This window comes from Aegilops tauschii, chromosome 5 (genome assembly GCF_002575655.3).
Source record: "Aegilops tauschii subsp. strangulata cultivar AL8/78 chromosome 5, Aet v6.0, whole genome shotgun sequence".
NCBI lineage: Eukaryota > Viridiplantae > Streptophyta > Magnoliopsida > Poales > Poaceae > Aegilops > Aegilops tauschii.
Window position 1 is genome coordinate 30,875,007 of NC_053039.3, and position 72,089 is coordinate 30,947,095.

Consider the following 72,089-nt stretch of genomic DNA (forward strand, 5'->3'; position numbering starts at 1 on the left):
AATAACTTTGAGGTGGTTTTTTTCCCTACCATAATCTCTTCGTTTGTTCTCCGCTATTAGTGACTTTGGAGTGACTCTTTGTTGCATGTTGAGGGATAGTTGTTGGGGAACGTAGCGGAAATACAAAATTTTCTACGCATCACCAAGATCAATCTATGGAGTAATCTAGCAACGAGGGGAAGGGGAGTGCATCTACATACCCTTGTAGATCGCGAGCGGAAGTGTTCAAGAGAACGGGGTTGATGGAGTCGTACTCGTCGTGATCCAAATCACCGATGATCCTAGCGCCGAACGGACGGCACCTCCGCATTCAACACACGTACGGAGCAGCGACGTCTCCTCTTTCTTGATCCAGCAAGGGGGAGGAGAGGTTGACGGAGATCCAGCAGCACGATGGCGTGGTGGTGGAAGTAGCGGGATCCCGGCAGGGCTTCGCCAAGCGCAAGCGGGGAGGAAGAGGTGTCACGGGAGGGAGAGGGAGGCGCCAGGGCTTGGGTATTGCTGCCCTCCCTCCCCCCACTATACTCCGGTCAATAACCAACAGCGGGATCTGGATACCCATGTTGGCTCCCACATGCTCCTCGATGATCTCATCGGATGAACCACGATGTCGAGGATTCAATCAATCCCGTATACAATTCCCTTTTTGTCTATCGGTATGTTACTTGCCCGATACCTTGTTCAATCTCGTTACCGGCAAGTCTCTTTACTCGTTCCGTAACACATCATCCTGTGATCAACTCCTTGGTCACATTGTGCACATTATGATGATGTCCTACCGAGTGGGCCCAGAGATACCTCTCCGTTTACACGGAGTGACAAATCCCAGTCTCGATTCGTGCCAACCCAACAGACACTTTCGGAGGTACCTGTAGTGCACCTTTATAGTCACCCAGTTACGTTGTGACGTTTGGCACACCCAAAGCAGTCCTACGGCATCCGGGAGTTACACGATCTCATGGTCTAAGGAAAAGATACTTGACATTGGAAAAGCTCTAGCAAACGAACTACACGATCTTTTATGTTATGCTTAGGATTGGGTCTTGTCCATCACATCATTCTCCTAATGATGTGATCCCGTTATCAACGACGTCCAATGTCCATGGTCAGGAAACTATAACCATCTATTGATCAACGAGCTAGTCAACTAGAGGCTTACTAGGGACATGGTGTTGTCTATGTATCCACACATGTATCTGAGTTTCCTATCAATACAATTCTAGCATGGATAATAAACGATTATCATGAACAAGGAAATATAATAATAACCAATTTATTATTGCCTCTAGAGCATATTTCCAACAATAGTTATATGATCCAATTATGTTATTATTGTTGAGAGAACTTGCACTAGTGAAAGTATGAACCCTAGGCCTTGTTTCCTAGCATTGCAATACCGTTTGTGCTCACTTTTATCATTAGTTACCTTGCTGTTTTTATATTTTCAGATTACAAATACATTTATCTACCATCCATATTGCACTTGTATCACCATCTCTTCGCCGAACTAGTGCACCTATACAATTTACCATTGTATTGGGCGTGTTGGGGACACAAGAGACTCTTTGTTATTTGGTTGCAGGATTGCTTGAGAGAGACCATTTTCATCCTACGCCTCCCACGGATTGATAAACCTTAGGTCATCCACTTGAGGGAAATTTGCTACTGTCCTACAAACCTCTGCACTTGGAGGCCCAACAACGTCTACAAGAAGAAGGTTGCGTAGTAGACATCATACAGCGCCACGTCCCTGCAAGGAGCACGGAGACGGCGTGAGCATGATGGGATCAACCGACAAAGCCATTCCGTGGAGCTGAGGTCCGCACCTCTCATCGTAAGCGAAGGAGACCTGCGCAGATCAGCAGAAAAGAGTGAGGCGCGGGCTCGGAGGAAGCGAGATGGGGGAGAGGAGGGGTTGCGCGAGCAGTTGACGACGAGCCAGTGGTGGTACGTCGCGGATTTTGCCCCACAGTCGCGCAATGGCCAACCGAAGAGAGAGAAGGTGGGGAATGGCGAGAGGGTGGGGGCGGCAGCGGTGCGGGAGAAGGGCAGCGTGGTCGCCGGCGGGGAAGCCCGGCGCCGGTGGAGACGAGGGGCGGCGGCGGCCACGGGATCGAGGAAGAGGGCAGAGGAAGTGGGTTGGGCTTGGGGGATTTTGTTTTTGCTCCTAATCTGTCAACGTCGTGCGGGAGAGAGATGGGGACGAGGTGGGAGGGAAGCGGAGAGGAGGGGGAGAGGCCGCCGGCGGCAAGGTTTGGGAGGGAGACGAGGGGAGGGATGGGATCGGGGTGGGTGGCGGCGGCGATGTGGGAGCCGAGGGGAGCGAGATCTGGATCGAGCGAGGAGAGGGGGGCTGCTAGGGTTTGGGTTGGGTTGGTGAGACCTGAGAGATGTTGGATCCGTCGGATGTGGACGGTCCAGATCGGCTAAGGGGGGTGATCCGTGTGAAGAGCTCTGATTGGTTCAGAAAAATTATGATTTACAATAGTTTCTAAGTACTAAAACTAGGAGGGTTTTGTGAAGCAGCTATCAAAAATATTTTGCAAAATGGCACAACTAAAATTTTCTCTCAATTTACACCATATTTTATGGATGATAGCCAATTTGCATGCAAATTTTTTTATCTTTGTAGCTATTTTTAATCATTATTCGAGTGCCCAAAATGAATTCTTTTTGTGAAGGACCTACCAAATAATTGTTGTAAAATTGTACCAAATCAATTTTCTAAAATACTAGGACATATTTAAACCATAATTTACCAAATTGTTGGGTGTCAGAAGTTTTGATCCACCTCTGGTGAAAAAGACAAATTTCCGCCGATTCAACTAGAAGCGGGTCAATTTTGAACTACAGCTCCCTCATAGTTTGCTCTTTATTTTTTGAAAAAATTATTTCTAGGTACATGAGTATCTATTTAATTAGAGAAACACAAAAAGTTTTCCAAGATTCAACAACTAGCTAGGAACGGTCATGCCCGCCGTTTTGACCGCATTTTGAAACAGGCATAAAAAATTCAAAAAAATCAAAAAATTGGAAAACCTTCGCATTGTGTCATTATATGTGATCAAGTTAACAGGAAAAATAATAAACTTGTAATACGACAATTATTTTAAAAAAGTGTTCTCAGAAATGAGCTATCATGTGTGAAGATTCATGGCTTTTAACCCAAATGGTCAATCTTATGGCCACCTTCATGGCATAGTTTGTTTAAATGATCTAATATTGTGCACAAGGGTGCATATTGGAATGGCAAACAATGTTGACTAAGGAAGTTTTCTTCTTCTTTGCACGGAAATTTCATTTTCCATTTTTCGAGTGCCCAAAATGAGTTTTTTTGTGAAGGCCTACCAAATAATTGTTGCAAAATTGTACCAAATCAATTTTCTAAAATACTATGACATATTTAAACCACAATTTACCAAATTGTTGGGTGTCAGAAGTTTTGATCCACCTCTGGTGAAAAAGACAAATTTTCACCGATTCAACTAGAAGCGGGTCAAATTTGAACTGCAGCTGCCTTATAGTTTGCTAATTATTTTTTCAAAAAATTATTTCTAGGTACATGAGTATCTATTTAATTAGAGAAACACAAAAAGTTTTCCAAGATTCAACAACTAGCTAGGAACGGTCATGCCCGCCGTTTTGACCGCATTTTGAAACACGCATACAAAATTCAAAAAAATCAAAACATTGGAAAACCTTCGCATTGTGTCATTATATGTGATCAACTTACCAGGAAAAATAATAAACTTGCAATACGACAATTATTTTAAAAAAGTGTTCTCAGAAATGAGCTATCATGTGTGAAGATTCATGGCTTTCAACCCAAATGCTCAATTTTATGGCCACATTCATGGCATAGTTTGTTTAAATGATTTAATATTGTGCACAAGGGTGCATATTGGAATGGCAAACAATTTTGCCTAAGAAAGTTGTCATTTTCCTTGGACGAAAAAATCATTTTACATTTTTCGAGTGCCCAAAATGAGATTTTTTGTTGAAGAACCTACCAAATAATTGTTGCAAAATTGGACCAAATCAATTTCATAAAATAATAGGACATATTTATTGCAAAATTGACAAAATGGTTGGGTTTCAAAAGTTTTGACCGCAGGAACTGGGTCAAATTTGAACTGCAGCTGCCTCATAGGTTGCTCTTTATTTTTTCCAAAAATCATTTCTAGGTACATAAGTATTTATTTAATCATAAAACACCAAAAAAACCCAAGATTCAACCACTAGCTAGGAACCGTCATTCCCGCCGTTTTGACCGCATTTTGAAACGGGAATAAAAAATATTAGGCAATGTTTAATGCAAATTTGACCAAATTTTTGTGAAGGACCAACCACATATTGGTTGCAAAATTGGACCAAATCAATTTTCTAAAATATTAAGCAATGTTTAATGCACAATTGACCAAATTTTTGTGTGTAAAAAGTTTTGATCCACCTCTCATGAAAAAGACAAATTTCCGCCGATTCAGCTGTAAGTGGGTCAAATTTAAACTGTAGCTACCTCGTAGTTTGCTCTTTATTTTTTTCTAAAATAATTTCTAGGTACATAAGTATTTATTTAATCAGAGAAACACCAAAAGTTTTCCAAGATTCCAAAAAAATTCATATATACGTATTGATGATTATTCTTGCATACACATGAAACTTTTTTTATACATATCTAATATTATTTATGATTATCATTATTTATATGCATGAAATTTTTCAAATACACACATTCAATTTTTTTAAACACATGATTACATTTTTTGAAATACATATTAACATTAACATTTTTTTGAATTACACATTTAGTTTTCTAATTGCTAATTGATATAGCAAGATTCACAAAGGAGTTCATTATTTTCCTATTCTAATGAAAAACTTATTATTTTCCCTTTTTATTGGGGTGAATATATGTTTGTTTTAATATGGGGGCTTCCCACATTTCTTCCTGGATGGCCGAGGCCTACACGGCACACATATTTTTTTTTAAGGAGGTGGCCTCGTTCCACCGAGGCCCAAGCCCACCTTGAGCGACACCTTAAGTACCAATGCATCCACGTTCACAACCTCATGACCATTTATATTGGTCGTAATCAGGTAGAAAGAAGGTCGTTGACCACTCTTGTCTACTTTATGACCATTTGGTGTAAGGCAATTTCAGGGTTTGAGCCCTTCCAAGCGAAATGGCCGTGGATTTACGACCAATTCAACCGGGGTCACTGAGAGAAGGTCACAAGTTGACATATTTCTTGTAGTGACTGGAGCTCCGTGCAAGACACAATCGCTCCACCTCCTTCCTCCGTCTTCCAGCGCCGCTCCACAAACGATGCTCCCAAGAGAGAAACGACAACGCAGTACCGCCATCGTCCGATCTGAAAGACCCCCAAAGCAGTGCCAATCACCAGCAACCGTCAAGGACCCATATAGTGCCCACCACCACTCAATCCTCAAGGCGATGCCTTCAGGAAGGTCACGGCATCAAGGATGCCACCGCCGCCCACCGGAGTTAGGGTTTTCACCCGAGAGGCAGGGAGGGGGAAGTAGAGGAGTAGACGTAGACCGATGTCTTAAAGAAGAAAAGCGGCGCCCTTGAGCGTCATCGTCGGCTTGGCTGGCCGGGTCCGACCAAGGGGTTTCCCTCAATCTGGATCTCCTCCACCAGCTTCACCCGCGGCCAGGGTCCCGGCAACCACGCCGGAACCGCCAGGAACCCATAGGAGAGAAGCCCACTGATCAGGGCCAAAGGACAGCGGCCAGATCTGGCGCCGCTGGCCGCCAGAGCAGTCACGCCAGGCCCTGGTCCACCAAAGATTCGTCGGCCGTCCGACCAAACCATCGACACCACGACAGCCACGCCGCTCGACGTAGCACGGAGGGGCCTCGCCGGAAGGGCCGCCACCCCTGATCCAATCGCTCTCCAGCGCTAGGCGGAGCAGGAAGGGCCCCGCCGCCACAGTCCCCAGTTGCGCCACAGACTTGCCCTGTGCCAGCCTCATGCGGCGGCGAGGGAGGGAGGGAGAGGAGGTGGGTATGCCGGCGGCGGGAGGGGGGTCGCCCCCGAGTTACCCGGGACAAGTGAGGTTTTGAAACTAACCTCTATCCAGGAGTAGTCAACAATGTATTCTTTTTTTTGGAATTCAAGAGCTTTATTGATTTAAACAGCGAGATTACATTCCTTCATTACACAAGCCATAAGGAAGGATGGGATATAGTTTATCCAAATACATCTTCTCCTAGAAAAACTACATTGCCTAGCGCAAAGGTGCGCTAATTCATTTGCTTCTCTATGTGTAGAAGAAGAGAGGGCCGCGAAATAATAAGTTGATCCAATTCCATTCCTTTCTACAACTTGTTCTGCTAACTGTACCGTATCAACATGTGTGTTTGAAATTATTTTATTTTTCTTGAATCTGGACTTTAGTTCGATTAGTTCATTTTATGTCTTTCAGTAATTCCAACTTTTTTGATTATATATCATGGTAAAGGTTGTGCTCTTGTAAAAATATTATAGAGAAAATAATCATGCTAAATCACAATCGACTGAGACTTGGTTATGTCTTTCTAGTGGTTCGTGGTCGTCGTCCCCCCCCCCCCCCCCCCCCCCAACACCTACTGCGGTACCTTCTTTGGGTTGCTGGGACTCCCGATGGCTGGTCCTGCATCGTAGGCTCGACGTTGGCCATCGATCCATGAGCACATCGCCTACCACTAGAATTTTATTTTATCAAAAATGTAAGCATTCATGCTGAGTCAAACGTGGAATTTGGCTCGGTAAAGAAACAGCTCAGATCGCTATGTCAGAAACTCAAAAGAGTTAGATCAACCTCATTGAGGTCAGGACCATCGACAGAGGAAAAAGAAATTATGGGGAATATCTCTAGGCTTTTGGCTAGAGAGGAGATACAGGCTAAACAGCGATCTACTAGGATGTTGTGGCTAAAGGAGGGAGAATGGAATACGGGCTTCTTCCAAGCTAAAGCTAAAGAAAGACACCGAGCTAATAAGATCAAGCGTTTGCTAGAGCTGACGGTTCGGATGCCACGACACAACAGCAGATGGGGAAACAAGCATCGGTGCTCACATTTTCGGCAAATTATTTTCCTAGTGATAGGCAGCGTGCGCATCCATCGACAGCGAGCCAAGTTATGTATTTGAAGTTTCAGGAAATATTTTTATAACCTACCAACCCAGGTTCCATTCAACATGGGTGCTCACATTGTTATGGACCTAGAGATGCTCCATACCGATGTGCGCGCATACTTCTAGGGAATCCACCTTCCACCAGTTCCCTAATCTCCCCAATGACTGTCGGGTGAGATCCAATGCCACCAAGCATAGGTCCTACTGGACGCAGGCGCCTCACATTCGACTGAACTCAGACCTACTCAAGGTTCACGAAGGCCCCATAGGCAGTAGTTCTCCTTTTGGATCCAGGGAAAAGTATAGCGGCTGCGGGTTCAACACCAACTGAAAGCCAAAATGTATGTGACATATGAAATCATGATGATGTACTGTCTAGTTGTAAGAGCATCTCCAGCCGCGCCCCCAACAGGCCCCCCAGGCCATTTTTTGTCGCCGGCGCCGAAAATTCGGCCCAGCCGCGCCCCCAAAAGCCCAATATTCGTCGGCTCGGGCCGATTTTGGCGCCAGCGGACCCAGGCCGAAGCCGGCGCACTGGGGGGCATCGGGGAAACTGATTTTGGCACGAACGGGAATGGGCCCGCCGAGTCAACGACTCGCCGCCTCGGTTCCCGCAGGTCAGCCTTCCATTGATGCCTCACGGGTGGCGCAGTGAAGGCGCCACGACGCGCGTCCTGCCCGCTCCCGCCACGCTGCACCCGGCAGGCAGCTTCTCACCGCCCCGCTTTGGCTATAAAAGCCGACCTCCCCGCCGGTGAACGCCGCAGTCGCCACCTCTCTCGCCTCCTCTCGCCACAGAAGCCACTCTCTCCCACTCTTCCCCCGCCGACGAGCAATGGCCGAGCATTACCCAGGCGACCACGGAACTGTGAAGTGCCATGAGCCAGACAGCGAAGTGAGATACAGCCCTATATTCTGTCACAGGAAAATGTGGAGGCATAAAAGTATCTCACATGTAGCTCAACTTTCAACACCTCTCACATTCACAACATTACTTTCAAGGAGTCCTAAATTACACAAAGGAGTGCAGTTTCGCTTTCAGGGAGTCTTGACAAATTTTATTTATTTTTGGATTAGTTTGAATTGCTGACCACATATGTCACGTAGTTAAGGAAGTCTTGACTAAGAGAAACATTAATTTCCACACAAATTGAAAAAAAAAAACTAGGCAATGAACTGAAAAAAAATGATAGACTGAACAATCACTGAACTGCACTATATACATTGAATCCTATTAACTGTCACCAAGTTTTGTTTATATGGAGCCAACATGAAGGTAAAACAATTGATGACTGAACATTCACTGGACTGAATTATACACATTGAATCCTACTAACTTCCACTGAATTTTGTTTACTGGCAGCCTAAATGGAGAAACAAACTGATTGACTGAGCATAACACCCGGGGCTTTCTACATGAAAAAGCAAATGCCACTATCCCTCGTGCTGAACATAGCCAGTATATTCAATGACTGAGACCCAAAAATTCTACCTGCAAGATCTACTATCCCTCGTGCTAATGAAGAGCACGTACACTGCACAAAATTGACACTGAACTAACAAAAATGGCAGAAGAAACACCACCACTTTGGGCCCAATAAAACACATGCTGCCACAACCCTCCTGAGCTGAATCAATGAGCAATAACTCATTTTCCATCACTGACAAAAGATTTCTCATGTAAGAATCGAAACAAATCATTGATATGCTACTCTGGAGTGGGGTAGACAAATAGCAATGCTACCTTATAAAACTCCTACCTTGATATCTGAAATGAACTGGTGAAAAAGAAAATAAGATTAAACTTATTTGTGTAACCATGCAACCAGTTACTCAGTTCAAACATGCAACCATGCTTTTCTTATAACTTCTACATGGAGTTATCAGACGAAATTAATGTGAACCTGTCATAGGAAATACAGTACAAAAGATCAGTGCTACATATAATAAACATATATCCCTCAAATGTAACTGAAAAACAGCAGCAGTTTAAATTCATGCTTGCCCTAGAATATTGAAATCCTTTTCTTGGCTTCTTACTGTCTTGCATACAACAGCAAGCAATCACAGAGATCAGAGATGGCAAGTCAGTTAACTGAACGAATGAACAACACTAACAAAGGGCAAGAGTTATTAGAACACATCCATCTCATAGGAGCAGCTGCTCATCAGCTCCAAACAACAACACCGCGGGTCCAGACCAGCAGCTTGCAAATGTTCTAGTGATCATCACAAGTTCACAACTGACAAATCACCACAAAACAAGCATAGAAAAGTTCTTATTTCTCTGACTTCTCCCAGGAGTCATAAAAAGACACAACCACACACACACACACACACACACACACACACACACACACATCAGTCACAAGGCATGATAAATTTGCAGAGTCCCACACACAATACAACAAACACGTCCATGAAGCTTAAACACTTGATAAATGATAACTTGACAGCGCGATGCATCACGCGACCTCCTGAATCATCAGTCATTTGATGCCAGAATTTGTAATTGTGTTGTCGAAACCAGCCTCCTCCTACTCCTGCACACAGTCCTAAGCAATGCAATCGGCCCTCCAGCTCGCCTACATGCACCTAGGCGAGCATCTTATTGAGCCTTCTTGAAGCCGGCCTACTAATTCAACGACAGTTTCATCATTGTAAGATTGGGTGTAATCCACACAGGAGCAGGCCAGTTGGACCAAAGCTGAGGAAACACAAGGCTTTCCCAGCTATTATTATCCAAGCGAAGCACTCCTATATCGCGACGACTATCCTTATGTACAGTTATGTACTCATTATCGTCAGTGAAGTAGACACGATTTTCCTTGAGAGCAGGGCATTCTTTAGTGCTGAGACAGAGTGACTGGTTATGACCAAGAAACAGCACATGGCCGTGCAGGCAATCAATTTCCACAAGCTTCTTGGCAGCAACATCAACCTCATGTATTTTAATTCCTTTGGTGTGCAGTGTAAGTGCTGAAATATCATCAGGATTGCCACTATACACTTTCAATCTCCAAACAAGCAGCAAACCACCCCATGGAGCTTGAAGAATGTATGCTCCCTGAATCCCAAAATCGTCATCATCATCCACACCCATGATAGTGTTCATTGTAACAGCAGGCCCACTAAGATCAAAGGTGTGAATTTCTCCCATTAGAGTCACTGCATACAATAGCCCATCCTTGTAGGTGCAGTCAAAATAATCAGTGTGAGGTGGCAGCCAGGTCCACTTATCGTCCCCTACCCTTGCAAAGGATAGCTGACCAAACGGCATGTGGATGAGCACCACTACGTAGCTCCCTGTGGGTGTATCATAAAACAAAAGAGCCTTCTGGTGGAAGACTTCCCGCAGGGAAGCTGGAGCAATTATCTTTGGAGGGCAGATAACTTTCTTTGCCGTGTGCCATGAGTATTCATACTTGTGGACAGCACCTGAGTCATCACACATGGGCTTCACATGCTGCATGGTGGTCACTGAAGGGAGAGCAATCTGTTGACCAGTGATCGGATTGACGAGGTGCATTTCAGATCTCTCATCGACGGTGACCAGCAACCCGAGAGAGGACCCAATCAGAAACCTACTGTGGAGAGGCGGCTCCGGGAGAGTTAGCCTGTAAACCCTCTTCTCCACGAGGCTGTAGAGACAGGCAACATTCTCGCTGGAAGATTCAGATCAGTAGAGCAGGCACGGCGTCTGGGGTTGCTTGTGTGTGCCGAGTTTGCGCAGGGCGGTGTAGGCAGAGCGCCAAAAGGTGCAGACAGCACCAGCACGCACAAGGTCAGGGATCTCAAGAGTGGCAAAGACATGCATCAAGATGTCTTCTGGTAGTTCAGGAAGTGTGCCCACCGCAGTATCTATCAGTAGTGTCTTCTTCTTCAGTAAACTGGGTGGAGAGAGACCTAGCAGCTTAGATAAAACTGGTAGTGCCCCGAAGTTCATTACCATGGCTATACTAGGGGCAGCCGTGGGAGTACAATCTCTGTTGGAAGATGAACTGCTTCTGCTGAAATACTTGCAAAATAACAACTTGGGTAGAGCACAAAGAGGGCAGACAAGGTTGTGTTCATATTTATAGATCACCAACCGAGGTTGCCTCGCTCCTAAACCGAGTAGGTGAAGCAGATCCGAGTAGGCCAAGGAAATCACTAGATTTTGACTCCCTGAGGCTTGTGGCATCAGAACTTGGACCAAATCTGGATAAGACTCGGGCTTGTTGTTGTTGTTATATGCTAAAAGACGGATCTTTTCTGCCAGAACACCGATCCTGTTTGCTTCTCCGAGATCCCCTCCGGCTCCGAGCGCTCTGTGGGATGGGGACGGTGCGGGAGGGGGACTCATCTATACCAGGCCTGGGCCTGTTCGTGCCATCGAGCCGGGCTCGGGCATAGAAATTGAGCCCGACAGGCATGCCGGCCTGGGCTCGGGCCTGCAAAAAACGGGACCTCCTATCTGCGGCAGACTGGAGGGGCTTCGCACAGGGGTGCCTCGTTTGGGCCGGCCCACGAAGGAGCAGCTACTGACGTAAAATATACAACGCAAAAAACTGAAGGCGACTCGAGATTCGAACTCAAGGCCTCCCGATTAGTACCCGCGTGCGCTAGCCATTGCGCCAATACACGCTCCCTGACAATATTAAGCAGCAAACACTATAAGAACATAATCCACGACAGATCTAAACTTCTTTAGAACTTCGAACGCAGTTCATTCTTTTTTTTTCAGGAAAAACGCAGTTCATTCTCTTTTTTTTGCAGGAAAAACGCAGTTCGTTTTCAAAACCTGTATCTTTTTTTGAACGCGGACAATTCCAAAAATAGCGAATAATTATTTTAAAATGTTGAACATTTTTTGACCTGTGAACAATTTTTTGAAAAACAGCAAAGTTTTTTTTTAATGTTGAACAAATTTTCAAAAACAAGAACATTTCATAAAATTTTAAACGAAAAATAAAAAAAGCGAACATTTTTTGAAACTTGGAACAAAATTTGAAGAAAGCGAACATATTTTTGGATCTGTGAACAATGTTTGAGAAAAGGAACATTTTTTGTAACTCTGAACAAAATTTGGCAATGCGAACATTATTTCGAATTGTCAACATTTTTTGAAAATGCGAACAAGATTGGAAACTCGAACATTTTTTTAAACTTGGAACAAAATTTGAAGAAAGCGAACATATTTTTGGATCTGTGAACAATTTTTGAGAAAGGGAACATTTTTTGTAACTCTGAACAAAATTTGGCAATGCGAACATTATTTCGAATTGTGAACATTTTTTAAAAATGCGAACAAGATTGGAAACTCGAACATTTTTTGGATTAATTTGAAAGATTTAAAATGTGAACAAAATTTTAAAAATCTGAAAAACAAACAAAAAAATCATGAACATTTTTCGAAATTGTGAACAAAATTTTGTAAATGTGAACAATATTTGACAAAAAGGACATTTTTGAAAATTCTGAACCATATTTGAACTTTTCGAAAAGCTTACAAAGAAAAAGTAAAAAAACATTAAAAAGGAAAAACAAAGAAAACGAGAAAAAAGGAAGAAGAGAATAAGACTGAAGAAAAAACAGTAGAAGGAACAAATGGTTTTTTCGTCGCTTTTAGTTTCTTTAAGTTTAGCATAGCTATTCTTACAGATCCACGAGCCAGTCGCGGTGGCTAGCGCGGTTTGTACCGCTACAGGAGGTCGTAAGTTCGATCCCTTGCGCGATTCTTTTTTGCGGTTCATCTCGCGAGGCGAAAACCACTCAAATGGGCCGGCCCAGGGTGAGCTGCGCCCTATGCGAAGCGGCGACTACTTGCCGCAATAAGCGGCGAATAGGGAATTCCGCAAAAGACATGATTTTAGCCCTAGTCAGACTGGGCCGACCGGGCCACATCCGGCTTTTTCAGGCTTGGGCTCAACCTAGTAGGCCCGATGGTCGGGCCGGGCTGGGCTCAAGCCTGGGTTTGTAGCACCGGGCGTTTTAGGCCCGGCCCAGCCCGACATATGCCCAGGTATATCCCTCATCTAACCTATGTATGTATCTCTGTTACTTATAAAAATCGCTATTCTTTATTAGGACAGTAAAACTCTCTAGCGGATCCCGTAAACCGGGTCATTCGGCAAAATAATTGCCGGTTTACTTGACGAAGACGATTTTGCCGCCCTCCACCAAACCGAAGGCCACTTACCCCCTGCCCCCCCACTGAAGGTGTATGTGGTTTGTGTATGCTGGGCAGATTGACGATGCCGACAGAACCATCTGCGCTGGAGCCAGGTTTTCGCCCACCATCTGCTAAATCGATTTTGGAAGATTATATCCACCATCTGCCGGAGCTGCTCCATCTAAGGTACTACTCGTATGTTGTTCTGTGCTGATTTCCAATCTCCTTTGCTGTCATACGTTATCTGAAGTTGAAAACTATAGAAGAGAATACCAGTGAAATTGTAAAACAAGAAATTTTTCGTTTCAAAAATGAAGAAGAATCTTAGCCTGGAATGTCCATAAGCCTGCTCCACTCCAGAGTGCACCGTGCAATTGAGTGACACCGACGGCAACTATTAGTGGCTGGTAACTCCCAGCACAGTGTGGCCACAGAATTGCATGAACCATTGTCTCAATTTTTTTTCTTGCATGAACCAGAGACTCTCAAACATCTCTGCTACCATATGGTCTGGTACATAGCTAAATAATACCCCAGTCAACCTATAGCATACAGATTTAGCGCGTATGATGATTCTGCAGCTACCCAGCTCTTGTTCTTCGATCATGTAACACAGGGGCGGAGCCAGGATTTGGGTATAGGGGGGGCCAGGCAGATACATTTTTTTGCCGGGTGATATCTATATCTATATTTCTATACTAGTATTATAGTGTATCAGTTTTAAACTTTTGAATCACAAAACCGGGAAGCAATGTGAACCATCGATAGAAGCCATTGGAGAGTTCAATTCACTCGAATTCGCAGCTATAGTATCTGCTACAATGCAACGAAGATACTATAGTTTTCCAGAAAGATTGACAGGCTTGATGTTGGAAGAGAAGTTTTGACCCATCCTCACTGCATGGTTTCATTGTTTGCATTTACAAACTTTTGACAATGTACTAGTAGTAATAATGTGGCGCTTCCACACAAAAAACATAGTTATAATTGTATTATTTTCATTCAGACTCTACAATTTTCAATATAATTGACAACGTTTTAATCACACACAAAAAGATCAATATATTCCCTTAAAAAATATCAATGATATTAGTAATTTCGTTGGAAGAAAACTTAGTATCGCAGATCTCACAAGCAAAAGAATTAAATTAAATTGAAAGAATATTTTTGACGCATATAAGATTGAACGGATAGGGATTAATCAGAATAGTGCTAACCTTTGGGTAGTGAGCGGGAGCGCAGGAAAATCGATGGTTGTAGCCTACAAGATTCTCCCTCGCAACACCGCTGTCGCCTGATTCAATCTGAATGGAATCTGATAGAGAGAACAGAGAAGGCTGGATCCCGCCGCCGCCGTATGGGCGGAGGTAAGCGGACGCCAAGGGCATGGAACGGCGGCGACTAATTTCACACAAATCCCACGTATTACGGTAGAACACTATAGCCAATCGGCTGCTTTTTTTTTGCGTTCCAATTGAGAGCTTTTGACTTGGGCCTTTTTTCTTTTTCCAATACTCACGTTGAGAGATAGCCAGATAAGGGGGGCCGAACACATGTGTACGTGCTCTTTTTTATCGCTAATTGATACTAGCTGTTTGATGTTCGGTCGATCGTGGCTCCGCCACTGATGTAACACACAACCAGTATCCTGTTCAGTGTTCACCACCCTCATCGTCATAACTATCACTATTATCACAATTGGTGTATGCACTAGCACTGCAACCCCAGCATATGCCCATGGCAGCGGCTGCATCCCAGCTTCCACAAGGGCATCACAAGTGACGGCGCTCATGTCCTCGCCTCATGGCATGGACATGATTGCTGCCCGTGGAGGGGCGTCCACTGCAGCAACCGAACACGCCACGTCATCAAGCTTCACATTGCCAATACAAGTCCTATTCCTGTCATCTTTGGCGCGTGCAATGATGCTAATTCATTGTTTTCGGCGAGATAAGTCCATCTCTGCTTTCCTTGAAGCATCTAGAGCGCCTGGATCTTAGCATGAACTGTTTGCTAGGCCCAAATAATGATATACCTCATTTCTTGGGCTCCATGAAGAACTTGAGATATCTTAACCTCTCTGCCATGCAATTTACGGGAAGAGTTCCTTCTCAGCTTGGTAACCTGTCTAAATTGCAGCATCTTGACCTTGGCGAGGGTTATTCTTATCCCGGGATGTACTCAACGGACATCACCTATTCACCTGGTTAACAAAGCTACCATTGCTGCAGTACCTTGGTATGAATGGAATAAATCTCTCTAGGATTACTGACTGGCCTCATACATTTAACATGATTCCATCACTAATTTTTATTAACCTTGCTGAATGTTCACTTGATACCGCAAGCCAATCGCTTCCCGTCCTTAACCTCACGAAACTCAAGAAGCTTGATCTGTCCTCAAATAGTTTAGGCCACTCAATTGCATCAAGTTGGTTCTGGAGTGTAACGAGCCTCAGATACCTCAGTCTTCGTGAGAACCAGTTATTTGGAAAAATCCCTAACGCACTAGGAAACATGACGTCACTCGGTGTACTTGATTTGGCATTCAACAATCTGAATAAGACTGGAAACCTTAAAAGTCTTCTTAAAAATGTTTGCTGTTTGGAAATCCTTGACCTTTCTTTAAATTCTATACAACTGTTACAGTGATTGGCGATTTTACGGGCCGTCCATCCACTGCGATCAAACGGTGGAGAAACTAGAGTTACGAGACTCAAATTACAAATAGTGTTGGCACCATTACAAAACTAGGGCGGGGCTAGTCATTTTTTAAAAGGATAGTTCCGTCCAATTTTAGTCAAGGCCAAATCCTGTTCGCACCCTCGCTGTGTGGCCCGACACATCTGGGTCGCTCTTGATTCTAAAAAAAGAAAAATCTGGGTTGCTCCTCCACTCTTCCCGTAGAAAACTTGTTCGAGCCCTATCTGTTCGAAGCAGCAGGGTAGGATGACCCCGGCGGTGGCAGCGGCAGAGGGGGCGGCGAGGATGGCCGCTGGTGCGAGGAGGCGGAGCCAATGACCCCGGCGGTGGCGACGGCAGAGGGGGTCGGCGATGATGGCCGATGGGGCGAGGAGGCGGAGCCGATGACCCCGGCGGCGGCGGCGGAGGGGTCCCAGGGGCTGGAGGACCGACGTCTGATGCAGCCGTGGTTCCTCGCCGTCAAGAGCTAGATCGAGCGCACGGCGGTGTAGCCGTCCAGAGGAAGAGGAAGAGCACCCTACGCCGGCTTGGCCGTGGCGTCACGGAGGCGGAGAGAAAGGGCACCGGTGGCCCCGTGAAGGTCGAGGAGGTCGCCGTCTCGTCGTGCAGCGCGCGATGGTGGACCGATGGGCGTCCAAGAGGCACTTGACCTTGCCGGATCACGCTGCTGCTGGCGTAATCCAGGCCGGATCTGTGGAGAGCCCGGCGCAGCACCGTCTACAGGTCCATATCTGTTACAGTCTTGCTCTACCTTATTCTTTGTAAGTTCACGGCTTCCATTGCTCTTCAGTTCTGGTTAGTAGTTGGAAACTGTAAAAGTATCTCACGAAGCACATGAGCTTTCCACAGTGGCCATGTAACTAAATTCTGAATGTTGCTTCGTTATGCTTAATGGAGCAGGTGGGCAACTCCCTTTTGTCTAAGATTTTGCAAGTCTGTGATATCTGTATTATGTAAAACAGGTCATGACTGATTCTGCAGTTGTTGATTCGATTTTTTTTTGCTTCCAATGCTTTGTTAGATTGATAAGGCCGGAGCTTCAATGACGAATCTACTATTCAGCACACAGCCCAACTCGACAGGCACTAGCCATGTCAACAGGCACTCAGGGGCATGCTCGCCTCGGCAGTCATCAAGGTGGCAATAGAACACTTGAATTCTACTATTTCAGGCGAGATCAAGCTGCTCAGGAATATGAGGAATGATCTGGAGAACCTGAAGATGACGCTGGAGTCGGTGGACGCTGTGCTCCGCGACGCTGAGAGGGAGTCTATCAAGCATAAGTCCATCCTTCTGTGGCTGAAGCAACTTAAGGATGTCGCGAACGACATCTCTCACATGCTTGAAGATTTTGAAGATGAAACCGACCTCAACCTGGTATGCAAGATTCTGATTTGGTCACTATCAATCTTGATCTGAATGTTGTTGTTTAATAACATATGAATATTTTTAGATAATGAACTACATCTAAAACTTTTTTATGTACTGAAGTAGATCTGAACCTCACTGTTGGAGTTGATCTTTGAGTCGATGTTAAGTAAAAGCTACTTATACTTGTTGATGCCAAGACCACCTTTTCATTCCTAAATGTCCCTGTTTTCTTATGTTTCACAAATAGTAAGCTATGTCCACAAATATCATGATTTGATTGAGGGGAAAGTGAAGTAATACTAGTCTGGTATCCCAAGTGTAATATCAGTTTATTCACTGTTTTTGTCAAGCACCTGATTGAAACAAGACAGAAGGACCAAAATCATCTACACTTGCTCACTAAGTAGAAATTTGCTACTGCAACCCTTCTGGTTTAGGAAAGTGACAATTTTCAGAAATTGTTTAGACGGAGGGAAGAACATACAACATATCCCTTTATTCTGCACATTAGTGTCTGATGGAGCAGTTGTAGGACGTTGTTTTTTCTCTTTGATGTTCTTTTCCAGGTGAAATCCATGGCTGCTTCTTAAAACTTAAAATCTGTAAGCAGATGTTTCAATTGCCAAAAGATGGTTGTTGTTTTGCGACCAGACTGACCATCCAGCTTTAAATTTTAGTGTAATCTCAAGATATTGCAATTGAACTCTTCTTAAGGTAATTCTCTGTTTTATCTGAACTCACTAAGATTATTTGCTTTTTCTTTGGTCTTTTGCGCATTTAAAATGCCAGAGAAAATTTTGCCAATCTCTTTAATTTTCACACAAAGCTAAGGTGTTCCCCATTTATAATTTAGAGATAAGCATCTTGTCAAAGCTTAGGCTTACAATGGAGACACCATCAATGGCAATTCCAAAGTTCTGTGCCTGATCTATCAGTATCTTTTCTAATCTCCCACCTCACGTGCTGAAATTAAAGGGGAAAGGAGCAAACAATGAGCACCCACAAGTAATATATTGTTGGAAATATGCCCTAGAGGCAATAATAAATTGGTTATTATTATATTTCCTTGTTCATGATAATTGTTTATTATCCATGCTAGAATTGTATTGATAGGAAACTCAGATACATGTGTGGATACATAGACAACACCATGTCCCTAGTAAGCCTCTAGTTGACTAGCTCGTTGATCAATAGATGGTTACGGTTTCCTGACCATGGACATTGGATGTCGTTGATAACGGGATCACATCATTAGGAGAATGATGTGATGGACAAGACCCAATCCTAAGCCTAGCACAAGATTGTGTAGTTCGTTTGCTAAGAGCTTTTCTAATGTCAAGTATCATTTCCTTAGACCATGAGATTGTGCAACTCCCGGATACCGTAGGAATGCTTTGGGTGTACCAAACGTCACAACGTAACTGGGTGGCTATAAAGATGCACTACAGGTATCTCCGAAAGTGTCTGTTGGGTTGGCACGAATCAAGACTGGGATTTGCCACTCCGTGTAAACGGAGAGGTATCTCTGGGCCCACTCGGTAGGACATCATCATAATGTGCACAATGTGACCAAGGAGTTGATCACGGGATGATGTGTTACGGAACGAGTAAAGAGACTTGCCGGTAACGAGATTGAACAAGGTATCGGGATACCGACGATCGAATCTCGGGCAAGTACTATACCGGTAGACAAAGGGAATTGTATACGGGATTGATTGAATCCTCGACATCGTGGTTCATCCGATGAGATCATCGAGGAGCATGTGGGAGCCAACATGGGTATCCAGATCCCGCTGTTGGTTATTGACCGGAGAGTCGTCTCGGTCATGTCTGCGTGTCTCCCGAACCCGTAGGGTCTACACACTTAAGGTTCGATGACGCTAGGGTTATAGGGAAAGTATGTATGTGGTTACCGAAAGTTGTTCGGAGTCCCGGATGAGATCCCGGATGTCACGAGGAGTTCCGGAATGGTCCGGAGGTAAAGATTTATATATGGGAAGTCTTATTTTGGTCGCCGGAAAAGTTTCGCGCATTATCGGTATTGTACCGGGAGTGCCGAAAGGGGTCCAGGGGTCCACCAAGGGGGTCCACTAGCCCCGGGGGGCCACATGGGCTGTAGGGGTGTGCGCCTTGGCCTATATGGGCCAAGGGCACCAGCCCCAAGAGGCCCATGCGCCAAGAGATAAGGGAAAGGGAGAGTCCTAAAGGGGGAAGGCACCTCCGAGGTGCCTTGGGGAGGATGGACTCCTCCCTGGCCGCACCCTTCCTTGGAGGAAGGGCCAAGGCTGCGCCCTTCCCTCTCCCTTGGCCCTATATATAGTGGGGAGGGGGAGGGAGGGCAGCAATACCTAAGCCCTGGCGCCTCCCTCTCCCTCCCGTGACGCATCTCCCTCCTCCCGCAGCGCTTGGCTAAGCCCTGTTGGAATCCCGCTACTTCCACCACCACGCCGTCGTGCTGCTGGATCTCCATCAACCTCTCCTCCCCCCTTGCTGCATCAAGAAGGAGGAGACGTCGCTGCTCCATATGTGTGTTGAACGCGGAGGTGCCGTCCGTTCGGCGCTAGGATCATCGGTGATTTGGATCACGACGAGTACGACTCCATCAACCCCGTTCTCTTGAATGCTTCCGCTCGCGATCTACAAGGGTATGTAGATGCACTCCTTCCCTCTCGTTGCTAGTAAACTCCATAGATTGATCTTGGTGATGCGTAGAAAATTTTGAATTTCTGCTACGTTCCCCAACATATATTCTGCCAAATATATACAAGCATGCCTACACAATGCTAGTAATCATCATTGTGTAGAATGGCGCCATACATTGTGGAGCAAGGCCAGAACTATGTTTCTTCACCTACATTTGCACAAATGAGCAATTATTGTCTTCTTGCCTTTTTCAGTTATTTGGCAATGTTGGCTCTTGGGCTGCCCAATTGATCACTGAAGCTGGTGGCAAGGTGGTCTCCATCAGAGATGTCACAGGGGCTGTCAAGAACTCCAATGGCATTGACATAGCCAAGCTGATGAAGCACTCGGCAGAGAACCGCGGGATCAAGGGCTCCGACAAAAGGCGACGCCGTCGACCCGACCTCGCTGCTCACGGAAGTGCGACGTGCTCATCCCGGCAGCTGTGGGAGGAGTCATAAACAAGTAATCTTCTTCTTCCTCGTCCCAGCTCACTTCATCCTATCTTCTATCAGATTAATGCTCTGAAGCTCAGTTAGAGTATCCTCCTGGCTGTTATTTTTTTCTATATCTGAAAACATTTTTGTTAATAAATAGTCCTTTCGATGTTCTTCTTCTCCTAGGGACAATGTTGATGCCATCAAAGCAAAGTACATGATCGAGGCTGCTAACCACCCAACAGACCCCGAGGCCGAAGAGGCAAGAACACCAACATTTTGGCACAAAACTAAGCTGCATTTGTTGACACATTTCACACATTGACTGACAATAGAGAAGTGTACATGTTCGCGCTGCAGATTCTGGCAAAGAAGGGCGTGCTGATCCTACCGAACATCGTGGCCAACTCCGGCGGAGTGATGGTGGGCTACTTCGAGTGGGTGCAGAACATCCAGGGGTTCATGTGGGACGAGGAGAAGGTGAATCGGGAGCTCAAGACGTACATGACCCGCGCCTCAAACATAGTTCCGATTATTTAGGCAGTGTATGGCGCCGTATAAAATGGACAGTAATTATGTATAGTATATCTTCGAAAACCAGAATTGGCTCAATTTGGAAAGATGCATGCTTTATATGAATTTCTTGCCCGCTTTGCACGCGTTGCTACAAGTGCATTACCATGCCTCAGCCATAATCATCCTTGACAAATATGGCAATCACCTCTAGTATGGAACAGAAGAAGCATGCACAACCTATTTTGTCAATGAACAAGTTTAGCATATGTTTGTACATTGCTGATCTAGTTAGTAAGCAGAACTCTGTTATAGTAAAACTAGCTAGAGGATCACAACACCACACATTGTCACAGCTTCACTTTCTGGAATGGTACGGTTGATGGCACCAGCCCATCCTCAAGATGGAGGTCACGGGTTTGCAGGGGGCATACTGGAGATTTTCAGATTTAATTGTTTGAATGTATCTTTATTTTATTTCAGATTGTGTCAAGTCTTGTGTACTACTCCCTCTGATCCATCTAGTTCATAATTATAGGTCTTGTGTCTACTCCCTCGGTTCATAATTATAAGATGTTTCTAACTTATATTTGTGTCTGCTCCATCTGTTTATAAGATGTTTCTAACTTATTTGTGTCTGCTCCATCCGTTTATAAGATGTTTCGAACTTATATTTCTGTCTGCTCCATCCGTTTATAAGATGTTTCTAAATTCTATTTGTGAACAGAGGGGTACTAAATATGAGCTTCTATCTACAAACTTTTGTCCGCGATCTATTTGTGACGACTTCTCTCAAGGTAGGAGCCACTTTTGTATGTATACTTCTCTTGATTCGTTCTATGTTGTCAAGTTCTCATTCATTTGGCGATCTTCTGTAATATTTGTGTTCGTTGATCATGGCCAAGTAAATCAAATTGAATTTCCTGTTAAGGCCTGATGCTTACATCGAAACTGAACAAAATATATAGTGAAATAATCAAATGATAACAAAGCTTTGCACGATCCTCTGCACTTTTTATGCTAATCTGAATAATCTCACTTGAATCTAATAAAAATGCATCATCTTGTCTATAGCTTCTAACAGCCACTAGTAAAAACTGATAATCTTATCTACAGCAATCTGGAGCTCCTTTATCTTCTCTTGTTGTGCAACATCCTTCTTATCATGTTCTTGCGCCTTCCCTTCCATCTCTTCTAACCACCCATCCTGAAATTGCACAGTTTTTTAAATCAAAAATTGCATTGTGGTATTGATGTAAGCATATCTGTTTCCTACTGCTGCCTTGTGTATGGATCATTCTGAACATTAAAGATGATACCTGAGCTACTCAAAGCAGATGACACTGCCAGATTATTCTTTTGAACTTTTCGAGTGAGAGTCGAAAGCTGAGTATCTAGAGTTCCATTCACCGCCTCTGTAGATTAATATCTGCTCATTGTCAAATGACAGAAGAACACAAGGAACAAGATCATACATATAGAGAACCACATAATTTAGGTGGACTTATATTTAGGAACGGAGGGAGTACACGGTAACATAACGGATATTGGGGGGGTGAGAACCTTGACCTTTGCTCCAATTGTTTTGTAGTTACTTGGTTCCAAAGCCTCGCAATCAATATTTCACCAAATCATTTCCCTGAAAAGCATCCCAAACATCCTTTACAAGATTGATATATATTCTATTTTTTGCTGTAAAACCAAGGAGTAAAATAACACAAGTGCCGGACGCGGGCAGCCCCTACTCATGCGATTAGTGATTGCGGAAGTTGCGCAATCTAGCGAACGCACTGCTGGCATATCCACTAGCAATCTGAACCCTAGCTGCTAACTGAATTTTAGTTCAAGGCGCTGCAATGTGCAGTTGCTCCACGCCTCCACCGCCAGCACAAGGTGTGAGGAGGGAAGGACGGGAGGAAGAGATGAGGGCAGGGGAAGATATACCTCTGTTCGTCCATCATTACGACCAAGCGCAGCCGGGACCTCCAAGACCCTCGCGCCGGCGTCGTCCCCTCCAGAACCTCACGGCGGCGGCGGCGGGGACGTACATGGGCGAGCGGCCACTACGACCACGACCAGCCTGGGCTTCGCCTCCTGGACCTCGCGTCGGCGTCTTCGCCTCCAGGTCCTCGCGCCGGCGTCATGGCCAAGGTCCTCACTCCTGCGCTGCCGTCTCTCAGGTCCTCGCGCCGGCTCCCCCTCTCGCGAGATGGGTTAGCCAGATGCGGGGGTTTGACCAGCAGAGTACTAAAAAAACACACATGACCATAATACCCTTATTGACTAAACTCAAAAATTTTAATTAACAGGTTAAAATCAACGGTGGAGAAAAATCGGCGGGGGAGTTACATGAAATTACAATTCGTAACTCCCCAATCACCATAAAAGAGCTCTAAATTCTATCGACGGGGATATATTGTTGGAAATATGCCCTAGAGGCAATAATAAATGGTAATTATTATATTTCTTTGTTCATGATAATTGTCTATTGTTCATGCTATAATTGTGTTATCCGGAAATCGTAATACATGTGTGAATACATAGACCACAACGTGTCCCTAGTAAGCCTCTAGTTGACTAGCTCGTTGATCAACAGATAGTCATGGTTTCCTGAATATGGACATTGGATGTCATTGATAACGGGATCACATCATTAGGAGAATGATGTGATGGACAAGACCCAATCCTAAGCATAGCATAAAAGATCGTGTAGTTCGTTTGCTAGAGCTTTTCCAATGTCAAGTATCTTTTCCTTAGACCATGAGATCGTGTAACTCCCGGATGCCGTAGGAGTGCTTTGGGTGTGCCAAACGTCACAACATAACTGGGTGACTATAAAGGTGCACTACGGGTATCTCCTTAAAGTATCTGTTGGGTTGACACGGATCGAGACTGGGATTTGTCACTCCGTATGACGGAGAGGTATCTCTGGGCCCACTCGGTAATGCATCATCATAATGAGCTCAATGTGACTAAGGAGTTAGCCACGGTGTTGAGGATATAGACCTTAAGAGTCACCCGCCAGGAGGGGCCGGGTTACTCGTAGGGTCGTTGCCAGAAGCCTGGAGCCAAGTTTCAAGATGATGGGCCAGAGATGGGCTGAGACCCGGATATGGCTTAAAGCCCGTAGTTACAGTCATTGTTATAGTAGACTTGTAGTGTAAGGCAAGTATTGATTAGAGTCCGAGCCGGACGCTCTTATGAGCCGGCCGGGACTCTAAGGGCTGCTGGGCGTCAGCCTCCTTATATAAAGGGAAGACCCGGCAGCGGTTCAAGGCGAGAACAATCTCATCGAGAGCCGGGCATAGCTGTTTAGCTCCCTGGCGATCGTAACCCTAATAAATAACACCTCGAACTGGACGTAGGCTTTTACCTTCGCCGTAAGGGGCCGAACCAGTATAAACCCTCGTGTTTCTTGTCCCGCATAACCCCTTCAAGCTTCCTAGTTGCGATGGCTCCACGACTAAGTCCTAGCTCAAGGACATCTGCCGTGACAATACCACGACAGTTGGCGCCCACCGTGGGGCCAGCGCACAGTGGATTTGAGTTCTTGAAGGGCAGCTTCGAAGGGCTCAAGGGATACGCTGTAGGCCGGATGACCAAGAGTCGTCGCGGCAAGCTCTACATCGACGACGAGGACTGGGGCCCCGACGCCGGCTCAATTGAGTACGGGTACCGGGTCCCCTTTGGCGGAATCCATGTCTTCATTGGCAAGGTTGGTGAGCCGGGCCCCGAGCCGGATGTCTGCACCGATCTCATCGAAACGGCTCAGCGCGCACGACCCGCCCGGGCCCGGCCTGCCTTAAGGCGCGCTTTTGTGGGATGCATCCACGGAGGGCCCTCTGATCCATCCGGGTCTGGTGATGAGGCGGCCGCCGGCTCTGACGGCGAGTCGGCCGCTGATGAGTCAAACTCGTTGTACCAACTTCAAGATGGCAGGCTCATGAGTTTTTCCGATGGCAACAGTATTCCGGACCTTCTTGAGCCGCCAAGTCAGGTTGGAGTTTTCATGGCCGGCGCGCAACCTGTTCAGAACCCCGCTGCCGGATCAGGAAACCCGGTGCCTTCCCCGGCTCAGGTGCTGATGGATCTCACGGACAAGATGACGGCCCTGTTAACCGCCACGGTTGACCCGGCAGATCAAGCTCAGCATAATGCGGAGGTGGCACAGTTAAAATTAGATCTGATGAAAGCTAAAGAGGACCTTGCAGCGGAAGGGATCAGACTGGCGGCGGAGCGGGCGGCTCTCGATGCCCGGACTCAGCTGATTCAGGCGCAGTCCTTCCAACTCACGATGGATCAGAGCGCGGCCAATGAGATCATAAGAAGGAGGCATCAAAAGGCTCAATCTCGACTCCCGCCGGTTTACGATCCGCGCAACCTCTTCGACACACCGGGTGCAGGGTCTAGTCACCCGCCGGGGGTCGTAGCACCCGGATCTGGACCCCTTATGCAACCACGAGTGATGGGGCCTCCCCAGGGGCCCCCCGCCCCGCCTCAGTATATACCAATACCCCCGGGTCATTATAATAACCCGCTGGAGAACATGGTCGCCGCAGCGGCACGGCTGGCGGCTCTGCCCGTTGATTGCGACTCTCCAACGGCTATTGAGACCCGCCGGGTCAGAGAACTCCTCCAGACAGCGCTGGTGCAGCAAGAGGCGTACTCCTACAGCCGGGATAGAATCCATTCAACCCCTCGTCCAGGGCAGAGCCCGAGTTACAGCCGGCACATGGTCTTGGCGACCGGCTCAAGTAATGTCCGACGCCATGACCCGCCCCCTGGCCACGGCCCGGATCATGTTGGAGCCTTCTACGCAGCAGACCAAGCACGGCAAGAGGCGGAGCAGGTGCCGCAATTGACGGCTTACCAGACCCCCTGGCTTATCCGACGGCGTCCGTTGATGTGGGTATTTCTACCAGGACCGGGGGTGTCCCTTGTTTGGTGCCGGCCATCCGTAATGAACGGCTACCTAAGGACTTCAAGGGCCCTAGGAAGGTGCCTAACTATACAGCTGACTTACAGCCTGCGGCCTGGGTTGAGAGTTATGAGATGGCTATGGAATTGCTAGAGGTCAGTGAGGCGGCCATGGCCAAATATTTCACCATGATGTTAGATGGAACTGCCCGCACGTGGTTAAAAGGGCTACCACCGAACTCCATTGGGTCTTGGGCTGAGCTGAAAGCCCGGTTCATTCAAAACTTCAAGGATACCTGTAGGCAGTCCATGTCTATTGTAGATTTGACTAACTGTAAGCAGCAGGAGGGTGAATCCACGACCCATTGGGTTCGCCGGGTCAAGGAGATCATACATTCATCAGATAAGATGGATGCCGGCTCTGCGGTCTTGATGTTGGAACAAAACTGTCGCTTTGTGCCCCTAAAGATGAAACTTGGGCGGCTTAAACACGACTGCACGGATATGGGTACACTAATGGCGGCTCTTGTCAAGTACGCCGATTCTGATGGTACCAAGGATCCCCCTTCAGATGATGAAAGGACAGGGAAGGGAAAGAAGAACGGCAATGGCAAGGGTCCTCAGTTTAACCCGGGGAATCAAGGAGGAAGCAAGCGCAAAGCCAATGGCAGCCTGGAGTTCGTAGCCAACACCCAAGGTAACAACCAGCGACGCAAGGGGAGGCCCCCTCCCCGAGGCAGCGGGTCAGGACCTTCTCTGGAGCAGCTGTTGAATGAACCTTGTCCGAGACACGGTTCTAAAGAAAAGCCGGCGACTCATCTGTGGAAGGATTGTGCTATCATGAAAGCCTTTAAAAACTACAATGGTCCGGGTGGCGGCTCCGGCGCCGGCGGCTTTCATGGCCCGGGCGGCGGGTCAAATTCCGGTCCTCAGAACGGTCAAGGGGGCTTTAATCAACAGTCTGGTCAGGGTCATCAACAGCAACAGGGGGGCTATCAGACCAACCCAAAGCAGCTTAGCGGTGGACAGTATCATGTGTTCACCACTAGTTTGTGCAAACGAGACGAGAAGCTTCACAAGAGGGCTGTTAATGCCGTTGAGCCGGCGGTTCCACGCTACTTACGGTGGTCGGAGCAGCCCATAGTGTGGAGTAGGGAGGATCACCCTCCCCGGGTGGATAACCCGGGCCACCTGGCCTTAGTGGTGGCTCCTCAAGTGGGAGGCTATAAGTTCACAAAAGTACTCATGGATGGAGGCAGCAGCATCAACATCCTCTATTATGAGACTTTCCGTCGTATGGGGCTAGTTGATAAGAACCTCAGCCGGTCAAATACTATCTTCCATGGTGTGGTACCCGGCAAATCGGCTTATCCAGTCGGCAAGATCGAACTGGAAGTGGCCTTCGGTGATGAGAACAACTACAGGGTGGAGAAGTTGACCTTTGAGGTGGTCAAGATAAGAAGTCCTTACCACGCCATATTTGGACGGCCGGCTTACGCCAAGTTCATGGCACGGCCGTGTTATGTGTACTTACAACTCAAGATGCCGGGTCACAACGGGACCATTACGGTTCACGGCAGCCGGAAAGTGGCTCTGGAGTGTGAGGAAGGTGACGCGGCTTATGCAGAGTCTGTTTGTACCACAGAAGAGTTGAAATTTTATAAAGACAATGTTGACCCAACAGATATGACCTCTCTAAAAAAGCCAACCACGGAGAATGAACCAGCAATGAAGTTTAAATCAGCTGATGAGACTAAACTTGTTGATTTTGTTCCAGGTGACTCGTCTCAGCAGTTCAGCATCAGTGCAAATCTGGACCCGAAATAGGAAGGCACGCTCATCGAGTTCATCCGTGAGAATAGGGACATCTTTGCATGGAAACCCTCTGACATGCCAGGTGTACCTAGAGAACTCGCTGAGCACACTCTCAATGTTGATCCAAAATTTAAGCCGGTCAGACAGTTCCTTCGACGGTTTAACGAAGAGAGGCGGAAGGCTATTGGTGAAGAAGTGGCCCGGCTTTTGGCGGCCGGGTTCATTGTCGAAGTTTTTCACCCAGAATGGTTGGCTAACCCGGTGCTTGTACTTAAGAAGAACGGCACCTGGCGGATGTGTGTGGACTACACGGACTTGAACAAGGCGTGTCCGGCTGATCCTTTTGCTCTCCCCCGTATTGATCAGATCATTGATGCTACGGCAGGTTGTGCACGCTTAAGTTTCTTGGATGCCTATTCCGGGTATCATCAGATTAAGATGGCAGTTAAGGACCAGGAGAAGACGGCATTCATCACTCCCTTTGGAGCCTTCTGCTATGTGTCTATGCCCTTTGGACTCAAGTGTGCACAGGCGACTTACCAGCGTTGTGTGCAGAATTGTCTTCATAAACAGATCGGGCGCAATGTTCACGCTTACGTGGACGACATTGTGGTTAAATCCATCAAGGAGGAAACCCTGATAGATGACTTAAGGGAAACCTTCGACAATCTCCGGGTCTATAAGATGATGCTCAACCCGGCCAAGTGTGTTTTTGGTGTTCCTGCAGGCAAACTATTGGGTTTCTTGGTTTCTGACAGAGGCATTGAGGCTAACCCGGAGAAGATCAAGGCCATCACTTCCTTAGCTAAACCGGCGTGTGTAAATGACGTTCAGCGTTTGGCGGGTCGCATCGCTGCTTTAAGCCGGTTTATAAGTCGTTTGGGTGAGAAGGCTATGCCCTTATATCAGTTGATGAAGAAAACTGACAACTTTGTCTGGAATGATGCAGCTAATACCGCTTTTGAGGATTTGAAAAAGCAACTGGCAGAGCCCCCGGTCCTTGCTGCTCCGGTTGATAAGGAGCCCTTGCTACTGTATGTGGCGGCAAATGCACGAGCCGTCAGCGTGGCTATTGTGGTGGAGCGCAAGGAGGCGGGTAAGGAGCATCCGGTTCAGCGGCCGGTTTATTATGTCAGTGAGGTGCTCATTGAGTCCAAGCAGCGGTATCCGCATTGGAAGAAATTTGTATATGGGGTGTTTATGGCGAGCCGGAAGCTTAAGCATTATTTTCAGGGTCATCCCATCACTGTGGTCAGCTCCGCCCCTCTTGGTGATATTATCCAAAACAAAGAGGCTACAGGGAGAATTGCTAAGTGGGCTATAGAACTTGGACCTCATGACCTTAAATATGTGCCGCGCACTGCTGTTAAGTCTCAGGCCTTGGTGGATTTCATCAATGATTGGACAGAATCACAAGTACCCGAGCAAAAGCCGGATAACACTTATTGGACTATTCACTTTGATGGGTCCAGGCAGCTGGAGGGCTCGGGGGCTGGTGTTGTCTTGGCTTCCCCTAAAGGTGACAAATTCCATTATGTGCTACGGTTGATGTTTCCTTGCACTAACAATGCGGCGGAATACGAGGCTTTGCTCCACGGTCTTCGGGTGGCTAAGGAGATGAGCTTAAGCCGGGTAAGGTGCTTTGGTGACTCAGACTTGGTAGCTCAACAAGTATCAGGCACCTGGGATTCTAAGGATCCTTTAATGGCGGCTTACCGCCGCGAGGTTGATGCCATTGCCGGGCACTTCCAGGGATACCAAGTGGAGCATATTGATCGCAGGAGGAACGAGGCGGCTGATGCGTTAAGCCGGCTAGGCTCTCAGCGAAAGCCGGTGCCGCCTAACACTTTCCTGGATGTCCTGTACAACCCTTCGGTCAAGTTGCCTACAGAGGAGGACTTGGCTATCCCTGACCCGGAGGCGCGACTGGTGGCGGCTCTTCATGTCATACCAGACTGGACAATGCCATATCTGGCTTATATAACCCGGGGAGAGTTGCCTGAGGATGCAATTCTGGCCAGGCAAATAACCCGACGGGCTAAGTCAATGATTGTTATCGATGGCGAGTTGCATCATCGCAGTGTCTCAGGGGCATTTCAGCGTTGTGTCTCGCCTGAGGAAGGTCAAGAGATCTTGCGCGAGATCCATGAAGGGGATTGTGGCCATCATGCCGGTTCAAAATCTCTTGTGGCCAAGGCTTTCCGTCATGGTTTTTATTGGCTGACGGCTCACGCTGATGCAGAGGACTTGGTCAGTAAATGTGATGGCTGCCAAAGGTTCTCACGACGGGCTCATGTGCCGGCTCAGGAGTTGAGGATGATTCCAATCACTTGGCCCTTTGCGGTCTGGGGGCTTGACATGGTTGGGCCTTTTAAACGGTCCAAGGATAAGAAGACCCACCTCTTGGTGACAGTTGACAAATTCACGAAGTGGGTGGAGGCTGAGCCAGTTAGCAAGTGCGATGCAGTTACGGCGGTTCAATTTATGAAAAAGGTGATTTTCCGCTTTGGCTTTCCGCACAGCATCATAACTGACAATGGCACCAATCTATCCAAGGGTGCTATGGAAGAGTTTTGTCAACAAGAGCATATCCGACTTGATGTTTCCTCAGTGGCTCATCCCCAATCCAATGGTCAAGCTGAGAGAGCTAACCAGGAGATTCTGAAGGGCATCAAACCCCGGCTTTTGGTCCCTTTGCAACGGACGCCGGGTTGTTGGGTGGAGGAATTGCCCTCCGTCTTATGGAGCATCAACACTACTCCTAACAGGTCTACAGGCTTCACGCCTTTCTTCATGGTTTATGGAGCAGAAGCAGTTCTCCCCAGCGACATCCGTCATGATTCACCTCGTGTGGCGGCTTATGTTGAGACGGATAATGAACAAGCGCGCCAAGATGCTCTGGACATGTTGGACGAACAGCGTGATGTGGCAGCCGCCCGTTCAGCGATTTACCAACAAGACCTGCGCCGTTATCATAGCCGCCGAGTCAAGTCCCGGGTCTTCCAGGAAGGCGACCTGGTGCTCCGGCTCATCCAGGATCAAACAGATGCACACAAGTTATCCCCACCTTGGGAAGGGCCTTTTGTGGTCAGTAAAAACTTGCACAACGAGTCATATTACCTCATTGATATCCGGGAGCATAAAGACTCGCGTAAATCTGAGGAGGAGACCCGTCGGCCGTGGAACATAGCTCAGCTTCGGCCTTACTACACTTGAGCTACCGGCTCTTGTGGTGTATATATTTATCTCAGCCATGTATATATTATGATAAAGCAATAAAGCAGGACCTCTGTCCTTTGCTCTCTTCCAAATATGTGTGTTGTTTTTTACATGCTGACTTACAGAAGATCCGGCGTATGATCATCTTCGAATCTAGCTGTAAGCAGTAAGGTCACTTGGGGGCTTCCTGTTCACACATGGGTCGTATTCGAACCCAAGAGAACATAGCTGTCGATACCCATTTGATTGGCAAAGTGCCAAGCTCATTGGGAAGTTGCCTCTGGTCATATTTGAATCATAGTGTAACCCCTCTGAGAACCGACGTGGATCGTATTCGAATCAGCGTCGTTAAACAATTTTCAGAATCACTTGGGGGCTTCCTGTTCAAACATGGGTCGTATTCGAACCAAAGAGAACATAGCTGTCGGTACCCTCTTGATTGGCATCGCCACACCCATTGGGGGCTATATGATCGTATCCGAATCTTAGCTTAACCCCTTTGGACCGGGTTTCTGGTCGTATTCGAACCGGAAGCCCTTAAGTTTTTATATTTTACCACAAGTTTACTCTGGTCATATCAAAGTATGTACTACCGGGTTTCGCTTGCCGGCTTAATTTTGGAGTTATCTTGTTAATTGAACATCCTGGATGTCATCAAGACAAGTCCATTAGAGTTAAGATACCAACCATGCTACCCGGGTCGTTTAATCCGGAGGGTGATAAGCCGTCTTGAGACTTGTGATTTACCTTTCTATGCGGATGCTTGAAGGTACTTTTTTAAAAAAAGGTTGAGAAGCACAAAGGATAATTATGACCCGGAGGAGCATCAAGAGAATGACTTCAAAGGATTTCAGCATTCATTACGTGCACGATGGCACGGCAGAGATAAATTGTTGCACCTATTCTATTACAAAAATCTTTCAAAGTTTCAAGGGTGGAGCGTTGTTTGGTGAGCCGCTAGCCGGTTTATGACGCCTGATGAGTTGAAGTCCCCGGCTCATCTTCTGCTCCGGCTGATCCTAAGGCTTCGAAGGTCGACGACTTCTAGTCGATGCCGCGGAGAGCTTCGAACTGGGCTTCTTCGTCAATTAATCCGGCCGGGTCAATCTCGGGGGCGAAGGTGTGCCGACGAGCCGGAGGAATCAGACTAAGAGCTTCATAGCGAGGGGTTGGAATCCTCTGATTCTCCGTGTTGTACCCCGGCTGATACTTGGTTAAGTTGGTGTCGTTCCCGATGATGGTGGCCACCGGGCGTACAGCCTTAACACATGCCGCGAAGTCCTTCTGGTCGAAGGCGGAGCCGTCTTCCTTCAAGCTCGGGTAGCCCAGTGCGATGTCTGCCGGGTCTAGCTCCGGCAGGAATGCTTTTGCCCGGCTCAGCGCGGCAATTGCTCCGGATCTTGCGGAGGCTCGGCGTAGCTCCTGGATCCGCTGCGGCAGAACTGCGAGCCGGCGTAGGACTTCGGCCAGATGAGTCGGCACTTCATTCGATAGGGCCACCACAGCTAAGGCCCGCTGTGACCCGGTGTAGAGTTGTTCCACCAGGGTGTACACGGCCTTTAGCTTGGTGACCACGCTCTGATTCAAGTTGGCGCTTCTGGAACCTGTTTAACAACATCAGATGACCCGGTGACAAGGATGAATTAGGAGATGTAAGCATTCTAACGTGAGTGAAAGCCGGTGAGGCGACTTACCGAAGATGGCAGCTACCATTTGGGACACTTGGCGCTTTAGGCCGGAGAGTTCGGCGGTTTTTTCAGAGAGTGCCTTCTCCGCCTGTTCTGCCCGGGTCACTAGTGCGGCTTTCTCCTCAGCCCAGGCTTTCCGCTCAGCATCGAATTCAGTCTTCAATTTCTCCTGAGCGGCGATGCTGGAGACAAACTTGGCATTCGCCTTCCGGGTCTCCATCTCTTGAGTTTTTAACCGGCTCTTGAGACCCGCCAGGTCCGACTCAAATTTCTTGCCAGTAGCCTGTATATATTTCCGGGTTATTAAACAGTCATTATATAAGTCCCAAGCACTTTCCAAGCAAAGACACTTGGCACTTGGGGGCTAATGCATATTGAACGTGTTTGGCTACGTACTGCTGGTTCAATTAAGTAAGCCGGACTCTAAGTCTACAACCTATTCAAGTATAAGTCCTAGACTTGGGGGCTAGAATGACAAGGATTACTATGCAGAAAGTAAGAAAACAGCAGAAGGTTACCTCAGATTTTTGTTGGATCTGGGTGACCATGGCGATCTCGGCGTCCCGGCTCTTGTGAACTTGGCTGATGTAGCCTGAGACAAGCTCTCCAATGCTTAAATCGGTGTAGCTGGAGAGATCCAGATTCACCCGATGGGGTCGGAGCAGCTCCCCCTTCGCGGAGCATTGGGCCAGTGCGGTCGGCCTCCCCGGCTCAACATACTCCGTCCGGGTAATTACCACGTCCGGGTCGTTAGCCGGTGGGGTTGAGCCGGAGGCCTCCGGATTAGCTGACGCTTCGGTTGTGGTCTTGGTGGTCGGGGCAGGGGCTTCAGGCGCCGTGTCCATGGGAATGGTGGCTTCGGAGGTGGCTGGCGGGTCTTGAGCCGTCGTCTCCGGCTCAGGCAAGTCCGGCACTCCGGCTGACCTGGTCTTCTTTGCTCTTTTGGTGAGCTTTGCCTGGGCGCTGAAAAGACAGAAGTGTTAGGCATACAAAGAGTAAAAACAGACAGGTAATGTAAGGTGATTGTTATTACCCGGGTGCAGTTCTGAAGGCCGGCAGACTTGACTGCATGGAGTCACCAAAGGAAGGGGAGGTCTCCTGGTAATCGGAGTCAGAAGAATTAAGCGGTTGACGGATAACACCCGCCAACGGATGAAAAGGGTACAGGTGAGGAAAAACCTCAGTGCGGCGTTTCCTCGTTGCGTCGGGTAACCTGGTGGAGAGGTCGGTGTCCTTGCGGGCCCGGGTGTGATGCCGGTTTTCGTGAACCTGCTGCTTCAAAAGAAATTGAGGGTCTTGATGAGCTAATGGATGAGAAAAGCTTACTTTCCGGGTTACCCTTCGGACTTTCAGCTGTGGCAAAGGCTCCGAGTCGGAGGGGAGTAATGTTACCTCTTCAATCACCGGGTTACTGGTGCCGGTGTCATCCTGTCAATAAGCAAGTGTTGATAAGGCGGACATCATCAGACAACATATACAATAAGAATTTAAAAGGTTTAAAGGTTACCTCTGACTCGGAGCTATCGCTTAACTGCATTAGCTCCGAAGCAGTGGGTCTGTTGCCCTTCTTGCGAGGGGCGGCTTTCTTGGTGGCCTTTTTCGCCTTTCTGGCCTTCTTGGCCGCCTCATGGTCATACTTGACCCGCCAGAATTTATCATCAGCCTGAGAAATACAGTAATGAATTCCTAAAATAGTTCAGAGCAAGGTGACATACCAAAGAAGTTGAAAGGTTAAAGTCAGCGGCTTACCGCTGGGGCTGGATTGGTCTTGCAAAACGGGGCTAGCCCGGTTCTTCCACAGTCTGCCAGGCTCTCGTTTAACAGAGCCTTGGTCTCTTCTTCAGCAACGTCTTCTGGAAGATCATTGCGACTGTGCCTCTGCGGGTCGTCCTTTCGCCCGGTGTACTCACACATTAAGCCGGGGCGGCGGCTCAACGGGATCACCCGCCATGAGATCCAGACCCGGACTAGATCAATTCCGTTCAGACCGTTGCCTAGCAGGGCCTTGATCTTGTTGATCGTTGGAAGCAGGGGCTGGCGTTCTGCGACAGTCAGTTTGTCGGATAGTGGATGAGTCGGCTCCAGGCGTGTTGGGCGAAAGCCGGGCAGCGGGTTCTCGTCAGCCGGGGATGTATCTTGGCAGTAGAACCAAGTCATATTCCAGTCCTTAGGGTGGCTCGGCGGCTCTGCGTAAGGGAACAGATAGTCCCTACGTCGCTGGATGGAGATGCCGCCTAACTCTAGACTTGGCCCATTGGCACACTCATTTTGGCGGTTCAAATAAAACAGCTCTCTGAAGAGCAGCAGGTTCGGCTCTTCTCCAAGATATACTTCACAAAAGACTTGGAAGTTGCAGATATTGGATATGGAATTGGGTCCTATATCCTGAGGCCGAAGGTCAAAGAAGTTGAGCACGTCCCGGAAGAATTTTGAGCCGGGCGGCGCGAAGCCCCGGCTCATATGGTCTGCAAAGATCACTACCTCCCCGTCCCTCGGCTGAGGTCTTTCTTCGGACGGGTCAGGGGCACGGTAGGACATCACTTCCTTCTTGGGCAGATATCCGGACTTAACAAAGTTGGCCAGGGTCTCTTCGGTGACGTTGGATTTCATCCAGTTGCAAGTGATGGGAGCCTTGGGAGGCATGGTGACGGTTGGTGGTCTATGAGGAAGAGAAAAGTATCCGGGTTAATTATAAGCCGGAGTTTATCATTCAAACTACAATGACGGCTTATGAAGGGGACTAATGGTATGTTTTGATACGGTAGGTTATCTAAGCCGTCGGGGCTTTCAGGATAAGTTGATCATCTACGGTTTACTACAGTTAAGCCGGAAGAATCTACAGAGCATGGTTCTCTTTAGACCGGAAAGTTCTATGGCGCGTGTTTTCTTTAAGTCGGAAATATAAGCCGCCAAGATTCAAGGGCTGCAGTTTTTACTAAGTGTGGTAAAACAGATTTCACATATTACAGTAACTTTTTCGGATCAAAATGGTCGGGCAAGATGAAAATTTTCTAGACCTAAAGGAACAGAAGCAGGGGAAGTTCTTAAGGTGGAACATGGTTTTTAAAGCAGTAAAGAGAGGATTTTTTGCAGGTGGAATGGATCTCGAGCATTTACCGCAAAGGTTCTACGAAGAGTTAAGATCAATAGGGGCAGTGACTACAGGGGTTACTGAAACTTGCGGCAATGGTGAAGAACGCGAAGAACACAAGATGAACCCTACAAGTAGATCTGTCTGGCAGAGCGAAGAAGACTTACCGGGGTTGGCAAGAGCGGAGGTCGCTGCCGTAAGTCTGGTCCGAATCAGGGTGATGCAGCGGCCGGGTTGATGAAGACCAGGGGCGTGACGGCGGCGGCAGTGGCGAAGCTCGGGCAGAGAAGCGACAGCGCGAGGAAGAAGAAGGAGAGCGTGAGAGGAGAGTGTTGGGCCGGCCTATTTATAAGGCAGGGTCATGAATGGGCGCGAGATTCAAGGAGACCACGACGTGGTTATCTCCCCCTCACGACGCCTCGATTTTCGGAAAGACAGTAAAAGCGAAGATCCGTCGCGGATCTGGCAGAGTAAAAAACGGACTTAATGGAGGATGACGTCACGGCGGATTATCCGGAGTCCGGAGGATGACGTCACTCCGGGTTATGACCTCCACATGAATGGTGAGCCGGAGATTTTCTCTGTCGGCAGAGTTGAAGATTGACATGAGCCGGCTCAAGTCAATCTGGGGCCTAATGTTGAGGATATAGACCTTAAGAGTCACCCGCCAGGAGGGGCTGGGTTACTCGTAGGGTCGTTGCCAGAAGCCTGGAGCCAAGTTTCAAGATGATGGGCCAGAGATGGGCTGAGACCCGGATATGGCTTAAAGCCCGTAGTTACAGTCATTGTTATAGTAGACTTGTAGTGTAAGGCAAGTATTGATTAGAGTCCGAGCCGGACGCTCTTATGAGCCGGCCGGGACTCTAAGGGCTGCTGGGCGTCAGCCTCCTTATATAAAGGGAAGACCCGGCAGCGGTTCAAGGCGAGAACAATCTCATCGAGAGCCGGGCATAGCTGTTTAGCTCCCTGGCGATCGTAACCCTAATCAATAACACCTCGAACTGGACGTAGGCTTTTACCTTCGCCGTAAGGGGCCGAACCAGTATAAACCCTCGTGTTTCTTGTCCCGCATAACCCCTTCAAGCTTCCTAGTTGCGATGGCTCCACGACTATGTCCTAGCTCAAGGACATCTGCCGTGACAATACCACGACACACGGGATCATGCATTATGGTACGAGTAAAGTGACTTGCCGGTAACGAGATTGAACAAGGTATTGGGATACCGACGATCGAATCTCGGGCAAGTAACGTACCGATTGACAAAGGGAACTGTATACGGGATTGATTGAATCCTCGACATCGTGGTTCATCCGATGAGATCATCGTGGAACATGTGGGAGCCAACATGGGTATCCAGATCCCGCTGTTGGTTATTGACCGGAGAGGCGTCTCGGTCATGTCTGCATGTCTCCCGAACCCGTAGGGTCTACACACTTAAGGTTCGGTGACGCTAGGGTTGTAGAGATATTAGTATGCGGAAACCCGAAAGTTGTTCCGAGTCCCGGATGAGATCCCGGACGTCACGAGGAGTTCCGGAATGGTCCGGAGGTGAAGAATTATATATAGGAAGTCCAGTTTCGGCCACCGGGAAAGTTTCGGGGGTTATCGGTATTGTACCGGGACCACCGGAAGGGTCCCGGGTGGTTCCACCTATCCCGGAGGGCCCCATGGGCTGAAGTGGGAAGGGAACCAGCCCTTAGTGGGCTGGGGCGTCCCCCTTGGCCCCCCCTGCGCCTAGGGTTGGAAACCCTGGGGGTGGGGGGCGCCCCACTTGGCTTGGGGGGGGAACCCACCCCCCTTTCCCCCTTGGCCGCCGCCCCCCCTTGGAGATCTGATCTCCCAGGGCCGGCGCCCCCCCAGGGGTCCTATATATAGTGAGGGGAGGGAGGGCAGCAGTAACACAGCCCCTGGAGCCTCCCTCTCCCCCTGCAACACCTCTCCCTCTCCCAGAAGCTTGGCGAAGCCCTGCCGAGACCCCGCTACTTCCACCACCACGTCGTCGTGCTGCTGGATCTCCATCAACCTCTCCTTCCCCCTTGCTGGATCAAGAAGGAGGAGACGTCACTGCTCCGTACGTGTGTTGAACGCGGAGGTGCCGTCCGTTCGGCACTCGGTCATCGGTGATTTGGATCACGGCGAGTACGACTCCGTCAACCCCGTTCATTGGAACGCTTCCGCTCGCGATCTACAAGGGTATGTAGATGCACTCCTTTCCCCTCGTTGCTAGTATACTCCATAGATGGATCTTGGTGATGCGTAGGAAATTTTAAAATTCTGCTACGATCCCCAACAGTGGCATCATGAGCCAGGCCTATGCGTAGTTACTATGCACGAGTAGAACACAAAGCAGTTGTGGGCGTAGATGTTGCCAATTCTTCTTACTGCTACTAGTCTTATCTTGTTTCGGCGGTATTGTGGGATGAAGCGGCCCGGACCGACCTTACACGTACGCTTACGTGAGACAGGTTCCACCGACTGACATGCACTAGTTGCATAAGGTGGCTAGCGGGTGTCTGTCTCTCCCACTTTAGTTGGAACGGATTCGATGAAAAGGGTCCTTATGAAGGGTAAATAGAAATTGGCATATCACGTTGTGGTTTTACGTAGGTAAGAAACGTTCTTGCTAGAAACCTATACAAGCCACGTAAAACTTGCAACAACAATTAGAGGACGTCTAACTTGTTTTTGCAGCATGTGCTATGTGATGTGATATGGCCAGAAGATGTGATGAATGATATATGTGATGTATGAGATTGATCATATTCTTGTAATAGGAATCACGACTTGCATGTCGATGAGTATGACAACCGGCAGGAGCCATAGGAGTTGTCTTTATTTTTTGTATGACCTGCGTGTCATTGAATAACGCCATGTAAATTACTTTACTTTATTGCTAAACGCGTTAGCCATAGAAGTAGAAGTAATCGTTGGCGTGACAACTTCATGAAGACACAATGATGGAGATCATGGTGTCATGCCGGTGACGAAGATGATCATGGTGCCCCGAAGATGGAGATCAAAGGAGCAAAATGATAATGGCCATATCATGTCACTATTTGATTGCATGTGATGTTTAGCATATTTTGCATCTTATTTGCTTAGAACGACAGTAGTAAGTAAGATGATCCCTTATAATAATTTCAAGAAAGTGTTCCCCCTAACTGTGCACCGTTGCGAAGGTTCGTTGTTTCGAAGCACCACGTGATGATCGGGTGTGATAGATTCTAACGTTCGCATACAACGGGTGTTGACGAGCCTAGCATGTACAGACATGGCCTCGGAACACACGCAATACACTTAGGTTGACTTGACGAGCCTAGCATATACAGACATGGCCTCGGAACACGGAGGACCGAAAGGTCGAGCATGAGTCGTATAGAAGATACGATCAACATGGAGATGTTCACCGATCTTGACTAGTCCGTCTCACGTGATGATCGGACACTGCCTAGTTAACTCGGATCATGTTTCACTTAGATGGCTAGAGGGATGTCTATCTGAGTGGGAGTTCATTGAGTAATTTGATTAGATGAACTTAATTATCATGAACTTAGTCTAAAATCTTTACAATATGTCTTGTAGATCAAATGGCCCACGTTGTCCTCAACTTCAACGCGTTCCTAGAGAAAACCAAGCTGAAAGATGATGGCAGCAACTATACGGACTGGGTCCGGAACCTGAGGATCATCCTCATAGCTGCCAAGAAAGATTATGTCCTAGAAGCACCGCTAGGTGAAGCACCAATCCCAGAGAACCAAGACATTATGAACGCTTGGCAATCACGTGCTGATGATTACTCCCTCGTTCAGTGCGGCATGCTTTACAGCTTAGAACCGGGTCTCCAAAAGCGTTTTGAGAAACATGGAGCATATGAGATGTTCGAAGAGCTGAAAATGGTTTTCCAAGCTCATGCCCGGGTCGAGAGATATGAAGTCTCCAACAAGTTCTTCAGCTGTAAAATGGAGGAGAATAGTTCTGTTAGTGAGCACATACTCAGAATGTCTGGGTTACACAACCGCTTGTCTCAACTGGGAGTTAATCTCCCGGATGACGCGGTCATTGACAGAATCCTTCAGTCGCTTCCACCGAGCTACAAGAGCTTTGTGATGAACTTCAATATGCAGGGGATGGAAAATACCATTCCCGAGGTATATTCAATGCTGAAATCAGCAGAGGTGGAGATCAAAAAGGAACATCAAGTGTTGATGGTGAATAAAACCACTAAGTTCAAGAAAGGCAAGGGTAAGAAGAACTTCAAGAAGGACGGCAAGGGAGTTGCCGCGCCCGGTAAGACAGTTGCCGGGAAGAAGCCAAGGAATGGACCCAAGCCTGAGACTGAGTGCTTTTATTGCAAGGGAGGTGGTCACTGGAAGCGGAACTGCCCCAAATACTTAGCGGACAAGAAGGCCGGCAACACCAAAGGTATATGTGATATACATGTAATTGATGTGTACCTTACCAGTACTCGTAGTAGCTCCTGGGTATTTGATACCGGTGCGGTTGCTCATATTTGTAACTCGAAACAGGAACTGCGGAATAAGCGGAGACTGGCAAAGGACGAGGTGACGATGCGCGTCGGGAATGGTTCCAAGGTCGATGTGATCGCCGTCGGCACGCTGCCTCTACATTTACCTACGGGATTAGTTTTAAACCTCAATAATTATTATTTAGTGCCAGCTTTGAGCATGAACATTGTATCTGGATCTTGTTTAATTCGAGATGGCTACTCATTTAAATCCGAGAATAATGGTTGTTCTATTTATTTGAGAGATATGTTTTATGGTCATGCCCCGCTGGTCAATGGTTTATTCTTGATGAATCTCGAACGTGATGTTACACATATTCATAGTGTGAATACCAAAAGATGTAAAGTTGATAACGATAGTCCCACATACTTGTGGCACTGCCGCCTTGGTCACATTGGTGTCAAGCGCATGAAGAAGCTCCATGCAGATGGACTTTTGGAGTCTCTTGATTACGAATCATTTGACACGTGCGAACCATGCCTCATGGGTAAGATGACCAAGACTCCGTTCTCCGGACCAATGGAGCGAGCAACCAACTTATTGGAAATCATACATACCGATGTGTGCGGTCCAATGAGTGTTGAGGCTCGCGGAGGATATCGTTATGTTCTCACTCTCACTGATGACTTAAGTAGATATGGGTATGTCTACCTAATGAAACACAAGTCTGAAACCTTTGAAAAGTTCAAGGAATTTCAGAGTGAGGTTGAGAATCAACGTGACAGGAAAATAAAGGTCTTACGATCAGATCGTGGTGGAGAATATTTAAGTCACGAACTTAAGGAAATGTGGAATCGTTTCACAACTCATGCCGCCTGGAACACCTCAGCGAAACGGTGTGTCCGAACGTCGTAATTGCACTCTATTGGATATGGTGCGATCTATGATGTCTCTTACCGATCTACCGCTCTCATTTTGGGGGCTATGCTTTAGAGACTGCCGCATTCACTTTAAATAGGGCTCCGTCGAAATCCGTTGAGACGACACCGTATGAATTATGGTTTGGGAAGAAACCTAAGCTGTCGTTTCTAAAAGTTTGGGGATGCGATGCTTATGTCAAGAAACTTCAACCTGAAAAGCTCGAACCCAAGTCGGAAAAATGCGTCTTCATAGGATACCCTAAGGAAACCATTGGGTATACCTTCTACCTCAGATCCGAAGGCAAGATCTTTGTTGCCAAGAACGGGTCCTTTCTGGAGAAAGAGTTTCTCTCGAAAGAATTGAGTGGGAGGAAAGTGGAACTTGATGAGGTGATAGTCACCCCTTCCGAACCGGAGAGTAGCGCAGCACGGGAAGATGTTCCTGTGGTGCCTACACCGATTGGGGAGGAAGTTAATGATGATGATCATGAAGCTTCGGATCAAGTTACTGCTGAACTTCGTAGGTCCACAAGGACACGTTCCGCACCAGAGTGGTACGGCAACCCTGTCCTGAAAATCATGTTGTTAGACAACGGTGAACCTTCGAACTATGAAGAAGCGATGACGGGCCCGGATTCCGACAAATGGCTAGAAGCCATGAAATCCGAGATAGGATCCATGTATGAAAACGAAGTATGGACTTTGACTGACTTGCCCGATGATCGGCGAGCCATAGAAAATAAATGGATCTTTAAGAAGAAGACAGACGCGGATGGTAACGTGACCATCTATAAGGCTCGACTTGTCGCTAAGGGTTATCGACAAGTTCAAGGGGTTGACTACGATGAGACTTTCTCACCCGTAGCGAAGCTGAAGTCCGTCCGAATCATGTTAGCAATTGCCACATTCTATGATTATGAGATATGGCAAATGGACGTCAAAACGGCATTCCTTAACGGCTTTCTTAAGGAAGAATTGTATATGATGCAGCCGGAAGGTTTTGTCAATCCAAAGAATGCTAACAAGGTATGCAAGCTCCAGCGCTCCATCTATGGACTGGTGCAAGCATCTCGGAGTTGGAACATTCGTTTTGATGAGATGATCAAAGCGTTTGGGTTTACACAGACTTATGGAGAAGCCTGTGTTTACAAGAAAGTGAGTGGGAGCTCTGTAGCATTTCTCTTATTATATGTGGATGACATACTATTGATGGGAAATGATATAGAATTCTTGGAAAGTATAAAGGCCTATTTGAATAAGTGTTTTTCAATGAAGGACCTTGGAGAAGCTGCTTATATATTAGGCATCAAGATCTATAGAGATAGATCAAGACGCCTCATTGGTCTTTCACAGAGTACGTACCTTGACAAGATATTGAAGAAGTTCAATATGGATCAGTCCAAGAAAGGGTTCTTGCCTGTATTGCAAGGTGTGCAATTGAGCACGGCTCAATGCCCGACCACGGCAGAAGATAGAGAAAAGATGAGTGTCATCCCCTATGCCTCGGCCATAGGGTCTATTATGTATGCCATGCTGTGTACCAGACCTGATGTAAACCTTGCCGTAAGTTTGGTAGGAAGGTACCAAAGTAATCCCGGCATGGAACACTGGACAACGGTCAAGAATATCCTGAAGTACCTGAAGAGGACTAAGGATATGTTTCTCGTTTATGGAGGTGACGAAGAGCTCGTCGTAAAGGGTTACGTCGACGCTAGCTTCGACACAGATCTGGATGACTCGAAGTCACAAACCGGATACGTGTATATTTTGAATGGAGGAGCAGTAAGCTGGTGCAGTTGCAAGCAAATCGTCGTGGCGGGATCTGCATGTGAAGCGGAGTACATGGCAGCCTCAGAGGCAGCGCAAGAAGCAATCTGGATGAAGGAGTTCATTACCGACCTAGGGGTGATTCCCAATGCGTCGGGCCCGATGACTCTCTTCTGTGACAACACTGGAGCTATTGCCCTTGCCAAGGAGCCCAGGTTTCACAGGAAGACCAGGCATATCAAGCGTCGCTTCAACTCCATTCGTGGAAGTGTTCAAAATGGAGACATAGATATTTGTAAAGTACATACGGACCTGAATGTAGCAGATCCGTTGACTAAACCTCTCCCTAGGGCAAAACATGATCAACACCAGAACGCTATGGGTGTTCGATTCATCACAATGTAACTAGATTATTGACTCTAGTGCAAGTGGGAGACTGTTGGAAATATGCCCTAGAGGCAATAATAAATGGTTATTATTATATTTCTTTGTTCATGATAATTGTCTATTGTTCATGCTATAATTGTGTTATCCGGAAATCGTAATACATGTGTGAATACATAGACCACAACGTGTCCCTAGTAAGCCTCTAGTTGACTAGCTCGTTGATCAACAGATAGTCATGGTTTCCTGACTATGGACATTGGATGTCATTGATAACGGGATCACATCATTAGGAGAATGATGTGATGGACAAGACCCAATCCTAAGCATAGCATAAAAGATCGTGTAGTTCGTTTGCTAGAGCTTTTCCAATGTCAAGTATCTTTTCCTTAGACCATGAGATCGTGTAACTCCCGGATGCCGTAGGAGTGCTTTGGGTGTGCCAAACGCCACAACGTAACTGGGTGACTATAAAGGTGCACTACGGGTATCTCCGAAAGTATCTGTTGGGTTGACACGGATCGAGACTGGGATTTGTCACTCCGTATGACGGAGAGGTATCTCTGGGCCCACTCGGTAATGCATCATCATAATGAGCTCAATGTGACTAAGGAGTTAGCCACGGGATCGTGCATTACGGTACGAGTAAAGTGACTTGCCGGTAACGAGATTGAACAAGGTATTGGGATACTGACGATCGAATCTCGGGCAAGTAACGTACCGATTGACAAAGGGAATTGTATACGGGATTGATTGAATCCTCGACATCGTGGTTCATCCAATGAGATCATCGTGGAACATGTGGGAGCCAACATGGGTATCCAGATCCCGCTGTTGGTTATTGACCGGAGAGGCGTCTCGGTCATGTCTGCACGTCTCCCGAACCCGTAGGGTCTACACACTTAAGGTTCGGTGACGCTAGGGTTGTAGAGATATTAGTATGCGGAAGCCCGAAAGTTGTTCGGAGTCCCGGATGAGATCCCGGACGTCACGAGGAGTTCCGGAATGGTCCGGAGGTGAAGAATTATATATAGGAAGTCCAGTTTCGACCACCGGAAAAGTTTCGGGGGTTATCGGTATTGTACCGGGACCACCGGAAGGGTCCCGGGGGTCCACCGGGTGGGGCCACCTATCCCGGAGGGCCCCATGGGCTGAAGTGGGAAGGGAACCAGCCCTTAGTGGGCTGGGGCGCCCCCCTTGGGCCTCCCCCTGCGCCTAGGGTTGGAAACCCTAGGGGTGGGGGCGCCCCACTTGGCTTGGGGGGAAGCCACCCCCCTTTCCCCCTTGGCCGTCGCCCCCCCTTGGAGATCTGATCTCCCAGGGCCGGCGCCCCCCAGGGGTCCTATATATAGTGGGGGGAGGGAGGGCAGCAGTAACACAGCCCCTGGCGCCTCCCTCTCCCCCTGCAACACCTCTCCCTCTTGCAGAAACTTGGCGAAGCCCTGCCGAGACCCCGCTACTTCCACCACCACGCCGTCGTGCTGCTGGATCTCCATCAACCTCTTCTTCCCCCTTGCTGGATCAAGAAGGAGGAGACGTCGCTGCTCCGTACGTGTGTTGAACGCGGAGGTGCCGTCCGTTCGGCACTCGGTCATCGGTGATTTGGATCACGGCGAGTACGACTCCGTCAACCCCGTTCATTAGAACGCTTCCGCTCGCGATCTACAAGGGTATGTAGATGCACTCCTTTCCCCTCGTTGCTAGTATACTCCATAGATGGATCTTGGTGATGCGTAGAAAATTTTAAAATTCTGCTACGATCCCCAACATATAGTGGTGTTGATGGAGGGATTGCCGTGATGCACATGGGAAAAATTGCTGGAGCTTTATTTCTCCGGAAATAAATTCAGTGGGACCCTGCCAAATTATATAGGGTCATTCAGTAGCTTGAGCATAGTTGAGCTGTCCGGCAACAACCTTGTTGGACTTATACCGCCAGGGCTTTGTAATTTGACGCGTTTAACAATCCTTGATCTCAGCCAGAATCAACTCAGCGGGAATGTACCAACTAAAATTGGTGCCCTTGCTTCCCTGACTTATTTGAACATAAGAAGCAACAACCTTACAGGAAGTTTACCGGCCGAGCTTGGAAAACTGAAGCATTTGGCTTACCTTTATCTCACAGATAACAGAATTAATGGAGGTATACCCACTGCATTGGGTTCTCTGGAGGATCTGGTTAATCTGGACCTAAGCAACAACGACCTTAGTGGTTTGATCAAGGAAGAACACTTTGCAAATCTAAAAAGTTTGAAGTTCATAGACTTGTCTTCCAATAATTTGAAGATTGTAGTGGATTCGGATTGGCGTTTTCCCTTTAGGCTACAGTATGCAGATTTTTCATCTTGCCAAATGGGTCCTCTCTTTCCAGCTTGGCTTCGGCAGCTGCAGGGAATCGATTCACTTAACATTTTGAGCACCGGTTTAGAGGACAAGTTTCCTGATTGGTATACATTTTCAATGACAACACATCTTGACATCTCTGACAACCAAATAAGTGGTAGCTTGCCAGCACATCTGGATGGCATGGCCATGGAAGAACTTTTTCTCGGTTCAAACCGGCTCACCTTTTGTGGTCATCTTCAGAGCCACCGCATCGATCCGTATGTGGTCATCACTTCAGCACGGGGACGCTGGGGGCTCATGGCCTTTGGGTGCAACCGTCTGGAGATGATTTCACAGGCGTTATTCAACCGGTTTGACTGGCCTGTCACTAATAGATTATGTGGTTAAGTCATGTAATCTTTCGTTTGTACCCACCTTTTGTGGTGTTTTATTTTTCTTTTTGTCGTTTTAGTTGATACTATGTTCGTTTCAGACCTATTTATTTGCTTTTAATAAAAATGGTTGTGTGCATCATGATGATGCAGAGGCCGGGGTGTTTTCCCTTTTCGAAAAGAAAAAAAAGAAGAAGAAAAAACCCGGCTCACCGGGTCAATACCTTCGTTGCCAACAAATATCACCATATTAGATATCTCCAACAATAGCTTTTCAGGAGTAATACCATCAAATTTTGAAGCCTCCCAACTTCGAATACTGCTTATCCATTCAAATGGAATTGGTGGGTACATTCCAGAATCTATTTGCAAATTGAAACAGATATTGTATCTGGACTTGTCAAATAACTTTTTGGAGGGTGAAATTCCTCAATGTTTTGACATACAAAAATTGCAATATCTTCTTCTCAGTAACAACAGTTTATCAGGAAAATTCCCAGAATTTTTGCAGAATAACACAGCTATGGAGTTCTTGGATCTTGCATGGAACAACTTGTCTGGAAGATTGCCTGCATATGGATATGAGACCTGGGGAAATTATGTTTCGTACTACTGAGCCACAATGCATTTTTTGATAATATTCCAGTTGACATAACAAGGCTTAGGAATCTTCAGTACTTGGATCTATCAGGCAATAGTTTCTCTGGTGCAATACCTTGGCATCTACCAAACCTAACAATTATGACAGAATTACAAAATGAATACATGGATGAAGGTGATCTGCAAATTGGAGGCACAATTTGGAATGGACCTAATTACCTTGGGCAAATATTGTCAGTAGTTACAAAAGGACAACAACTTCAATATGGTAGAACACTTATATATTTTAGAGCATTGATTTATCAGGCAACTCCTTGACTGGTGAAATCCCTACAGACATCACTTCCCTTGCTGCACTAATGAATTTGAATTTATCATCCAACAAATTGAGTGGACAAATTCCAGACATGATTGGCACCATGCAGTCACTGGTATCTCTTGACCTCTCTCAGAGCAAGCTCTCTGGTGAAATCCCGTCGAGCCTGTCAAGCCTGGCATCTTTGGCCGCCTTGAACTTGTCCTACAATAATCTGTGTGGAAGGATACCCTCTAGCCGCCAACTTGACACCCTTAACACGGACAACCCATCACTTATGTACATCGGCAACGGTGGACTTTGTGGGCCTCCTCTCCACAACAATTGTCCAGGAAACGATTCTTCCATCATCCATGGCGATCTCGGAAGCATCAAGCAAGAGTTTGACCCACTGACCTTTTACTTTGGCCTTGTGCTGGGACTTGTGGTGGGACTCTGGATGGTCTTTTGTGCACTCTTGTTCAAGAGGACATGGAGAATTGCTTATTTCCGACTCTTTGATGAGGCGTATGACCAACTCTATGTATTAATGGTCGTGAAATGGGTAAGGTTGGCAAAGAACACAGCCACAGAATAAGCATTTTTCTTTTCTGAAGGAGGCAGTGTCTGTGCTGCAACGCATGAAAAGAGCTCTGGATTATTAACCAGGGTATGGTAGATCTTAGGTATCATATGTTATATCATTATACCTCTAAATAAAGATAATGATGTCTACTTCTTCTGATACATTTATGAGTTTACTATTGTGGTACATGCAAGACTTTAATATGTTGTGTAATTATACCGATACATGTAAATACTGTACTATTTTCTGGACTGTAATAATGAGTGTATTTCGCTGAACGGTTTTTACTTCTTTCAGCGATTACAGCATGTTGAGTGTTTTTCTTTGTTGCAAGATGGGTTTGTCATCTGAACTGAATCAGTAATGGAAATGCCTGAAAAACATCAGTATATAAGCTTGTACTCTGTGATGTACTGCTCCATTACTTTTTAATCGGTTGCTTGGGTCATTCAGACTTCGTATATTGTATGTCCTGAAATTTCTGCTTGTCATGATACTTGGATGAAAATTTTGCTCTCACCATTCGCACAAACCAATTTATGTGTCGGTCGGTTTCAGTTGATTGGGTTTTCTCTGGTAATTAAGTGATTGTACTTGGTATTCAGATCAGGCGCGCCCTCCCAATCTATGAAACATAAGAGAAGTAGAACAGTCTCTACCTTATATAACGTCGATAGGGAAACACCGGCTCTGACATGCTGTGGGCCGTCCTTGGAGGATTTGTGTGCTACTTCCAAGCACGGCGCTTCGTGTATAGTAAGTATTACTATCATGGTTAATTATAATTATGACAGCCTACCAGTATTGTATATGGCTAGTGATGCATCTTTTCTCATGCTTGTTTATTTTGCCATATAATGCAGGTGGAGCTTTTCTAGACCAATACGGGCCTTGAATGAATCAGATCAGGGTTGTTGTTGTGACAACACCTTTGACCGCCTAGGCCGGGATACAAACCGCTTGTAACTGTTATGCTTTTGGAACTGTCAACGGTTTAAATTGTGAGTTAAAACTTAAAAGCAAGGGGGTAATATTGAGAAGTAGTGGTGATTTACTTGAAATCGTATTGTGGTTGTAACCTTGGCAACAAAATTGTGACTGCTTTATGTCAGTGTGAAAATTACAGCCCAGCCTAGAATTTTTTGAGCCCTATAAAATTTCCATCATCTGAAAAACAAGTCCATTCTACATGAAGCATGCAACGAAGCATGCAAGCCACCAGAACATATCTTAAAGATTATCGCCTAGGCATTAGTTATAAAATATGTGCCATGAAAAAATTGAAATATTCAAATGTTATAAACTTCAGACCCAAAACTACTTTGCAAAACAAAAAGGAAAAGAAAATTAGAAAAGCAGCTACAAATAGAGTATGAACAAAGTACTAGTAGAATTGTTCTTTTGCAAAATTTGGTTTGTTTATGTCATCGGCAACAATTAGGCCTCGACAGTTTAATCTATAAGAGAACTTCGAATTTCACATCACCTGACTGAATGGGGGAATACCCAACAACTCAATCATAGGTTCATAACATGAATGGTTCCTCCAAGGCCCATAGCCTGAGGATGTTGATATTTTCCATCTGCTGTTGAGGTGAAGGCATGAGGTGCTATCTCCTGCACTGCACAGTAGTCAACTCTTGGGATTAAGAATCGGTAGCAACAAGTAACAAACTGTAACAAGTAAAGTTTCCCCCTATCAAACAATACATTAAGATTGTCGCCCAAAAAGAAAATTGTACATTGAAAATTTGTTCAAGTAGTACTTACAGCCTGCTGCTCCTAGACGGGCGGGACTGGTCCTTTGGGCAGAATCGGGACTTCGTGCGGAATTGGGTTTCCGTTCAGTACATAGAAAACTCTACCCAGTACACTGCAGAAAAGAGTATTAGGAAAGATGAAAGCAAAAGTTGCTGCCAAATTTATTGATACCAAGAGTAGAATTAATCTATACAACTATAACTAGGTATAGAGTGCTCATTATGCACCTGAAAGTTGAAATCATTAAAGGCATGGCTTTAGACTTTAGTGACCCATTTGAATTTCAGTATTTCAGGTAAGTGGTACAGCACACAGTAACACTATATTCATGTATATAAATGGTGAATCACATAGTACCTGCTGATCTCTGGTCCCTTAAACACGGTTTGCTGTAGGAAGTTCACAGACCAAGCCTCCATGGTTTCATGAGATATCCCGACAAGATGACCACTGTTGTTGAATATTGGTGATCCAAAATGTCCGTATGAATGAGAAGGAATACCGATACTGAGATTGCCCCATTGGCCTTCTTCTCCATGGCTGCTCACAACCACAAAACAACATTTGAGCTACCCCTTTTTTTTTGAGGAAAGGAGCATCATGCGTTGGAATTGATCTCAGTGTAACAAACTGAGAGAAATCAGGGAGAGACAAAGTCTCCTCACCTAACGTAAAGATGCACCACGATCGGAGGTGCCAAACCAACGTTTTGGTCCGGTCCCTGTTCCCTAGCGCTTATACATAAAAGGGAGGTATATGTCCCATGTATGGATGACGATTACAAACACACAGAACCTCAACTGCCGATCCTAAAGAAGCGCCAAGGGTCCAGAAGACCGGCCACCAGGAGGGTAGTGCCGGCGGCGTCCAGCACTCTGCACGTCCATCTCCATGCTGCTGCTTCTTCCCCAACAAACTCCACTCCCCTGGAGGCTCACGGCAGCTGCATGGAGCCCCTGATGGTCTCTGAAAAATCATGGTTAGTTCCCAATATTCTACAGAAGAGGTGTTTTAATCTAGAGATCAAGATCCTATTATGTTAATACTAAAGAATTATTTCTAACATCATGCCCTCAATGTCATATATCATGAAACTGATAAACAGCATATCATCATTCACATCAAGGGGACATCCTACCCCATGTTTCAGCCGTGTGACTTATGTGTTGTTCAAATATCCTGATACATGTAAGACTTTACTATTTTTCTGGACTGTAATCATGAACGTGTTTTTCTGAATATTTTGAACTCGTTTCTCCGATCGGGATGAGTTAAATTTTGTTGCTGTTGTTGCAGTGGGTTCTTCATCTGGAATAAATCTATCATGGAAACTCTTGCAAAACTTCAGTTTATAATCCTGTACTCTGCTATGTACTCCCTTTCTCAAGAGTACAATGCACATGATGATGTTTAGAACTGCATTTGGTCCTGATGTGCTGCTTTCTAATCGGTTGTGTGGAGCATTCAGACTTCTTGTACATGTCTTATGTTTTCTGCTTGTTCATGGTACTTGGATGAATTTTTCCTCTTATCTCTTGGAGAAACCAATTTATGCGTCTATCAGTTTCAACGATTGGGTTTTCTCTGGTAATCAAGTGCTTGTACAGTTCTTCTGAATTTTTGCTGCACTGATGCATTTGGGTAAAAAGAGAGTGTAACCGATATTCGTAAGTACTTGGCAGAGAACTAACATTAATTCATGACCTGAGGTGGCAGGGTCAGAGGTTGGTATTTATCTCGAAGATACATTGGTTTCTAGTATTATATATATGCTTCAAGTTATGTGTCTATTTGCACCTTTTGATTTCTCGCTTGATGTCGGTTAGATTCCTTAATATCAGAAAATACGGGTTACAGACCTAGGCTTTCTCTTGTCCATGCTATATGTGTTCCATCAGATGAGTGTCCTCTCACCACCTAATGAAAAATGCAATGCATGAATCTTTCTACTACTTTTCTTCAGCCAACTGCAGAATTCAAAGTCATTTGCCTTTGGTCATCACATGTACAAGTTGTTTTTAATAACCTCTAATATATTGTTGATTATAAGTTCTAGTCCGTTTCTGCGTCTGAGCTAGCTGTGGCTCCAACATGTGTATGTAAACTGTAATGTACTAGTTACAGATTCACAATCATGAAACAATTTCTATGTGGTGTCCTGCCAGTCAGAGTAGAGTGTTATGTGTAAAGGCTGGTTTCTTGTCTCATTTTTTCCTTCAGGAGACGAGCTTGTCAGCATCAGGCCCGTCAGTGCATGGCTATGGAGTTTCAGATCGAACAATTCATATTTCAGTTCCTGGGCTTGCAAATCTCAGCCCCAGAAGGTGAGTAGGATAAGGGATTGAATCCTCTTTGGCCTCTAAAATTTGGAAGGCAGTGTTGGTTTTCATGCTGCCCTTTTTGTAACCAATACATTACTACAATACAGGCTCTGGCTCAGTGGTTGGGCATGCGATTGTGTAGCCCAACGACCCGAGTTCAATTCCTAGAATTGACAGGCAATGCACAGGGGTTTTCCTCCATTTATTAAGGATCAAGTTGGATGTATGGTGGAACCACTCATCAAAAAATATCTTGATACTCATTTAAAAAATTCTGAGGACCATGTTTATCTTGGTACTCATACTAAAATGGCTGTATGCATCCCTAGTTGGTGCAGAGGCCGGGGAAGTGAAATTCTCCCCCAATTATATATATTTTGGGAGGATACGTGGTTAGAAGAGACGCCCCTGGCCGTCCAATATCCCATCCTTTATAATATTGTGCAACGTAAGGAGGATTACGTAGGCACAGTCCTTCAAACTATTCCCTTGAACATTCAGTTCCGTTGTGTGTTAGTTGGTGAGAGATGGACTGCCTGGATGCATTTGGTTCGGAGACTGGTAGAACATTCAGTTCCGCCGTGTGTTAGTTGATGAGAGATGGACTGCCTGGATGCATTTGGTTCGGAGACCGATAGAAGTTCAACTCTCCGACCAGCCGGATTCGACACAATGGAAGTTAACTAAGAATGAGATTTTTACGGTGAAATCACTCTATATGGATTTGATTAATTCTGGCCCAATCTCAAGATCGTTGCACATCTGGAGGGTTAAGGTTCCTTTGCGTATTAAAATCTTTATGTTGTTCGTCTACAAGCAAGTGATACTCACAAAGGACAACTTAATCAAAAGACGATGGGTAGGAAGTTCACGGTGCTGTTTTTGTGATCATGATGAAACAATACAACACTTATTTCTTGAATGCCCACTTGCCAAGTTACTTTGGAGAATGATTCATATAGCTTTCAACATTAATCCTTCAGTCGATATTGCGTCGTTGTTTGGGACGTGGTTAGCTAGGGTTGAACAGATTACTGCGGCTCGTATTCGGATTGGAATATGTGCGCTATTACGGGCTATATGGAACTGCAGGAATGATATGATTTTTAACAGATAACACACTTTAACTTTCTTGCAGGTCATCTTCAGAGCTACAGCTTGGATCCGTACGTGGTCCTTACTCACTCCTATGGACTCGAGGGAGCCTTTGGTTACTGGGTGCAACCAAAGGGAGATGGTAGCTCAGGTTATATTCAACCGGTTTGTATGGCGCTCGCATAACAGGATAGGAGTCTAGGGAGCTTATCCTTCATATTACTGTATCGGTTGCCTTTGTTAGCATGTAATTTTCCTTTTTTACTTTGCTCTCGTTTGCGAGCTGCAAGACTATTATGACGATACTTCACGGATTTTTAATAAAATGGCTGCAATGCATCATCATGATGCAGAGGCCGGCGGCATGTCTCCATTTCCAAAGAAAACAATACAGGCTCTGGACTTGTGACATCAAAGTAACTTGGGCGTGCAACTTTTCTCCGTCTCCAAGGTGAGGATACAGTGGACTACATTATTCTTAAGTGCATCGTGTCACGGGGTTCCTGGCGTAGATGCTTCGATGACCTACACATCAATGTTTGTTGCCCAACGCAGACTGATACTTTGGGAATCTGGTGGATGAGCTCAGGGAGCAAATTTTCAGGGAAAGGACCAGTTGGGCCTTGATTCCCCCATGGTTAGAAACAGAACTGGATCCCAAGTTGGTTTCCACGGCGACGACTCGACCATGCCGGCCAAGAACGCCTCTCATAGGAAGAGCATGGGTTGAGCATAGCAGAGACATGGCGGCCTGGGTTCACCATGATTTGAATCGTGCCCATGGGGCCAAGTCAAGAGCGTCTAAACAAGTCAAACCAAAGGCGCAGTAAATCCGAGCAACACAGAGAGTGAACTGAACTGATACACAGCAGCATTCATCAGTTAGCAACAAGCAAACAGAATACTACTCCTACCAATCTCTATCATTTTCTCTCACGCGGCAGTTCTCCCTCAGAATCTCAAATTAGCAACAAAAAGCAGTAGCAACCGGACCGGAGAAATGGTCCCCAGAAATCACCGACAGACGTACAGAGAGCATCAAAATCAGGGAGGAAGGAGAAAAAGGTAACAAAAGTGCCCACCCACCCAAGCAAGATGGAGAAAGCCGAGCCCTGGTGCCCTGAAGACAGTCTGAAGATGATTGTAGATGGTGTATACGATCCAAAGATAATCGACTTGGTGGACGTGGTGCAGTTTATAAGAGGTGAAAATGGTAGGGCTGTGGCATGCCGCGCAGGGAAAATCATCAACCTTTACCGGCCCTTCATGCTAAGATTACGGCAGCATCACAAGGAGCTAGGTTGGCCGTGGAGAACTGTCTACCCTTGCTGAGAGATTCTTCGTTTCCACTTTCCAAGACGACGCATGGAGAACACAAATGTGGACCTCTCCCCTGTTTGTTTTGCTATATTGCAGAGCAAAAGACTTTCTCATATCAAAGCTCTCTCTGATAGCTGTGGATTCTCCTTTGCAAACAGGAGCGGAGTATCATTTAGTGTATAAAGTACACTGGAAAAAAAAGATGGTTAATCGATTCATTTTTGCCACGGAACAGGCAACCAGGCTCACAACTCCCACCTCTATGAAGGACATCTCTAAATAGAATACTTACTCTGTTTCAAGACTAACCAGAAAACTAGAAGTCCTAACTCTGAGAGGAATTTTTACTTTCCACAAAAATATAAAAGGAACCTTACGGCCCACTTGCATATAGCTGTATAAAAAGATTTAGCACCAAGAACACCACAATTAGCAAGCATCCATGATAGTTTATCCTCAGAAACATACAAGGAAACATTAGCACAGAGCTCAGTCAATTTGACCAACTGCTCTGCTTTTTCTCCCACTAAAGCTCATCTGAACTTTAGATTGGAGAGATTATCAGCCAGAGAATCATGCACTGTAATGTTGTGATCAAGAGAGACGTTGTATAATCTAGGGAAGGACAGGGATAAACTAGCATTGCCTAACCATCTATGTTCCCGGAATCTAGTCTTCTCCACATTCACTGGCTTTTTTTTTACAAAGGGAATATATTAATATCGCGAAGATACCAATAACCCCCAGCCTCTGCAACAACAAAATGTCATAAAGACATTACAGATGCACACAACCAAAAAAAAAAAAAAGAATGATCCCGCTATAGTGATTAATTCCTTGTAGTTGCGGCACGAACCACCACCAAGACAACACCCGAAGTCGAAATTCTCCACAAGCGACGCCTCCAAGAAGGAAAAAGTACACAAGCGCCGTCATCGCCCGAGCATAGATCTAAGGTTTTCACCTGGAGAAAATCCGCGCTCTCAAAACAATGCCTTCAACAAGGACACTGCCAGACACAACCAATTAAGGTCAGACCTTGGGTTTTCACCCCGAAAGCTATGACTTTTGTACTCCGCCTGTGCTGCCGCCCCCACTTGCCTATGCTACTGCTACGAGTCACGAATCACCAAGCAAAGTCCGCATCGCCTCGAAGACATGATTTCTGTGAGCTAGCCTTCATTTTGTTTCATGACTTAAGACCTTGTTGAACCTTTTCTATTTATAAATGTGGCCGTATGCATCGTTCTGATGCAGAGGCCGGGGAGTCCCCCTTTTCGAAAAAGAAAAAAAAATCCGGAATTCCCATGTCTTCTTCCTCCGAGTCATCCGATGTTTTCACCCAAATTAAAGAGCCGTCTGATGTTGGGATGAACTGAACAACAGAAACGGAATAATCAGAACAGACCATACATAGATGAATTATTAGTTCAAGCGTCGGGTATTCTATACAAACAGCTACATGTGTGTGTGTATTTGCTGATAAAGAAAGATCAGGCGGTGCGAGAATAAAAGCAATACAACAGATAGCTTAGTGGGCACATACCATTTGTTTGATGCGAAAAGGTGCCATGGCACCCGGGAGCCCCGGCACCCTCTTATCAGGCGCACCCAATTGTTTTAAGATTCGTGCAGTGGCGCATGCAGCAGCAGACCATTAGTGATGACAGATTTAATTAAGCAGATAAAGTGATAGACAGGGCCAGTGCCTCGGACATGCAGACTAGGCTTTTGCGTAGGTAGAACAGTGCATCACGGGAGGCCTTGTTGAAAGGACAGGTCATGGGCGGTGCATGCGGCTTTGTGCATGCGCGTATATTATCCTTCGTCAGAGACATGAAAGGACAGGTCACATTTACCTTCTTCCTCCTCCTCCAAACGGGAGCGGCAGCTATACATTTTCAGTGTTACACATCAATCCGACATGTCAAGTCCAAAGTCGATGTCTCTGTTCCCGCTAGGTGGAATCAGTGCTAGGCCCAGAAACATTTCAAATATGCCGATCATGCCGCATTTAACGAGCCACTAGGACTGCTAATGAGACTGGCGGTACAGCATGTGGTTCAGATCTCCATGCACCAGATTCTGGACGAACGGCAGAGATAAGAGGGTGCCTAGGCACCCGGGATCTAAAAGGCCACTCTCTTGTTTGATGTGAGCAAGCTTCGTCTTGTTCTTTTCGCACCACTTCACTAATGTACGGCAGCCATCAATGGATAGATATTCAAGCTTGGTCAGTTGTTGTATGCTGTCGGGCAAAGACCTGATGCACTTGCAGTACTCGATCTCAAGTTTCTCGAGAGAGGTAAGTTCTCCTAACCACTCCGTTAGAGATGTCATGCTTCCGCAGCCAGATAGACTTGGTTCCTGTAGTGATGTCAGAGCAGCCAACCAACCCGGGAGTTCTGCCTGGTCCAGAGACAATGATCGGAGGTGCAATGATTTCAGGGAGGGGAGATTGTGCACTAGGTCATGCATTGTGAACAATGCAACATCTTTGACCTGATGTCTATCACTCTGCAACAAAAATACCTAATGGTGTCAGAATATTGAATTTACTTCATTTTATAGTAGTATATTTATCAATAGAAGTACTTCCATAGCACTGTACAGAAGTGTAATCATAGAATAATTAATAGAAAATTCTGTACGATATGTTTCATGCCCATTTGGGATTAGTATTTCATATGAAACCTGTACAGGTTAAGAAGAAATTAGTTAGTACAGTGGACTAAAGAAACAAATATATGGGAGGATCAATAAAAAAAAGGTTGGCCGTGCTTCCATGGGAGGAAGTACCATAATAGCAAGCTAATTTCATTTCCATGTTGGATACTGCTTGGCAATAGAGCAGGAGCACCATCAACGAAGTGACAAATTTGCCACACCCATGCAAATGCCTCTTCTCGTGATTTTTTTTCTTCCATCTCCAAAGATGTACAGTGACTCATTGACCTTGATGTACAAATATAGAGAACAATGACTAGTTTTACACTTTAACAAGTATGGTAACCTATACATGTGTAGCGAAACAGTACATAATTGATATTACCTGACCACATGCCAAATATCACTTCTATGGGAATTTCAAGGTGCTGATATTTGGCTCACATGGGATGTAAACTCATTAGAAACTACGCGCAGTTGCATTTTTTAAAAGACTCACAGAGGTGTGTAGTATTAGAGTATATATGAACACTAGCACAAGTGTATTTTGTAAACTATGCATGTATTTTTAATCTGTACGAAACAGATGCCAAAATAGGGCAACAATTTGTGCAAATTTATCTCATTTGTGCATTTCACAAATGATTATATTTTGTCACGATTTTTTGTTGAGCACAACCTCACATCTTTGTACAATATAAAATTTATGATTTTGTTAAGTTGCATCTTTTCACAACACGGGCACCATACTATTATATGCACATGATAATATGCTTTTGCTCCAATGTGAGCTCAAATACATAAAATTGAAAAGAATAGTATAATTATGTAGTAACTCACCGAAGGTGGCTTTGAATATTCGAGGAAGGACATTCCCAAAAGTTGTGTAATATATTTCTCGCAGAGCTGCATAGAATCAAATATCCTAGATGGCTCAACGAGTCGAAGAGCAATCCATTGGTGAAATAGATCATACTTCACTATATTGTGACCTTTTGGAAATATTGCACAATAGGAAAAGTGTTGGGGATCGTAGCAGAATTTTAAAATTTCCTACGCATCACCAAGATCCATCTATGGAGTATACTAGCAACGAGGGGAAAGGAGTGCATCTACATACCCTTGTAGATCGCGAGCGGAAGCGTTCTAATGAACGGGGTTGATGGAGTCGTACTCGCCGTGATCCAAATCACCGATGACCGAGTGCCAAACGGACGGCACCTCCGCGTTCAACACGCGTACGGAGCAGCGACGTCTCCTCCTTCTTGATCCAGCAAGGGGGAAAGGAGAGGTTGATGGAGATCCAGCAGCACGACGGCGTGGTGGTGGAAGTAGCGGGATCCCGGCAGGGCTTCGCCAAGCGCAAGCGGGAGGAAGAGGTGTTGCAGGGGGAGAGGGAGGCGCCAAGGGCTAGGGTACAGCAGCCCTCCCTCCTCCCCTTTATATAGGCCCCCTGGAGGGGGAGGGGGGGGGGGGGCGCCGGCCCTGGAACCCATCTACAAGGGGGGGGGACGGCGGCCAGGGGGTGGAAACTTCCCCCCCAAGTCAAGTGGGGCGCCCCCCACCCCCAGGGTTTCCAACCCTAGGCGCTGGGGGAGGCCCATGGGGGGCGCCCCAGCACACTAAGGGCTGGTTCCCTTCCCACTTCAGCCCATGGGGCCCTCCGGGATAGGTGGCCCCACCCGGTGGACCCCCGGGACCCTTCCGATGGTCCCGGTACAATACCGATAACCCCCGAAACTTTCCCGGTGGCCGAAACTGGACTTCCTATATATAATTCTTCACCTCCGGACCATTCTGGAACTCCTCGTGACGTCCGGGATATCATCCGGGACTCCAAACAACTTTCGGGTTTCCGCATACTAATATCTCTACAACCCTAGCGTCACCGAACCTTAAGTGTGTAGACCCTACGGGTTCGGGAGACATGCAGACATGACCGAGACGCCTCTCCGGTCAATAACCAACAGCGGGATCTGGATACCCATGTTGGCTCCCACATGTTCCACGATGATTTCATCGGATGAACCACGATGTCGAGGATTCAATCAATCCCGTATACAATTCCCTTTGCCAATCGGTACGTTACTTGCCCGAGATTCGATCGTCGGTATCCCAATACCTTGTTCAATCTCGTTACCGGCAAGTCACTTTACTCGTACCGTAATGCATGATCCCGTGGCTAACTCCTTAGTCACATTGAGCTCATTATGATGATGCATTACCGAGTGGGCCCAGAGATACCTCTCCGTCATACGGAGTGACAAATCCCAGTCTCGATCCGTGTCAACCCAACAGACACTTTCAGAGATACCCGTAGTGTACCTTTATAGTCACCCAGTTACGTTGTGACGTTGGATACACCCAAAGCACTCCTACGGCATCCGGGAGTTACACGATCTCATGGTCTAAGGAAAAGATACTTGACATTGGAAGAGCTCTAGCAAACGAACTACACGATCTTTTATGCTATGCTTAGGATTGGGTCTTGTCCATCACATCATTCTCCTAATGATGTGATCCCGTTATCAATGACATCCAATGTCCATAGTCAGGAAACCATGACTATCTGTTGATCAACGAGCTAGTCAACTAGAGGCTTACTAAGGACACGTTGTGGTCTATATATTCACACATGTATTACGATTTCCGGATAACACAATTATAGCATGAACAATAGACAATTATCATGAACAAAGAAATATAATAATAACCATTTATTATTGCCTCTAGGGCATATTTCCAACAGTCTCCCACTTGCACTAGAGTCAATAATCTAGTTACATTGTGATGAATCAAACACCCATAGCGTTCTGGTGTTGATCATGTTTTGCTCTAGGGAGAGGTTTAGTCAACGGATCTGCTACATTCAGGTCCGTATGTACTTTACAAATATCTATGTCTCCATTTTGAACACTTTCATGAATGGAGTTGAAGCGACGCTTGATATGCCTGGTCTTCCTGTGAAACCTGGGCTCCTTGGCAAGGGCAATAGCTCCAGTGTTGTCACAGAAGAGAGTCATCGGGCCTGACGCATTAGGAATCACCCCTAGGTCGATAATGAACTCCTTCATCCAGATTGCTTCTTGCGCTCCCTCTGAGGCTGCCATGTACTCCGCTTCACATGTAGATCCCGCCACGACGCTTTGCTTGCAACTGCACCAGCTTACTGCTCCTCCATTCAAAATATACACGTATCCGGTTTGTGACTTCGAGTCATCCAGATCTGTGTCGAAGCTAGCGTCGACGTAACCCTTTACGACGAGCTCTTCGTCACCTCCATAAACGAGAAACATATCCTTAGTCCTCTTCAGGTACTTCAGGATATTCTTGACTGCTGTCCAATGTTCCATGCCGGGATTACTTTGGTACCTTCCTACCAAACTTACGGCAAGGTTTACATCAGGTCTGGTACACAACATGGCATACATAATAGACCCTATGGCCGAGGCATAGGGGATGACACTCATCTTTTCTCTATCTTCTGCCGTGGTCGGGCATTGAGCCGTGCTCAATTGCACACCTTGCAATACAGGCAAGAACCCCTTCTTGGACTGATCCATATTGAACTTCTTCAATATCTTGTCAAGGTACGTACTCTGTGAAAGACCAATGAGGCGTCTTGATCTATCTCTATAGATCTTGATGCCTAATATATAAGCAGCTTCTCCAAGGTCCTTCATTGAAAAACACTTATTCAAATAGGCCTTTATACTTTCCAAGAATTCTATATCATTTCCCATCAATAGTATGTCATCCACATATAATAAGAGAAATGCTACAGAGCTCCCACTCACTTTCTTGTAAACACAGGCTTCTCCATAAGTGTGTGTAAACCCAAACGCTTTGATCATCTCATCAAAACGAATGTTTCAACTCCGAGATGCTTGCACCAGTCCATAGATGGAGCGCTGGAGCTTGCATACCTTGTTAGCATTCTTAGGATCGACAAAACCTTCCGGCTGCATCATATACAATTCTTCCTTAAGAAAACCGTTAAGAAATGCCGTTTTGACGTCCATTTGCCATATCTCATAATCATAGAATGCGGCAATTGCTAACATGATTCGGACGGACTTCAGCTTCGCTACGGGTGAGAAAGTCTCATCGTAGTCAACCCCTTGAACTTGTCGATAACCCTTAGCGACAAGTCGAGCCTTATAGATGGTCACATTACCATCCGCGTCTGTCTTCTTCTTAAAGATCCATTTATTTTTTATGGCTCGCCGATCATCGGGCAAGTCAGTCAAAGTCCATACTTCGTTTTCATACATGGATCCTATCTCGGATTTCATGGCTTCTAGCCATTTGTCGGAATCCGGGCCCGCCATTGCTTCTTCATAGTTCGAAGGTTCATCGTTGTCTAACAACATGATTTCCAGGACAGGGTTGCCGTACCACTCTGGTGCGGAACGTGTCCTTGTGGACCTACGAAGTTCAGCAGTCACTTGATCCGAAGCTTCATGATCATCATCATTAACTTCCTCCCCAGTCGGTGTAGGCACCACAGGAACATCTTCCCGCGCTGCGCTACTTTCCGGTTCGGAAGGGGTGACTATCACCTCATCAAGTTCCACTTTCCTCCCACTTAATTCTTTTGAGAGAAACTCTTTCTCCAGAAAGGACCCATTCTTGGCAACAAAGATCTTCCCTTCGGATCTGAGGTAGAAGGTATACCCAATAGTTTCCTTAGGGTATCCTATGAAGACGCATTTTTCCGACTTGGGTTCGAGCTTTTCAGGTTGAAGTTTCTTGACATAAGCATCACATCCCCAAACTTTTAGAAACGACAGCTTAGGTTTCTTCCCAAACCATAATTCATACGTTGTCGTCTCAACGGATTTCGACGGAGCCCTATTTAAAGTGAATGCGGCAGTCTCTAAAGCATAGCCCCAAAATGAGAGCGGTAGATCGGTAAAAGACATCATAGATCGCACCATATCCAATAGAGTGCGATTACGACATTCGGACACACCGTTTCGCTGAGGTGTTCCAGGCGGCGTTAGTTGTGAAACGATTCCATATTTCTTTAAGTGCGTACCAAATTCGTGACATAAATATTCTCCACCACAATCTGATCGTAAGAACTTTATTTTCCTGTCACGTTGATTCTCAACCTCACTCTGAAATTCCTTGAACTTTTCAAAGGTTTCATACTTGTGTTTCATTAGGTAGACATACCCATATCTACTTAAGTCATCAGTGAGAGTGAGAACATAACGATATCATCCGCGAGCCTCAACACTCATTGGACCGCACACATCGGTATGTATGATTTCCAATAAGTTGGTTGCTCGCTCCATTGTTCCGGAGAACGGAGTCTTGGTCATCTTACCCATGAGGCATGGTTCGCACGTGTCAAATGATTCGTAATCAAGAGACTCCAAAAGTCCATCTGCATGGAGCTTCTTCATGCGCTTGACACCAATGTGACCAAGGCGGCAGTGCCACAAGTATGTGGGACTATCGTTATCAACTTTACATCTTTTGGTATTCACACTATGAATATGTGTAACATCACGTTCGAGATTCATCAAGAATAAACCATTGACCAGCGGGGCATGACCATAAAACATATCTCTCATATAAATAGAACAACCATTATTCTCGGATTTAAATGAGTAGCCATCTCGAATTAAAGGAGATCCAGATACAATGTTTATGCTCAAAGCTGGCACTAAATAACAATTATTGAGGTTTAAAACTAATCCCGTAGGTAAATGTAGAGGCAGCGTGCCGACGGCGATCACATCGACCTTGGAACCATTCCCGACGCGCATCGTCACCTCGTCCTTTGCCAGTCTCCGCTTATTCCGCAGTTCCTGTTTTGAGTTACAAATATGAGCAACCGCACCGGTATCAAATACCCAGGAGCTACTACGAGGACTGGTAAGGTACACATCAATTACATGTATATCACATATACCTTTGGTGTTGCCGGCCTTCTTGTCCGCTAAGTATTTGGGGCAGTTCCGCTTCCAGTGACCACTTCCCTTGCAATAAAAGCACTCAGTCTCAGGCTTGGGTCCATTCTTCGACTTCTTCCCGGCAACTGGCTTACCGGGCGCGGCAACTCCCTTGCCGTCCTTCTTGAAGTTCTTCTTACCCTTGCCCTTCTTGAACTTAGTGGTTTTATTCACTATCAACACTTGATGTTCCTTTCTGATCTCCACCTCCGCTGATTTCAGCATAGAATATACCTCAGGAATGGTCTTTTCCATCCCCTGCATATTGAAGTTCATCACAAAGCTTTTGTAGCTCGGTGGAAGCGACTGAAGGATTCTGTCAATGACCGCGTCATCCGGGAGATTAACTCCCAGCTATGACAAGCGGTTGTGTAACCCAGACATTCTGAGTATGTGCTCACTAACAGAACTATTTTCCTCCATTTTACAGCTGAAGAACTTGTCAGAGACTTCATATCTCTTGACCCGGGCATGAGATTGGAAAACCATTTTCAGCTCTTCGAACATCTCATATGCTCCATGCTTCTCAAAACGCTTTTGGAGCCCCGGTTCTAAGCTGTAAAGCATGCCGCACTGAACGAGGGAGTAATCATCAGCACGTGATTGCCAAGCGTTCATAACGTCTTGGTTCTCTGGGATGGGTGCTTCACCTAGCGGTGCTTCTAGGACATAATCTTTCTTGGCAGCTATGAGGATGATCCTCAAGTTCCGGACCCAGTCCGTATAGTTGCTGCCATCATCTTTCAGCTTGGTTTTCTCTAGGAACGCGTTGAAGTTGAGGACAACGTGGGCCATTTGATCTACAAGACATATTGTAAAGATTTTAGACTAAGTTCATGATAATTAAGTTCATATAATCAAATTATTCAATGAACTCCCACTCAGATAGACATCCCTCTAGTCATCTAAGTGCAACATGATCCGAGTTAACTAGTCCGTGTCCGATCATCACGTGAGACGGACTAGTCAAGATCGGTGAACATCTCCATGTTGATCGTATCTTCTATACGACTCATGCTCGACCTTTCGGTCTTCCGTGTTCCGAGGCCATGTCTGTACATGCTAGGCTCGTCAAGTCAACCTAAGTGTATTGCGTGTGTTCCGAGGCCATGTCCGTACATGCTAGGCTCATCAACACCCGTTGTATGCGAACGTTAGAATCTATCACACCCGATCATCACGTGGTGCTTCGAAACAACGAACCTTCGCAACGGTGCACAGTTAGGGAACACTTTCTTGGAATTATTATAAGGGATCATCTTACTTACTACCGTCGTTCTAAGCAAATAAGATGCAAAACATGATAAACATCACATGCAATCAAATAGTGACATGATATGGCCAATATCATTTTGCTCCTTTGATCCATCTTCGGGGCGCCATGATCATCTTCGTCACCGGCATGACACCATGATCTCCATCATCATGATCTCCATCATTGTGTCTTCATGAAGTTGTCACGCCAACGATTACTTCTACTTCTATGGCTAACACGTTTAGCAATAAAGTAAAATAATTTACATGGCATTATTCAATGACACGCAGGTCATACAAAAAATAAAGACAACTCCTATGGCTCCTGCCGGTTGTCATACTCATCGACATGCAAGTCGTGATTCCTATTACAAGAACATGATCAATATCATACATCACATATATTTCATTCATCACATCCTTTTGGCCATATCACATCACAAGGCATATGCTGCAAAAACAAGTTAGACGTCCTCTAATTGTTGTTGCATGTTTTTACGTGGCTTCTATAGGTTTCTAGCAAGAACGTTTCTTACCTACGTAAAACCACAACATGATATGCCAACTTCTATTTACCCTTCATAAGGACCCTTTTCATCGAATCCGATTCGACTAAAGTGGGAGAGACAGACACCCGCTAGCCACCTTATGCAACTAGTGCATGTCAGTCGGTAGAACCTGTCTCACGTAAGCGTACGTGTAAGGTCAGTCCGGGCTGCTTCATCCCACGATGCCGCCGAAACAAGATAAGACTAGTAGTGGCAAGAAAAATTGACAACATCTACACCCACAACTGCTTTGTGTTCTACTCGTGCATAGTAACTACGCATAGGCCTGGCTCATGATGCCACTGTTGGGGATCGTAGCAGAATTTTAAAATTTCCTACGCATCACCAAGATCCATCTATGGAGTATACTAGCAACGAGGGGAAAGGAGTGCATCTACATACCCTTGTAGATCGCGAGCGGAAGCGTTCTAATGAACGGGGTTGATGGCGTCGTACTCGCCGTGATCCAAATCACCGATGACCGAGTGCCGAACGGACGGCACCTCCACGTTCAACACACGTACGGAGCAGCGATGTCTCCTCCTTCTTGATCCAACAAGGGGGAAAGGAGAGGTTGATGGAGATCCAGCAGCACGACGACGTGGTGGTGGAAGTAGCGGGATCCCGGCAGGGCTTCGCCAAGCGCAAGCGGGAGGAAGAGGTGTTGCAGGGGGAGAGGGAGGCGCCAAGGGCTAGGGTACAGCAGCCCTCCCTCCCTCCCTTTATATAGGCCCCCTGGAGAGGGGGGGCGCCGGCCCTGGAACCCATCTACAAGGGGGGCGGCGGCCAGGGGGGGAAACTTCCCCCCAAGTCAAGTGGGGCGCCCCCACCCCCAGGGTTTCCAACCCTAGGCGCAGGGGGAGGCCCATGGGGGGCGCCCCAGCCCACTAAGGGCTGGTTCCCTTCCCACTTCAGCCCATGCACTACAGGAAACATCTATTTTGCCGTCTGCCACGGCGGACGGGAAAGGCTCGAACGGCGGACGGCAAAGGCCTTTGCCGTCAGCCGCGGACGGCAAAAGGCTCCGGCAAAGTAGGCTACGGTAAACAGGTCCTTTGCCGTCTGCTTTTTATGGCGGACGGCAAAGAGTCCTTTGCCTACAGCGGCGGACGGCAAAGAGGAAGGACGGCAAAAATACTGGACGTCCGCCAGCGTTAGTCCGTTAGGCGGCTAACGGCGGCCTTTGCCGTCCACCAGCGGACGGCAAATTTGAGCGCCTCTTTGCCGTCCGCCAGTTGACGTCAGCAATGCGTCAGCGCCCGCTGTTTTTTGCCGTCTGCCACGGCGGACGGCAAAGGCAAAGTCTTTGCCATCAGCTTAGCTTTGCCGTCCGCCACGGTAGGCAAATTTGCCAAATGGTCCATCTCTCAGGAAGCACAGGTGGGCGCCACGTGCCCCCTTTGCCGTCTGCCGCCGATGGCAAAGGTGTCTTTGCCGTCCGCGGCGGACGGCAAAGAGCCTGCACTGCCTCTTTTTATTCTGTTTTTCTTATATCCAACAATTATCACAGGAAATATATCACAACAAATATATCACAGGTGCCAGCACATATATATCCAACATAATAAATATCCAGCACATATATATCCATACATACATAGTAGGTTGCACATAGTTCCATCGATCCATACATATTACAATATGCAAAGTTTCATCATAGCAATCTAGTTTCATCATAGCAAGCGAGCAGAATACAAGAAGTGCATCAAAGGAAAAAACAAGCAATCCATCATAGAAAGCTGGCTTCCGTGAAGTGAATGAAACCTGCAAAATGACAAATAAGAAAGTTAGAAAAAGAAGACTAGAAGAAGAATTAAACTAGAAGAAAAAGAATAGAAGAAGAAGAAGACTAGAAGAAGAAGTATATGCCATTTATTAGCTAACTTAGGTGAACTGGATCATTTATGAGCTAAATTAATTGAAATGGATCGTTTATGAGCTAACTTAGGTGAAATGGATCGTTTATTAGCTAACCTAGGTGAAATGGATCGTTTATGAGCTATCTTAGGTGAAATGGATCGTTTATGAGCTAAGTTAGGTGAAATGGATCGTTTATGAGCTAACCTAGGTGAAATGGGTCGTTTATGAGCTAACCTAGGTGAAATGGGTCGTTTATGAGTTAACCTAGGTGAAATGGGTCGTTTATGAGCTAAGTTAGGTGAAATGGATCGTTTATGAGCTAACCTAGGTAAAATGGATCGTTTATGAGCTAACCTAGGTGAAATGGGTCGTTTATGAGCTAACCTAGGTGAAATGGGTCGTTTATGAGTTAACCTAGGTGAAATGGGTCGTTTATGAGCTAATTATGCAATTTTTGACATAAGTTAGCTAAGTACATATCGTTTTAGAGCTAACTTAGGTAAAATGGATGGTTTATGAGGTCAGTAAGCTTATTAAGTCATTTTGGAGGAAAAGAAGCTAACTCTAGGTCATTATGGTAAGCATATTGGAGGAAATAAAGCTAAGTCTAGGTCTTTATGCATTTGTTAAGCAAAACACTAGAGAAACTTACCGTGATCAGGGAGGTGTAGGAGCGGGGTGGCTAGTGCCGCTACCTGGAGAAGGATCGTGCGATGCGTTTCTGGAGTTAAGCTGCACCAAAGATCATTTCCAATGTCTCGTTAGCATTATGACACTCAAATGTTAAGACTAGCAAGTAATGTCCATTCAAATTAAACTCACCGTGCTCCCAGGAGCAATCACTGGCATCGGCGGAGCGGGCTGACCGGACTTCTCGCACACAGACTGCACATTTGGTTTTCAGAACAGAGTCATACTAGTTAGTAATGAGACTCAAATGTTAAGACTAGCAAGTAATCTGCAGAAGAAACTTACCACAAGGAGCTCGTACATGGCCCTTGCCTGCATGTCATTCCGTGCCCTCTCCTCCTCCATCATCTTTCTCGTCCTCTCCTCCATCTCCCGCTGCCTCTCCGCCGCCTCCGCCAGAAGTTTCTCCGTTCTATCTCTCTCAGTCTGTATAGCAGCCTGCAACACCACTCACATGACCATTTGTAATCATTGATGGAAGCGCACACAATGTAATGGAGAAAGATAACTGAGTACGTATCACTAACCTTGATGGCGAGTTGCACTGGCCGTTCACGAGGCCTTATCTCAGGAGCGGAGCTCGACTGGCGCGCCTTGATCTCCGGGAGAGTGCTAGGACAACGGATAAGTCCATCTCCAATGGCTATGGAGCCATGGGACCTCCCGCCACCAGATATCATCACCAGCTCTGGATCAATGGGACCCTGGCTCGGGTTAAAGTCCTCCCCTTTCCTCGCCTTCCCCTCATCTCTATATCTCACGAGCTTGTTGTGGGAGGAGATGTTGGTGAAGTTGTTTGCATCATCGAGGTCAGACTGAGAGAAAGCCTTGACTTTCTTGAAAGAGCCAGTGTGGGCCATGGCATACAGGTCGTACACCTCTGGCACCTTATCCGCCTTATTGTAGCGTGCCTGAAAGAGAGAAACAATGAAAATTAGTAATTAAAGGGCTCAAGCTAGCATGATGAATGAATTGCATGAATCATGAAGCAAACCACATACCCAGTTGCGCCCGAACTGATATAAGTTGGAGCTGCCTTGATGGTGTGGCACACCTTCCATTTGTGCACGTTTGTCCTTGGCCTCGTTGTGGAGGGCTAGCCATTCTTTTGAGCACCACTCATCGACCAACACCTCCCAACAATCCATCCGATCCGCACACCATCTCGGAGGCGCCTAAGTTAGCAAATAGAAACTTGAGCGCTACGGCTAAGAATTACTAAATGAAGGAACTTAAGTAGAAGGCCTTAAGAATTACCTTCATGTACTGCTCCTTACTCAGGAACTTATCGCGGCACGCCGGCTTGGTCTTCTTGATACCACGCAAGGCGTAGTAGTCTCGAACAGCCTGCACCCGAGCCTCGTGCCGTAAGTTCTGGAGTAGGCGCTTGCAGACATTCTGGATAACATTTGCCGCGTCCTCCTCGTATCCCTCCTCACACCTGTAGAATGTCTGCAATCAAATGAGACAATATTGATTAGTACAATTAATAACTAGCTAGTTGAAGATTTTGAAATGTGTAAAGGAGAAATTACCCAGAACGTCCTGATCACCATGTCTGCCCTCGTGTCGCACACGACACCGTCGATAATGACATCCGGCGGGGCCGGGGCAGCCACGTAGTGCTCCCAGCTCAACCCAAGCTTTGGAAGCCGACCCTCACCAGGCAACGTGACAAACCCCGGGAAGTTTTGCCGGCAAAGAACTCCAAGGACGGAGTTGGGCCGGCGGACACTATGATGGTGGTCCCAACCCCTGCAGCATGACAAGGCCAACGCATTAGTTATTTGAAGAAACATGAATGCAGAAGGTACAAAAATATTAAATGCACTTACATACCTCTCCCCATCAGGGAAGATCAACCACCTCTGCTCGCGGGTCGCCGGCACGGACGGGAGCCGTGTAGCACCACGCTGGTAGACGGTGCTGTTGGGAATCGTAGCATAATTTTAAAATTTTCCTACGCTCACCAAGATGCATCTATGGAGTCTACTAGCAACGAGGGGAAAGGAGTGGATCTACATACCCTTGTAGATCGCGAGCGGAAGCGTTCCAATGAACGTGGATGACGGAGTCGTACTCGCCGTGATCCAAATCACCGATGACCGAGTGCCGAACGGACGGCGCCTCCGCGTTCAACACACGTACGGTGCAGCAACGTCTCCTCCTTCTTGATCCAGCAAGGGGAGAGGAGAGGTTGATGGAGATCCAACAGCACGGCGGCGTGGCAGTGGATGTAGCGGGTCTCCGGCAGGGCTTCGCCGAGCTTCTGCGAGAGAGAGAGAGGTGTTGCAGGGGAGGAGGGAGGCGCCCAAGGCTGTAGGTTGCTGCCCTCCCTCCCCCCCTTTATATAGGCCCCTGGGGGGGTGCACCAGCCCTGGGAGATGGGATCTCCAAGGGGGGGGGGGGCGGCGGCCAAGGGGGGAAGGGGTTGCCTTGCCCCCCAAGGCAAGGGGGAAGCTCCCCCCTAGGGTTCCCAACCCTAGGCGCATGGGGGGAGGCCCAAGGGGGGTGCCCCAGCCCACTAAGGGCTGGTTCCCTTCCACTTTCAGCCCACGGGGCCCTCCGGGACAGGTGGCCCCACCCGGTGGACCCCCGGGACCCTTCCGGTGGTCCCGGTACAATACCGGTAACCCCCGAAACATTCCCGGTGGCCGAAACTTGACTTCCTATATATAATTCTTCACCTCCGGACCATTCCGGAACCTCTTGTGACGTCCGGGATCTCATCCGGGACTCCGAACAACTTTCAGGTTTCCGCATACATATATCTCTACAACCCTAGCGTCACCGGACCTTAAGTGTGTAGACCCTACGGGTTTGGGAGACATGCAGACATGACCGAGACGCCTCTCCGGTCAATAACCAACAGCGGGATATGGATACCCATGTTGGCTCCCACATGTTCCACGATGATCTCATCGGATGAACCACGGTGTCGAGGATTCAATCAATCCGTATGCAATTCCCTTTGTCAATCGGCATGTTACTTGCCCGAGATTCGATCGTCGGTATCCCAATACCTTGTTCAATCTCGTTACCGGCAAGTCTCTTTACTCGTACCGCAATGCATGATCCCGTGACTAACGCCTTAGTCACATTGAGATCATTATGATGATGCATTACCGAGTGGGCCCAGAGATACCTCTCCGTCACACGGAGTGACAAATCCCAGTCTCGATCCGTGCCAACCCAACAGACACTTTCGGAGATACCCGTAATGCACCTTTATAGTCACCCAGTTACATTGTGACGTTTGGCACACCCAAAGCACTCCTACGGTATCCGGGAGTTGCACGATCTCATGGTCTAAGGAAAAGATACTTGACATTGGAAAAGCTCTAGCAAACAAAACTACACGATCTTTTATGCTATGCTTAGGATTGGGTCTTGTCCATCACATCATTCTCCTAATGATGTGATCCCGTTATCAATGACATCCAATGTCCATAGTCAGGAAACCATGACTATCTGTTGATCAACGAGCTAGTCAACTAGAGGCTTACTAGGGACAGGTTGTGGTCTATGTATTCACACATGTATTACGATTTTCGGACAATACATTTATAGCATGAATAATAGAAGATTACCATGAACAAAGAAATATAATAATAACCATTTATTATTGCCTCTAGGGCATATTTCCAACAGTCTCCCACTTGCACTAGAGTCAATAATCTAGTTACATTGTGATGAATCGAACACCCATTGCGTCCTGGTGTTGATCATGTTTTGCCCTAGGGAGAGGTTTAGTCAACGGATCTGCTACATTCAGGTCCGTGTGTACTTTACAAATATCTATGTCTCCATTTTGAACACTTTCACGAATGGAGTTGAAGCGACGCTTGATATGCCTGGTCTTCCTGTGAAACCTGGGCTCCTTGGCAAGGGTAATAGGTCCAGTGTTGTCACATAAGAGAGTCATCGGGCCCGACGCAGTGGTAATCACCCCTAGGTCGGTAATGAACTCCTTCATCCAGACTGCTTCCTGTGCTGCCTCTGAGGCTGCCATGTACTCCGCTTCACATGTAGATCCCGCCACGACGCTTTGCTTGCAACTGCACCAGCTTACTGCTCCTCCATTCAAAATATACACGTATCCGGTCTGTGACTTCGAGTCATCTAGATCTGTATCGAAGCTAGCGTCGACGTAACCCTTTACGACGAGCTCTTCGTCACCTCCATAAACGAGAAACATATCCTTAGTCCTCTTGACCGCTGTCCAGTGTTCCTTGCCGGGATTACTTTGGTACCTTCCTACCAAACTTACGGCAAGGTTTACATCAGGTCTGGTACACAACATGGCATACATAATAGACCCTATGGCCGAGGCATAGGGGATGACACTCATCTCTTCTATATCTTCTGCCGTGGTCGGGCATTGAGCCGTGCTCAATTGCACACCTTGCAATACAGGCAAGAACCCCTTCTTGGACTGATCCATACTGAACTTCTTCAATATCTTGTCAAGGTATGTACTCTGTGAAAGACCAATGAGGCGTCTTGATCTATCTCTATAGATCTTGATGCCTAATATATAAGCAGCTTCTCCAAGGTCCTTCATTGAAAAACACTTATTCAAATAGGCCTTTATACGTTCCAAGAATTCTATATCATTTCCCATCAATAGTATGTCATCCACATATAATATGAGAAATGCTACAGAGCTCCCACTCACTTTCTTGTAAACACAGGCTTCTCCATAAGTGTGTGTAAACCCAAACACTTTGATCATCTCATCAAAGCGAATGTTCCAACTCCGAGATGCTTGCACCAGCCCATAGATTGAGCGCTGGAGCTTGCATACTTTGTTAGCATTCTTAGGATCGACAAAACCTTCCGGCTGCATCATATACAACTCTTCCTTAAGGAAGCCGTTAAGGAATGCCATTTTGACGTCCATCTGCCATATCTCATAATCATAGTATGCGACAATTGCTAACATGATTCGGACGGACTTCAGCTTCGCTACGGGTGAGAAATTCTCATCGTAGTCAACCCCTTGAACTTGTCGATAACCCTTAGCGACAAGTCGAGCTTTGTAGATGGTCACATTACCATCCGCGTCCGTCTTCTTCTTAAAGATCCATTTGTTTTCTATGGCTCGCCGCTCATCGGGCAAGTCAGTCAAAGTCCATACTT

The 72,089-nt window shown here is 46.6% G+C and overlaps 1 protein-coding gene and 2 pseudogenes across 1 annotated transcript; 2 read left to right on the forward strand and 1 right to left on the reverse strand.

The window, feature by feature from the left end:
• Positions 1-9,398: 9,398 nt before the first annotated feature.
• On the reverse strand, positions 9,399-11,438 carry LOC109762960 (uncharacterized). The gene has a single exon (XM_020321838.4). It carries the CDS (start codon positions 10,667-10,669, stop codon positions 9,776-9,778), a length of 894 nt encoding a protein of 297 aa, XP_020177427.2. The 5' UTR covers positions 10,670-11,438; the 3' UTR covers positions 9,399-9,775.
• Positions 11,439-13,168: 1,730 nt separating this feature from the next.
• LOC109777490 (receptor-like protein EIX1) lies at positions 13,169-47,478 on the forward strand (annotated as a pseudogene).
• Positions 17,110-21,180, forward strand: LOC109777872 (glutamate dehydrogenase 1, mitochondrial-like; annotated as a pseudogene).
• Positions 47,479-72,089: the final 24,611 nt, after the last annotated feature.

What these genes read in the sequence shown, in the direction of transcription:
- LOC109762960 (XM_020321838.4), bottom strand. Translation starts at nt 10,669, where the DNA reads ATGCACCTCGTCAATCCGATCACTGGTCAACAGATTGCTCTCCCTTCA.